Here is a 67,302-nt window from a genome sequence, read left to right on the forward strand (position 1 = left end):
GTATTGGAATTGGTGTATTCCCAAGAAGGAGTGAATTGAAATTTTAAAACTTTTTCCTAGGTTTAGTCAAAATCACAATCAGTATTTCGCAACCTAGGGTCTATCTAAGCAACTATCGATTACACAACAATATTTAACTGAGCAAATGAATAAAACATATATAACACACTCAATATTTCCTAACTATCAAACGCGTGTATGTGAAGCAATTAAAACAGTAAGCAATTTAAGTCATACATAGCATATACGATAAATCAAGTATGAACATACATGTGCAAGAAAGATAAATAGTAAAGAGAGAGACACATACGATATGTTATTGGGGTTCAGCCAGTACTACCTACATCCCTGCCTCAAGCTCAAAAGTAAGAAGATTCCACTAGTTGCTCGCTTACGGGTGAAACGACACCGATTACAACACCTTACAGGATGGTGTACCTAATTCTCCTAACCAGGTTTGAACCAATTCGGTACTCTCCTAACCGAGTATGAGCAATTAAGGACTAGTCTTCCTCTTCCGACAACTCGTCAAAAATACAACAAATATTCAATAAAATATTCCGTACAACTAGATTGATTCTAAAAAGCTGATGTGTACAACAATAAAACACAATGCACTCACAAATGATATTAATTAAAGCTCAGTTGAGTATGTGTATTTTCTCAATGTAATCTTTGAAAATGATGTGTATGATAATGCACTTCAAAGATTTAAACCCTAATACAAATTTTCTCCCAAAAATTATTATTATTTTTTCAATAAAAGTGTAGGAGAACCTAAGGTTTTGCTTTCAAACGATTTATGCCCAAATATATGAATATGATCTTTGATTTAAAACAGAGTATGCAATAAATATGTTCAAAGATCTTGAACCCTTAAAAAATCTTCCCAAATATGATATTCAAATATTATAACTCAAGGAAAGCAAAGGTTAAGCTTAACAAGATTTTTGCAATAAAACAAATATGAGCTTTTGAAGTCTTGCAATGAAAGTGCAAGATCCACTAGCTAGAAATAAGCATCCTCCAAAAATATTTATCAAAGAAACTATATGGAGAAACTTTAGATCTTACTCTCAAAAAGATGATTTAAAAACAATGAATAACAATGAGAGTAAATGACTTTTGAAATGAAAGATATGCCCAAAATAAATGCTCTCCAAAATAAATTTGTCAAAAATTAAGTGTAGGAGAGTACGAATGAAAAAGAATTTTAAAATATTTTTGGGAGGATTTTCTCTCTGATCTCTATTTAATTTTGAGTTATGAATGGGTATATATAGAGTTGAGTGAAAATATAACTGTTGGGAACATATTGGGGATTTTGAAAAAGTTAAATTAAATTTAATAAAAATTAACCCATGTTTAGCTGCAGTAAAAATAGGCCAACCTGAGAGGTTTGGTCAACTAAGGTCAAGGGTCGGTCAACCAACCAAGAAAAAGAGCTGAGATTTTAGGCAAGGCTCAGTTGACCAATGATTGGGTTGGTTGACTAATCATGAGGCGATTTGAACCATTCGTGGATTTGGTCGACCAGGAAAAAAGGTCAATCGGCTACTCAATTGGTTCGGTCAACCATCGCAAATTTCAACTAACACTTCAGTTGATTGGGGCAGGTGAACACTGTCCATAACAAGGTTCGGTCGACCAAGGGCTTTTAGTTCAAAATAGGGTCGATCAACCGAGGCTTAGTCAAACTTTTGACTTTCTGGCCTATGGTATGTTCGGTCGACTGAGTTAATTAATACTGGAAGGGTTTGGTCAATCGGACTTTTAAATCAAGCCCAAAAATCCAACATTGGTCGACCTTCAATCGGTTAAAGTCTTTGCAAACCCTGTTTTCAACCTTAAGTTATTTTAAAAACCTTTGCATGAGTTTAGTTTTTATCAAAAAGGTTTTTTGAGTTTAGGTTGAGTCCCCTAAGGTCAGGTTTGGATCCCTACGGTCAGACTATGGTCATTCTAAGTTTGCCAATCCATATCATGCATAACATGCAATTATTACAAACCAAAACCAAAAATGCATTTACAATAGAAATATGTGTCTTCTTCTTCTCCTTCTTTTGCTCTTAACTCTTCATGAAATCTGTCATATGATGTGAGCTTTAAGTCTAGTATGACTTCCATTTCCTTTCCTTATGTGTGTGTTTGAAATAAAAACATGTTCACATACTAAGTACAAACATAAGATACTGGTGTTTTGTCAGCATCAAAACAAAAATCAGACTCAAAAAGCCAACACAATGGGTGAAAATGGAAGGGTTGTACACTAAATTTTGGGGTCTACAATATATATGAAATCTTAATTTTTATGAATATATAATGAAGGGTAAAACTATCATTACAATTTTTGTCACCATAAGAACTTCCAAATTTTTGCCTTTAATATTTTAAAAGTAGTTTAATACTTGCAGATAGTCTTTTGAACTTTTTTCTCCATTGGATCATAACGATTTAATTGCACTAATTTGGGCTTGTTTTGAGGTGAATAGCCCACAATCCACCAAAGCATAGATAAACACCTAGTAGAAGAAATCATCAAAGAACTAGCATTAGACTAATTAATTTTCTTCTTGTAGCTGCACAAGCTCTTTAGAGGTCAGCAAGGCAAGAAGCACATTAAGCTTTTTCCAACATACTTACTAGAACTTCATTTAGAACTCAAGCTTCCAGCCCCATGTTTATTAAAGGAAAATTTTGCCCGAGCATACAATAAACCAATATTCACCATTAAGATCAGAGTGATGATTGTGATGATTTTAACTAACTTAACTAGATGTTAACCATTGCAGCTATTTTACTGTGCTAAACAACATAACAACCCAACTCAACTCAGGTTTTTTTCCCCAACCATCTAACTATGCCCTTTAGAACTAATAATACAAAAGAAAAGACTTTAAAGAACTATGCTTCGCATAAAAAAATGTGTTCCAAAGTCCAAGATTAGATTGAACCATAGGGAAGATGTTGGCCAAGTCAAGAACTAGATGAACAATGGCTTTGAATTTATGACATCTAAGAATTTGGGTTAAAACACCACACATGCTAAATAATATCAAAGTAGAGCATACAAATAGGATTGGGAGAAAAAATGCATTAATAATAACAACACACAAACAAACTCGACTGAATAGACAGAAGCACACAAGCTAGCCTGAAGCCACCAAATCCCAGTTCAATAAAACAACAAACTTGCATGGTAGATTAGGAAATTACAAAACCGGGAACGGCAACATAGTTCAAAGGGTAGCATGATAATGCTATGGAGTTGATTTTTCAAAATTCCATTTACCATTTTGTAGTTGTTCCCCAAAGAAAAAGACCAATGAACTAAAGAAGAGCAGCAGAGTTTGTACCAACTCCTCAGGACCAGAATATCAAATATAGGAAATAGGAATGGGCAAACCCATTCCTATACCTAACAAGAGGGAGTGCAATCTTAGAGCAGCTTGTCATTTCCCCATTCCTATTGCATTTATATGATCTGAATCTCAACCTTGGTTAGTAACCTGAACTTTTCCATTTGTCATGTTTTTCGAAACTGTGATGTTTTAAAAATCTCTGACGCTATGTTTGGATAGGCCTTATATTTGACTTTGTATTGGATTTGGATGAAATATAATATAAAATTATATTAAAATTTATCCAAATCCACTCAAATCTAAATCAAAAATTTGAAATTCATGCTCTTAAACATAGCGTAAGCATTATTTTAGAAACTGAATAGAGATTTCATTACTCCACTTTGGCATCATAATCTAGAAACGAAATTCCTTATATAATTGTCATTTTAACAAGCACTATGCATGCAACAAGACCTACACAAACTTCCAACTCCTATTTTGGTATTTACCTCCCACCAAAAGGGTCCGATTCTCCATTTGAGACAACTCAAATGAGTTGCAATTTGAGTAGAGAAACCCCATTTGACTTGAGGCAAGCATAAGCAAGTAAGCAACATACTAACTATAAAGGCATACTTCATTTAACTCCTCCATAAGATCATTTCTTACTCATGCTTGACTGGATCCAAGAATCAAACACCTTGCAAGCATAACCGCTACCAAACACTTGTGTGTATTGAATTGTTAGCAGAGGGCGATGAATTCACAAAGCTTGGGTGTTTCCATATGGTTCATTAATTCTGCATACTCACTGGTCGCAATCCATTGTGCCCTGTTTGTCATTCTAAGATCCACAAGATCAAGCAACACAACTTAAAGTTTTAGCAGGGGCAAATATTTTTGCCAAAATAGATGTACTCTTATTATTTTGACAACAAAAAAAAAATGAACTGTTTTCACACAATCTTCAAAAGCCCATATTTGTCCTAAAATGATTGTCTTCATTTTATTTGGATGAAATTGCGAGCATTTTCTTTAGTATAAATTGAATTTTAGTGACAACATAAATTGGCACCACAAGAAGGTACTTAGTTTGATGAAATTGACTTTAAAACTTCATCCATAATGAAATTGACAACATATACACTTCCAATTTGCTCTCCAATTAATTTTTTTACCCAACAAATAAAACATAACATGACCTCAAATCAAATAAGGGTTTGGTACTCAGGTAAATTTTAAAATATTGAAAAATCAACTCCAGGACTTGCTCACGTGTGACCTCACAGTAGAAATCATATTTTTACAGTCATTATATGCCTCTTGCAAATAAACTTCAACACACAACATTTAGCATAGAAATATTTGTGAACCACAACAGTACCACAATATGCGTCTTGCATGTACTGTTGTACATACCAGTTAGCCCTAAAACAAAATGAAAACAATAAGATTGAATCCAGCAGTCAATAATCACTGCAAAGACCAAAATAATTGGGTCATGAACATTCCTTGTTCTATTGAGATTAAGATATTGACACAAGAAAAATGTTTTTACAACAGATTCTTGAAAATAAGAACAGAAACATGGTACACCTTAGAGTATATGAACAGTGAGGAAATAAAAGGAGAAAGCTACCAGGGGAAGAAAATTGAAGATTAATACAAATTTTGACCATTGAGCCACTTAAGTTTAGGCAGAATCTTGGCCACAAATGACTTAAAATTTCCATGAGGGATTGCATTTCCCATAATATCTAGTTGTTTCAAATTCATGCCTTTAAAAATCAATAGGGCTTCCCAGTAGTTTGCCATGTCAACACCACTAGTAGCATTTTTTTCATCCAACTTCCAATCATCTCCTACTGTATGAGACAAAGGAGAGGGGCACAAATACCTTCTTGTGTCAATTGAGTGTGCACCAATCTCATTGTAAGAGATGTCCAACACTTCTAATGACTTCAGCAGTTTCAAAGGCTCAAGAGCCAAAAAACTACTGATTCTATTGTTACTTAGGTTCAAACAAGTGAGACGCTGCATAGCCTCCAATCCTGTCATAAAAAATGAGCATAGAAAATTAATTTTACCTGTTTCAAAGAAAACACAAACACACACATACACACACATGTTTATGTTGGAAAGATATAGGCAATGGCACATATATCTCTGTAAAATACTACAGATTACCCAAAACGAAGAAAATTTAGGAAGAGCTCTAATAAACCATTTAAAATTTGCAAATAGAATACCTTCGATTGACTGGAGTTCATTGTGGCTGAGATCTAGCATCTGCACCCACAATAATTGCTCAACTGATCCAATACGTGTTAATGATAAATTATTTAGTCGTAGGCAGATAAAACTACCAATACTTGGTGAGGATGAGTTTCTATAGTGAAAGCAGTGTCTAAGCAAATACTCTCGATCAGAAGAAACCTGCAAAATCACCAAATATGTGAATCAGTGCACTTTCAAAAAAAAATTGTAATCAACCAGGAACTCATAAAGTGTGGTGCAAAATCATTCCAATTCATAGATAGCAACATACCTCTCAACATCATGCAAAATTAGAAGAATATAATATGTAGAATGATTTAATCTCAAAGAAAATAATTATGCAAAAAAGAATTAAATTAATTTTAACAAGCAACCCAGTAAGGAACAAATATATTGCACGTTTAAATGTCGTTCTAGTGCAGTTGCAAAATATTTAAAGAGCAGAGCACAGTGCGCCTTGTTCAGTTCTTGCCGACAATTAAATAGAAGTAAATATGGTAAGAATGAAAATTTTCACTTCAGCTGTTTCAAGAAAGCAACAGTGAACTTAACTCAATGAAGTGTGAGAATAATCCACAATAAAACACCACAACGAAGCAATCTATGCAAATATCAAAAGGCACTGATGGCATATGTAACAGTACAATCAACATTATTTCCAATATGACTAGATTCTCCTTGAGAAATAGTATATAGGAGAAAATATTCACCTGTCGCAATAAGACTAAGCTGTGTTCATCCTTGTAGTATCGAGAATGCGATGGGTCCAGCTTCATTAACTCGCTAAATAATTCTAGAATTTCTTTAGAATGGCCTGTTTTGTATGAAAATGGAGTGGTGTTGAAAGACATCATCACATCATGTGCTGTCAACAATCTTGCAAGTGAAAGCATTCCAATTTTGCTGCAATAATTAAATAAATAAAAAAATTGCATTGGATCGACAAAAAAAAAAAGGATTCGAAAGCTAAGTTGCCTATAACAGGAGAAATCAGCCTTACCAATTTATCACCGACAGCAACTCCCGGAATAGAGCCGTCTCATTAGCAATAGTCTCTGCTTGCCACTTTGGCGCTGAAGGTTCATGTTCCTGATAAATTTGTGTTTGACCAAAAGAAGTAATCAGGCCTGATTCCTGAGAACATGTTTCACAAATATGAAAATTTTCATCTCTCCACAAGATCATTTCTTCGCCTTGCCCCTCAGCGTGTTTTGCATCATGAGGCTGAACACACACGGTAAATGAAAACCGAGAAGGATGGGTATAATGAGCACCAGACGACGAAATGATGCCCTGCAAATGTCCCACACTAACCTCCACAGGATAAGCTTTTGAAGAGTGATCAGATATATTTAGTTGGGTCACCCAACCTTTGGCAGCACCACAGCTAGTTGCTGAAATTGGCCTCCAAATAAGATCTTCCTTCACGTTAAACACAGATTCAACAGTTACTGTAGATGAGTTCACACCTTTAACGGCTTGACTAAAATAAAGAATGAGAGGAAATGTTCCATAATGAGAGTTAACAATTGCAAATGGGGACAAAGAACCATCCAAGCTCCCATCCACAGACACAGTAAGATCAGAGTGATGGGCAGGCCAGGAAGAGACCAGCAGAGGAGTCTCTGTTTTAACTGTCTGATCAAGTAGCCAAAGATGATAAAACCAACCACTTTGATCATCTGGGTCAGTAAAAAGAGCTTGGTGGACAAGCTCATACTCCTCTATTAAAACCTTTTCCTTTGGAACAAATCCTTGAACTCCTTTGTCAAGCAACTGGGAGAGAAGTATGCTGCGAAAGGCCCAGTCAGCTAAATATTAGAAAGAAAAAGAAAGAAAAACAGAAAATTAGGGGTATGTACGTGTGCAGAGAGAGAGAGAGAGTAAAGACACATGATGTAAAGCAATTAGAATGAGCAAAACAACTTATACAACCACAACAGTGACTAGTTTTTCAATAGAAAACAGCATCAAGTGCTCACGCCACATAATTAATCCCACAATCAATTATTTAAATTAAAGAACCCTACAAAATAGTTCTTAAATATCCCTGGTGTCTAAATGCACTCATAGGCTTCTAATAAAAAATTAATCTTAAGAGGTACAGAAAAAATTTTAACTATCCATTCTGATGGCCCATTTATAGCTTGGCTAGATAAAAATTATCCTCATTGGAAGCCAAGGCTTAAGTTGTGGGTTCTTCAACAGCAAGGAAATCCTTTTGGTCTAAGGGAAGTTGACTTCGGTAGCCATTAAAACATTAGTAAGATAAATTGTCGATTAAATTGAGTTTTAACTGAAGGGGAACTCTGGTCATTTTTGTGTTGATGGGCTATCGGCAGTGGGCCATAGTTGTGAGTCATAAATCTTACTTGGTTCAAGTTAGAGTGACAGTTTAAACAAGCATCTTAATATTTGTAGTTTAGTTGGTTTGATGTCTTTGGTCAAAGCTTGGATTCCAAGTCCTCCTGGTCCCCTAGAAGTTCTTGGTCCTCAAGTCTTATCTTTTATATTAATGGCAGGTACTATACTACTAAGCACTAGTTTTTTAGACTTAGGGTCCCCCCCCCCCCCCCTCTCTTAGCTGAACTCCTTTTCAAGAGAAAGTGGGTATGGCGTGTTTAGTAAACAACTTTTTCAACTTTTAAAAGTCTTTAAGCTTTTGTAGTGAACTTTTAAAAGCTGCCGTAAGCTAGCTTTCTTTTCCAACAAATTATTATATTCCCAGGGTGTCTTAGTTTTTTCAAATATTACAAGATTATCAACATATCTATTACATTTCCTAAAAGGACATCCATTTTAGTCATTTAAAATATTTCCAGGCACCTTTCAACTTTTTTACCAAGATCAGAATTTCTTCTATCAGTTCCTTTTTCACACGAAGCTAAACAATTTTTACCACAATCTCTACCAGCTCCTTTTCATCAATCCCTTCCCAAATTTTACCAAGGGACCAATCTAAGCCTTAGAGTGGATGCAATGAAGAGCTGAATGAGTATTTGATTTTTGGGCAAGAGTGCTTTCTGTGATCCACCCTCAGCCCCGCCCTCCCAAAACCCGCAAAAAATAAAACAACAAAAGGGGTTACCATACATGTCACAATAATACATCCTTCAACATTATTGCTCCCTTCCTTTGCAGGCCTAATCAAAGCCCTTTCCTTACACGCTTCGTATCCTAAACCCTTCACATACTTCCTGATCTATCCCCATCAAATATACCCTCCAAAGGGAACAATTATACCCCAATCTTCTTGCTCCTAAGTTTTCTGCAATCTCTGCCCTTCTTGTTAGCCAGCCAAAAGCAACTTTTCTTTTACCCTAAAACCCTTCCACATCTTACTTAAATTCATCATATGCACACGATACCTTTGCTGCATAGTTTTCTAAGTTAGAGTAGACATGATGAAGACAAGAGCTGAATAAGTATATGATTTTTGGGCAAGAGAACTTTGTCTTATCTCTTTCCAGTGCTTTACAGTCACCATTCACTGCACGGTAACACATTCTTCAACGTAATTCTCCCCATCTTTGCAGGCCTAGCCAGAACCCCTTCCTTACACCCTTTAAATCTTAAATCCTGCAGATACTTCCTGATCAATGCCTACCAATAAAACCTTCCAATCAACAGTTAAACCCTAATTTCTTTCTCCTGAGTGCTGAGTTTCCTGCAATCTCTGTCCTCGCTGTTAGCCACTTCTTTTGACCTCAAAGCCCCTTCACATCTCGCTTAAATTCATCAAATCCACTACAATGTCAGTGCTGCATAATTTCCTAGGCAGTGCTACATCCATGTGGTATCAAATCGAAGGATATTACAAATTTTTTGCAATGGCAAAGAACACTTTATTTTTTTGCTTGGCAAGGAAGCAAAACCAGACAACAGAAAGGGAGTAAAACAAGAGACAAACATGAAAAGAAAAGCTAAGAAACTAATCTAGAGGAGGACCTGAGCTTCATGGGAGAGAAGTGCTCTCGATTGGAAGATCTCCTCCCTGCCTGAAAAACGAGCCCAATGAGCAATTGTGTGAGCCAGAGTGCTTGCCAATCTAGGGAATGCTGAGAAAGATACTTCAGAAGTCCTTGAAAGTAAGTGGAGAGCGTCCTCGATAATGTGATGATTCTTCCAATTTGTCTTCCCTTTTGTTGGATTACCTGGGCATCCCCACTCTAACACCACATTCAACAAATTATGATCTGAGGCCATAGACGTTGCAAGTGGGCTGACAAGGGCTTCTCCTTGAGAAGAATCCTCCGCAGGGACTTTTTTTTGGTTGTTGCTAAAAAGTTCACCCGCTGCATCCCTCATCACACAGGCACCATAACTCTGTGAATGCTTAAGGAAATGTCGAAATTAACTTTAATCCATTCCTGATCCTGGGGGGGCCAAGTGGACTGACAGCTGACTGCAAAGGGGGCTTTGTATTGATTGACACTGCCTGAGAGTGTTCTGAAAACCATAAAGTAATTACTATCAGACAATTCCCCAGGGTGATCTCTTTGTTTTGGAAGAGAAGATGATTTCAACAATCCCAAAATAACAGAGAAAACAATGGCTGCAAATAATGGGTCCTCGTCTTTTTCTAAGTTCTGATCTCCTAAAAGCAAACCAAGTTTGAGGATGTGCGGCATCTATTCCTCTGTTGAACAATGCCTGTTTTCAGTCCTCAGTCCCCAACTTGCAAACCATATCAGCCTAGCTAATTGGAAAGTGAAGAAGTGAGAAGGAGTCTTGATTCCCAGATGGAAGGAGGGGCAATGTCAATCTGGAATTTGAAATTTTTCTGCAAGGATACCCCTGACTGGCAGGGAGTTTGATGCAACCCTCCATAACATGAATATATGTCTGAAATTGAAGTTTAGTTATTCCCAGTATCTCCGATCCAGTTTGATTGAGTTGAATCTATTGGAATGATCTACAATGTAAGCTGGTTTTACAGTAAACAGGCCATTCTTCTTGCGAGTTCAACACCAACAATCCATAGAGGGGGAGTTTGGAACAGTGTTTTGAAAGGCATTTCCAATTCACGCCTTGAGGCATGCCTCAGGGAATTTTTGGGCCAAAACACATGAAGGCACATTTTAAAAGGTGCATGCTTTTTCCTATGAGGCATACGCCTAAGAAAAAGGCGCACCTTCATGCCTTTTCAAGAAAAGCATACACATAAAACCAAGAAAATAGGTCAGGGCTTGAAGCTTCATTACTCGTAACCAGACCAGAAACTCAGGAAGGGAAGAGAATCAAGAGAGGAAGTGCCCTTGCCCACCATTTTCACTCTCAGATGGTTGCACACAAACAGCTTCTCCAACAACTTTTGCCCCTCCTCTTTAGTTAGCCAGCTTCTTTGATCCTCAATCTACTACAAAATCAGACAAAAAGCAAGTGAGACTTGCGATGACATCTGATTTTCCACATGTGAAATCTCTGTAAGCCATTCACAATTTCGTGCTGATGTTTTGAGACGATATGTGTTGGTTGCTAGAAGAGCAAGAGAGAGACTCAAGAGAGATGAGGGTGAAGTCTGGGATATGAGAACCATGTGCGACCTTCTAGAGTTCTCAAGCAGTATGTGTTTTATTCTTTATTTACTGGCTAAAAAGATAGCTCATTCCTTCACGAGCCAGATGGTTGTTGCTTTACAAGGGAAAAGACAGTCAATTTAAAGTGTTAGAATTTTATATGACAGATTTCATAATTTATTTAATAAGATTTATATTATTTATAATACATATAATTTAATTTTATATATATTTATATTAAAATTAAATTTCTAAAAGGCTTATGCCTCAATGCCATGAGGTTTACCCCTCACCTTGCTGAGGGTAAAACACCTTGCCTTACGCCCTTCACCTTTTAAAACACTAAGTTGGAATATAAATTCTTTAAATCAAATGTATAGTTCCGTATTGAAAACAGCTTCCAATTTTCATAATTTCATTTCCTGTGATCATCAATAAGCTCCAAAACCATAATGAGTGTATCCTCAATTCCTTCTTTTGGTTCGACTTTGTAACATTGGATGTTTGGGACCCATGGTTATGTCCAGATGTTTATGTTCATGTCATCTTGAACTATTCTGCATGCAGCTTTGGTTAACAAATCCCCAGTATTTAAAATACCTCTCCATACATAGGAATCAGATTGCCTTTTAGAAACTGAGATAAAAGACCATGTGATGCAGCATTTCTTTCTTAGCCCATCAACCCACAACTTACCAGTGTCTGTAAGAGCCTCCCATCCTAGTTTTGCCAGCAGAGCTTGATTAACATCTTTTAATCTTCTGAACCCCAGACCCCAAGAGGAACAGAGTTGGAAAAGGGAGTCCCACCATCTGATGCAATAAGATTTGTTGGTACTATTTGTTCCCCTCCTCCAAAACTGCCTCATCAGGGAGTCCATTTTGTTTGTGATTGTTACTGGGAGCTGGAATGCAATCATTGTATGAGTAGCCATGGACATGGCTGCAGCTTTAATCATGGTTGTTCATCCTGCATGAGAGAGCAGCTTGTCTTTCCAATTATTCAACTCGGCTTCCAATTTGTGTATCAAAGATGAAAAAGTTCAGATTTCCTTTCACCAAGAGTTAAGAAAGGCCCAAGTGTGTTGCCTTTATGTTGAGTTCTCTCATTCCCAGAATCTCTTTATTTCCCTTTTGACTGACTCCTGGTGCTTTTACCAAATACTGCTCAATGGCCTCCCAAACACATTCAATTTCAGATGGAATTGCCCTGCAGAAAATGAAAATGTCGTTTACAAACATTTGGTGGATGATTTGCATACAATTTTTTGCTATTTCTGGACACAACTTCTTGGCAAAGGATGAACAGCACAAGAGATAAAAGATTAGCCCATCTGATACCTCTTTGTGGGGTAAATCATCTGACAGGGCCACCACTGATAAGAACTAAGAAAGAGGTTGTAGTAATGCACTGCATAATCCAATTTATGAATCTCTCTGAAACTACAGCATTTAAGCACATTCTTCATTAAACCCCAGCCAAGTCTATCATAAGCCTTTGAAAGATCCAACTTTAGAGTCATTAAAGAGCTTCTTTTTTTCTATTATGATGTGTACATTATTTCTTGGATAATGATGCTATTATCTGCAATGGATCGCCAGGAATGAAAGCTGATTGATAAGGGGGCTAAGCAGATTCCCAAGAAGAGGTTTCAGTCTATTTGCTAAAATTTTGACCATCAATTTATATGTGACATTGCAGAGGATAATGGGTCTAAAATGATCAACTTTGCAAGCTTTTGGGGATTTGGGAGTTAAGAGTGAGGAATGCAAGATTGATTTCCTTTACCATAAAGCTACTTATGAAGGAACTTTTCACCAGCCTTATACGGTTCTTACCAATGATTTCCAGTAAGTTATGTAAAAGATAATAGATGTTCCATGTGGACCTGAAGGTTTGAGAGCGGCCATTTGCCAGAGTGCATCTTGTATTTCCTCATCAGTAGGTATAGCACAGAGTGAATCACTCTCCATTTCAGTGATGACAAGGTTGATTAAAGTTTCTAGATTACTTGGACAATTATGATCCATGGAATTGATAATATGTGTGAAATAATTACAGAATTTATCACCAATAAGAATTCTTCCTGTAATCCAAGTCCCCCTATCAATTTTCAGACATTCAAATGACTTCTGCCTTCTTGTTATGGTGGATAAGTGGAAGAATATGTTGTTGGCATCTCCATCTTTGATCCACTAGATTCTAGATTTTGTTGCCAAAAATTTCATCTCTTTTTAACTGCTCTAACAATTCAGCTGCTGGTGCTCTGGCTTTTGTAATGTTCCTGGCAGAGGCATCCAATTTCTTTAACTCATTTATCTGTTCCCTCAGAATCTTAGTTCTCTGAAAGCAATGACCAAAGGACACCCTATTATATTTTTTGGGAACCTCTTTCAGCCCTTTGAGTTTTCTACATAAAGTAAATGTTGTGCAAAATATCAATGCGCAGCGGAAAATCCAAATCAGATCGTGCAACGTAGCAACCAATGATGAACAATACGGAAACAATCAATCACACAAATAATAAAGGAAAGCAAATGAACAATGACACAAGAGATTACGTGGCTCAGCAATGTGCCTACATCCACGAGAGCAAGCGTCTGAATTTTCACTATCAATGACACAAGAGATTACGTGGTTTGGCAATGTGCCTACATCCACGAGAGCAAGTGTCTGAATTTTCACAATCAATCATCAAACAAAGGTTACAATATTGTTTTTATATGCTGATCCTACACGTACAAAAGACTTAGGAAGTTCCCCAAGTACTACTGTAGTAATCCCCGAAGGAAAATCCTTTGAAATCCCCAACCTACAGATCTTCTCAATTCAAAATTCGAAATCAGCACCGAACTAGATCGTCGACGATTTCAGCAAACCGTCGACAGTTTGGACTTAAACTTTCAATGGTTTCAGACAAACCATCAACGGTTTATTCCCGAGGGTAAACCGTCGATGCAACCGTCGACCAAACAGTCGACTGTTTCCTCGTGCAGCTTGGCTTCCTTGTTTTTATTCACCATGCTTTCCCTGTGCATGCGTTTTGCTCAATATGAGCCACAAACTCCAACAATCTCTACCTTGGCGAATATTCACCCCTTAGGAGAAATATGAAAGCATAACCCGCACCTCCACCTTAAAGCATAACCCACAGCTCCACCTGGGACAGTAGGTTGGGACGCCTCCCCTCTAGCAACTGGATACGTTGATCAAGTCTAAAGCAATGCTTGAATTTGTCCGTGATAACAGGCTTTGTCAACATATCTGCTGCATTCTCAAACGTGGGAACTTTCTCAAGTAGTAGTTCACCAGAAGCAACCAATTCCCTGATCCTATGAAACCGCACATCTATGTGTTTGGTCCTCGCATGATACACTTGGTTCTTCGCCAAATAGATGCCAAATGACACTTTGACTATCACAATGCAGCTGAACTCCACCTTATTGAATATCCAGCTCCTTGACTAATCTTGTAAGCCACAAAGCTTCCTTGGTAGCCTCAAACACTATCATGTACTCCGATTTAGTAGTAGATAAAACAACAAATGACTGCACCATGAACCTCAAACAAATAGGCCCTCCCACAAGGGTTAATACATACCCTGTGGTAAACCTCCTGTCATGTAAGTCCACTGCATAGTCTGCATCCATATAACCTACCGCTGAAGGACCACCCTGTTGCCTGCCGAATATAATGCCATAGTCTGAAGCATAGTAATCAGACTCGCAAAGTGAACCGAGGCGCGAGGCGAAGGCATTATTAAAATGGTGTAAAATGCCTATTTGGGGTAATTGATATATATCTAGTAATATTAGAATATGAAATGCCAAAACACTTAGCAAAATTGGAAAATTAATGAAATTTCCAGGATGAAGCCAAAAGCATCAACAATTCAAGCATTATATATTAGTTATAAACTTGCATTAAACTACATAGTTAGCACTAAACAACATAGTCAATTTAATTACATATAATATCATAAGAAGAAGCGGCAGGTAGCAGAAGAAGAAGAAGAATTGAAGAAAACGAAGAAGAAGTGAACAAGAACAAGAACTGACCACTTACGAAGGCTCGAAGGCTGGAAAACGAGCTCGTGAAGGGCTCTTGGTGGTTTGAACGATCTAAGACGAGCTCGCGGGGGCTCCTGCTGGTTCAAAATGTCAATGACGAACTCACGCTGCTAGTTCGACGGCTGGAAGAGAATCTTCTACTAGTTCGAAGGCTGGAAGAGAAGCTCCTGCTAGTTTGAAGGCTGGAAAAAGAGCTCGCGAAGGGCTCTTGGTGGTCTGAAGGCTCGAAGATGAGCTTGCTGGCTCGAAATGTCGAAGACGAACTCATGCTATTGGTTCGAAGGCTCACAGACGAACTCGCGAAGGCTCCTGCTGGTTCGAAATGTGGAAGACGAACTTGCAAAAGGTCGTAGGGCTTCAAAGGGTTGAATAAGAAGGGTTTCGTGCTAGCTCCTGTTGGTTCAAGTCAAATTAGGGCTAAGGCTCCTACTCTGGCTATTTCTTTATTTAACAAGTTCAAAAAGTTCAAGGCACGACTCACGTCGCCTGGTGCCCCTCTATGCCTCATCGCGCCTCCCTGCGACTCTTGCAAATACCTTCGCCTTGCCTAGGATAAGGCGTTGGACTCCTCGCCCCCCTGCGCCTTGCGCCTAGGCGCGCCTCAGGCACGTTTTTAACTAAGTACCCCGCAAGTATATGAAAATCCACTTAAGTGCATCCCAATATTGTCAACCCGAATTTGAAAAGAGCTTGCTCACCACACTGACAGCTTGTGTCAGGATTGGTCTTGTACATACCCTAGTATACATCAAACACCCCATTGCCTGGCATATGGAGACCTTTGACATGTCACGAATGTCATCATCCGTCTTTGGGCACTGGGCGGTAGACAGCCTAAAATGATTCGCTAATGGTGTACTTATTGGTTTTACATTAACCATGCTAAACCTCTCCAACACCTTCTCCACATAGCTACCCTAAGATAACCACAATCTCCCTACAACTCTATCCCTGCAAATCTCCATCCCAAGAATCTTCTTGGCCACACTCAAGTCTTTCATATCAAACTCTTTACTCAACAAAGTCTTCAACCGATTTACCTCAATCATATTCCTCGCAGCAATCAACATGTCACCAACATAAAGTATCAGAAAAATGAGTGAATCGTCCTCAAGACTTTTCACATAAACGTATCAATCATACTCACACCTCCTGTAGCTAATCCGGATCATGTAGGAGTCAAACCACTTGTACCACTATCTCAAAGACTGCTTCAACCCGTAAAGTGATTTCTTTAGTTTACAAACCAAGTGCTCCTGTCCAGGTTGACTAAACTCTTCTAGTTGTACCATCTAAATTAGCTCCTCCAAATCACCACGAAGAAACGTTGTCTTTATATCCATCTGCTCCAAATGCATGTCGTAATGCGCCACCAATCCCAACACTACCATGATGGAAGTGTGTATGACCATAGGGGAGAAGATTTAGTCATAATCAACCCCTTTCCTTTATGAGTATCCCTTTGCTACTAACCGAGCCTTGAACTTCTCTCATTCTTTTTCTGATACCGCTTTTTTCTTCCTATACACCCACTTGCATCCTATAGCCCTCTTCCCTTCTAGAAGCTTCACCAACTCCCACGTCTGGTTCTTATGCAATGACTCCATCTCCTCTAGCATAGCGCCCATCCATCTACTTTTCTTCTAGTTGTGCACCGCCTCCTAAAAAGCACTAGGATCCTCACTACTAGTAATGAGTGCATAAGAAACCAGATCGTCAAATCCATACCGGCTGGGGGGGATGGCTTGATAGTGCGTCTGGGCATGTCTATAGCTATACTGCGATATTGCTAGTCTCTCGAGCTAGAACTCCCTGCACTCTAAACAACACCATCTGTTCCTTGAGTCTTTAACTCCACCTGCACCACATGCTCATTGCTACTGCAATTTTCTGGCACCTATTTCTCTTCTTCTTCCTAAGTACGCTGCAACATGACTTTCTCATCGAAAACCATGTCTCTACCGATCACCACTTTGTTTGCCTTCGTATCCCATAGCTTGAACCCTTTCACCCCTTTCTAACACCCCAGAAAGATGCACCGTCTAGACTTTGCCTCAAAATTTGATCTCTCCTCACTAGGAACGTGCACCTAGGTTCCAAATACTCTCAAACCAGAGTAGTCTACCTCGATGTTTGTCCACACCTCCTCTGCAACTTTCCCATCTAGTGCTGCCCTTGGTGATCTATTAATCAAGAAACATGACATATTTACTACCTCTACCCAGAAGTTTTGTGCAAGCCCTGCATTTAATCTGAGATACCGAGCCCTTTCAGCTATGGTTCGGTTCATCCTTTCCGCCACACCATTTTGTTGTGGTGTCTAGCGTACTGTGAAATTTCTCCTAATGCCATGTTGCTCACACAACTCCATGAACCTTGAATCAAAGTTCTCAGTTCCATTGCTGTCCTGAGGCATTTAATCTTCCTCCCGATCTGGTTTTCCATTTTAACTTTCCACAATTTAAACTTGGAAAACGCCTCTGACTTGTGCCACATGAAGTACACCTAGACCTTTCGTGAGTAATCATCAATAAAGCTCACGAAATATATATGCCCTCCTCGTGATGCTACTCTCGCCAGCTCCCAAATATCTAAATGAATGTAGTTAAGAATTCCCTCTGTCTTATGCATGGCTACCATAAACTACACCCTATTTTGTTCCCTAAGCACACAGTACCTGCAGAAATTGAGCTTGCATGATTTGACCTCCTTCAAAAGATTTCTCTTATGAAGCTCCATCATTCCACGCTCACCCATATGCCCTAACCGCATATGCTACAAGACAGTACTATCCAACTCAGTCTCTGCAGCTGCAGCTCCACCAACAACTGTTGTACCTAGCAGTGTATAGATATTCCCTCATACTTTCTGCCCCTTCATCACGGTTAGAACACCCTTACTCACCTTCATTACCCCACTTTCAGACTCATAACTAACCCGTTACAATCTAAAGTGCCTAATGAAATCAAATTTTTCCTTAACTCCGATATATGCCTAACATCACATAACGTCCTCACAACACTATCAAACATTTTGATTCTGATATTCCCTATTCTGACAATTTTGCATGAAGCATCATTCCCCATCAGAACAGAATCAGAATTCACCAATCTGTAAGTGGTGAACCAGTTTTTGTTGGGCGTCATGTGATAAAAGCACGCCGAATCCAAGATCCAAGAATCCATAAGACCATCTGAACCGGATGAAACCGAAAGCATATCACCATCACCGCTCCCTAAGTCTCCTTCTTCCACTACATTCGCCGAGTTTGATAAACTTTTTTTGTTTTCTGCATTCCCCTTCTTCCTCTTTGGACAATCCGATTTTATGTGCTCCTTTTTCCCGAACTTAAAAATTGCACGTCCTTGCTCTTCCTAGAATTGGACCGAGCCTTATTGTTACTCGGTCCACTTCGGAACTTGTTTCTCCCACGATCCTAATTACCTTTCACCACAAACCCTTCACCTTGAGAATTCTCATCGCTGGCTTTCTTTCTCTAATGAAAACCCAAAGAGCACTCGTGATATCCTCCAACTCCAAAGTCTCCTTTCCCCATGTCAGAGTCATAACCAGATTTTCATACGTAGGAGATGTAGGTAGGGAATTTGGCAACATCAACGCCATGTCTTCGTCCTCGAACTTCACATCGACCCACTTCAGATCACTGATGATTTGATTGAATATGTTGACGTGTTGATTCATATTCGAACCCTCTGTCATCTTAAGCCCATACAATTTCTACTTAAGATACAACTTGTTTGTCAATGACTTGGACATATACTGGCTTTCCAGTTTCAGCCAAACTACCACTGGCGATTCCTCATCCATGAAGTGATACATCACATCATCAGCCAGACAAAGTCTGATAATCGCCACAGCCTTCGCTTCCAATTCCTTCCAACTTATGTCATCCATGCCTTCCGACTGCCTCCTGTATAATGTCTTCACCATACCTTACTACACTAATAAGTCCTTAACCCTCCTCTACCAAAGTCTGAAATTTTCAAATCCATCAAACTTGACAATGTCGAACTTCGTAGAAGAAATCCTAGCCATTGTAACCTGGCTCTATAACCAATTTGTTGTGCAAAATATTAATGCGCAGCAGAAAATCTAAATCGGATTGTGCAATGTAGCAACCAATGATGAACAATATGAAAACAATCAATCACATAGATAATAAAGGAAAGCAAATAAACAATGACACAAAAGATTACGTGGTTTGGCAATGAGACTAGGTCCACGGGAGCACGCAGCTGAATTTTCACTATCAATCATCAAACAAGGGTTACAATATTGTTTTTATATGCCAACCCTATACGTACAAAAGATGAAGTTCCCCAAGTACCCCTGTAGCAATCCCCGAAGGAAAATCCTTTGAAATCCCCAACCTTTTGATCTTCCCAATTCAAAATTCGAAATCAGCGCCAAGCTAGACCGTTGACGGTTTATTCCCGAGGGTGAACCGTCGATGCAACCGTCGACCAAACAGTTGGCTACAACTCGGCTTCCTTGTTATTCTTCACCATGCTTTCCCCGTGCATGTGTTTCACTCAATATGAGCCACAAACTTCAACAGTAAATGCAGTTGATCCTTGACAAAACTTGTTTCTTCCCAAAGCTTCATTAACAACCTGTGGGCTTTCATTGCTTCTTATCCACAAGGCTTTGAATTTAAAGGGTTTTGGTAAAGTTGCACTATCTCCTATGGTATTTACAATGATTGGGCAGTGATCCTAAGCTATCATATAAAGATGAGATACTCTCTTCTCTAGGGAACATTTCCCTCCATTTGATATTTTCCAGGCCTCTATCGAGTCTCTCTCTTATATTTTCTAAACCTTCCCTCTTGTTTGACCACATAAATGGATTACCAAATAATCTCAAATAAAACAAACCTAAGCCTTCAACAGTTCCAGTGCTGCGAGTGGAATTTCCTGGAGGCTCCACCTCTTTTTGTTTTCTTCCTTTTGAGGGAATGCAATTGAAATCCCCCAGACTTAGTGCTGGCCCCCTGAAGCCAGATATGATGTCCTAGAATGACTCCCAAAAATTTGAATTTGTTGTTCCGTAGAGTGGCCTGTGTGGACAGTTAAGCATCCATTGTCCCTCGTCTCCACCCTGTTGGGTTAAAGCAACTATTAAATTTTGATTTGTAGTAATGATTTCCATTCTATTCCTTGACGCCATCAAAGGCACAACCCTCATTTTTTCCCTTCTAGTTCCACAAACACATAATCTCATAAGCTTATTTCTTCTCATGATTTTCTGGATTTTCTCACCTTTGAGCATTGTGCTCTAATAAGAAAATGATCTCTAGATTTATTTCTCAAATGAGGCTTTTCAGGAAATTGTCATAAGATTCCCCAAACCATGATAGTTCCAAGCTAACATGATCATGGTGACTGGTGGGGCTTGATAAGGCCCGCCTCCTCAGCCATAGATAGTTGGACAACCGATTTTGTAACAAAAGTTTCACAAATTTTCTGCTCTTTCTCGATGCCTCTTCACCATCTCTCCGTCTCCTTTCCGAAATTTTCCTGTGACTTCCCTGTTCCAAATCCTTCCTTCTCCATTGACAACAGATTGATTTTGCTTATAGGTGATCAGGGTAGTTTCCTCCATTTCAAACTGGTCCTCTTCCGGTAATTTATTTTTGTTCTTCCATGGGTTGATCTCATTTGGGCTTCTTAGCCCTGATGTCCTGATGTCCACTCTTTCTTCCTTTTTCTTTAGTGAAAGGTCGTTCAGGGCCTTCGAAATTGAGATTTTGTTGTATTGCTTAATTGAGCCTTTGTAGAATCCTGCTTATCGATAAGAAGCTCTCTCTATGGCCTTCTGGCTTGAGGGCCCTATAACACTATCATTAGTACCTTGTGCTGCTGTTACATTATAACTTGAATTTGATGTGGCCTGATATTTACCTTTTGTGTGTATCCACCTTGGTTCTTTCAACATTTGTTCCATTCTTCAGCTATCATGCATGTCCTCCATAACTCAGGACTGGCCATTAGACTGCGTGCCCCTTCCTTCTCTATGCTTTCCCTACCCTCTGGATTGTTTTTTACCTCAGGAGTAACTATTTGGCCAGATGTCCCAAATGTTATGTCTTGTAGTGTTGGGTGAGTGTACTCACTTGTACATGGGAGGTACCTTACTGTATCTCTACTGGTTTTTCACCCATCATCTTGGCTTGTATTTCATCTTCCAGTGAAAATATTTCCCAATTTGCCATTTTTTCTGGCCTGGGTAATTGGGATGAAGCTCTATGCCATGGTACATAAACTAATTTTGAGTTTTCCTCTATCATGGTTGTGCACTCTTCTTTAACACTGTATTGAATTAGTAGCTTGAGACTTTTGATCAATATAATGGAGGAACAAAGAAGATTTTGAATCAATTGAACAAGTCTTCCCTAGATAACATAATGGAGGACAAGGAGTCTCCCCTAGATAACAAAAGATACAAAAGCATACTATAAGAACCAGAAAAAACAGTACAAGTATCAATTACAAGAGTGCTGCCCTCCAATCTCTCATGAAGCTAGACAACAGTAATCCCCAAAAAAATCCAACATATTGCAACCAAAGGGAAGCGAGGAAAGTCACCATCCCATGGAAAGAGTAAGCAAGTTAAGCGACCTTTAAAAATCCTAGCATTCCTCTCAATCCACAAAGTCCAAAGGCTGGCAAAGTCAGTCGCAAACCAAAGAGCTCTTCCATTTCTTTTCTTTCCAAAACCCTTGGAAATTAATCAATAACAGGTCTCCCACCTTTCCTTATTAATAACCATATCAAAGTACAAGAAGTCCACATAGAATATGAACAGTGGACAGCAACTATCCCCAAAAGAAACCAAGAGAATATGTCCAAAAATATGCCAAGAATATCATTCTATACCATAATGAATGTCAGCGAGATGAGCGTTCAATAAACCTACTTGTGTTCCTCTTCAACCAAAGAGTCTAAATGATGGTAAAAGCTACCTCTGCCCCATTCCACATCCCTTTCTACTTGAGCCAAAATCCTTGTAGTTCACTAATAAGAGATTTCTCACATTCCGAGGCACCACCCATCCTTCTCTAAGATATGAAAAGAGAGCATTCAAAAGGCACAAGGCCACGTTACAGTGAAGAAACAGGTGGGTGCTCATTTCTTTGGACTCACCACCCATCAAGCACATTTTGGGGCTAAGATACATGTAGGGTCTTCTTAGTTGTAACATGTCATACCTATTAAGTATATCCAATGACACATTACAGATAACGGTTCAAATCTCATGGGAACCTTAGCCTTCCAAATGATTTGGCTCCAAGGGAAAGGGTCTGTCCTTAATATCTTTAAAACATCAGTCCAATAAATAGTCAGTTTAATTGAATTTTATGCCCAGGCTTTAGGGGGTACACATTGGCATTTTTTGTGTCACTGGGCCGCTGGCAGTTAGCCAAATTGTGACATATATCTTACTTGGATCAAATTAGGGTAAAAATTTAAAATATGGGTCTCAACAATTGTAGTTTAGTTAGTTTCTAGATGTTTTTCATCAAAGCTTGGGATCCAAGTTTGTCTGGTTTCCTAGAAGTCCTTGGTCTTTGAGACTCTACTTTTATATTTACATCATGTACTAGCATTCTACCCTTAAAATTGATGCAATAAAAGTTAAATGTGCACTGGACTTTCAGGCAATGCATGGTATGGTCTCCCCACTCCCCACCCCTCGCGCGGCCCCTTCTCTCTGTGGTGCTCTTGGGTTACTGTTCACACTTAACAGCACTGCAACACATCATTCAACCTAATTTCTCCCTCCCTCTACAAAGCCTAATGGAAGCCCTTTCTTACACGCTTCAAGTCAAAACCTTGCATATACTTCTGGCTCTATCCATATCAATTAAACCCTCCAATTGCATGAATTAAACAATAATCTTCTTGCTCCTGGGTTTCCTGCAATCTTTGCCCTTGCTGTTAGCCACTCACTAGCCGCTTCTTTTGACGTTCAGGCCCTTCCATATCTCACCTAAATTCATTCTAACCCCTTTCTATGCCTCTTAGCTTTCAAATCCACCACAACAATAGTGCATCATACTTATCTAAACGGCGCTGCATCTCATTCATTGAAAAAAAAAAATGACAAACAGCCCAGTGCACTGCCTGCCTTATTCTTGAAAGCAAAGAAAGATATCATAAAATGCAAGCTAAAAAGTACTCATACTATTTAGAATAATTTTGGTATCTTCTTGGCCAAATTTAAGCGTCCAACTTAAGAGACACATATTTTTATCCACATAATGAACTTGCCAATGAGAGATGCCTGCAGTTTAATGAAATAAATAAAAAAAATTCAAGAAAGGCATATAAATTCACACCTACGATTGTGCCAAGCAGAATAATTGCTGAAATTGGTATTGACCATCTCTGTTGTGAACTTCAATTCCTCCTCGTGTGGTATTTTCTTCATCGCTGCAACAAATCTGTAAGAATGCATGAATAAGAACTCTCAAAATACGCTAATATAGACAGTTTAGAATAAAACCTAACCCAGCCATTCACCTCCGATAAGCCCAAGCATGGAAATTCCGAGAATCGGCCTTCTGGAACTGATCCAGAAGCCTCAATTCACGATCTATAGATGCGTGACCCTTGTTTAAAACCCATTTACGATGATGCCAAGGTCCATAAGACTTAAAATTCTGTCTCAGTGCACTCTCTACCTACAAAAATTCATTCAGAAAAAATTCAGAAAAGATAACCATAAGCACAAAATTGCATTGCGATTCTCTTTGCATTACAAGAAAATTAACGAGAAAATATTTGCTTGTGTTTTATGTTGTTTCCGTTCCCAAAAAAAAATTAACAAAAAATTAAAAAAAAAGTTTGCACAGAACAGAAGAGACTGAAAATTCAAAACTCTTTAGTATCATTCCGTCAAATACCAATATTTTTACTTATTTTTTATCAGCAACCAAACAGGGAATAAAAGATAGGAAAAGTGAAACAGAAAATGACAAAATTATTCTCCTCAAACTGGGATAGGAACATACAACTTTGAGTTCAACATCTAAAATAGACTTGATGGAATCTGGATCAGACTCGGATTGCTTAAGCATGTGCTCCACTGCGAGCTTCCGATAATTCCAAGCAGTCTGCCATTCGGGATTGATCTCGAGAAGCTTCGCGCTGACATCTACGGCGTCCTTGGTATAGCTGCAAATTAATCAACGAAATCAAAGATTATTCACGAATAAGTGCCTGTGCCGATGACACGACGAAACGCTGGGAGAGAGAGAGAGAGAGAGAGAGAGAGAGAGAATACATATGGTCGTGATGATAATGGAGGAGCTGAGATTGAAGGGATCGGAGGTTTGAAGTTTTGGCGGCTGAAGCTTCTGCGTCTTCTGGCTTCGAAGCTTTCCTTGGCCTGCCGTGCATTTCCGTGCGCCGAGTTGAGCGAGAGAGAGAGAGGGAGATTCCGAAGGAAGAGCTGTTTATCAAAATATTATGTTCCCATAAAATCAAAATCAGGAAATTTGAAAACCTATTTTGTAAATATAATTATAAGTTTATTTGAAAATCGATTTTTGTATAATATATTATGCGCATGACTCCAATTTAGAAAATTTGATTTTATATTAATAGAAAATTCTATTATGTTAATGGATTTATTTGTTAAAATCTATCAACAAATTTTAAACATACCAAAAGATACACTTGAAAGATTTTAGTTTGATGATATTAATATATGTAAATAAATTTGCAAAAAATAATCTCAAAAGTTTTATTTGATGGTGTTAAATTTATTCACTCGATTGTGAGAAAAAATTCAAATTTACATAACAAACACAAGAATATAATAAAATTGTAATAATTATAATTTTTTAATTAGAGTACAATTATAAATTGGCATAGGCATATGCACTTTTGAATTGATTTGTGTTTGTATGAGAGCTAATTCTTATTATTTAAAACCTAAATTCTCAAATTATTTATTTATTTTTTCACTATCATAGAGAAAAGAGTGAAAAAAACTAGTGAAAGATTGTACCATTTTGTGGGTAAATTGTAGAAAAATAAAAAAATAGTTTAAAATAGCAAATTAATTACCAATCATATTTATCTTAATGGTGCTTGAGCTATATACACTAACACTCCTTTTCTTCTAACATTTATGGTGTTTATAAGCAAACCAAAAAAAAAAAAAAGTGAAAATGGAACTATCAAAGACTTGGCACTTGTGATTCTTCTTCCACATTTTAAAAATATTGTGTAGTTTGTTTTCAATCAACGACAGGTGAATTATATCTTAAAGCTTTTTTAGCTGTGAGTGTTGACTTTTTGAATCTGATCCCTATTTTGATTATGACAAATCACAGTATCTCACTTATGTACTAAGTGTTTGAATAAGTGTATATCTATGTAAATACAAGTGACGAATATCATATGGAAGTCGTAAAAGGATGTAAACGATCATATTTCGGCGTATTTCATGGGATTGCAAAGGAACAAAGCATGAAGACTTTGTTTTATTTTTTGGTTGTAATAGTAACTTATGGTTGTATGTGCATGCATGCTCATGTGATTTAAATTGAAACTCAAATACCTTAGATTGACCATAGGACCTTTAAGTAACATGAAAAAAACTTTTTCATAAAATGTTTGACTTATACAAAGGTTTTAAAATGGTTTTGAAGTTAAAAGAAGGCAAAAAAAATTAATTTTTACATAAGGGTTAGTCAACCGACCAATTATACGAAGCTATTTTCTTAACCAAATCATTCTTATCTTGAGAAGTGTTCAACATGAAAGTTGTGGGATTATCTCTTAGATTTCTATTGATATTAAGAACATTCAAATTGGAGTTATATAGGAAAAGTTATGGCCAAAAAACTAAAAGGTGTCTGTAATAGAAAAACTCTTTTCATGTTTTTTCCATCTCATTGAGGGGCATTTTTCTCAATCCATAACTTTTTATCTTAAAAAGTGTTCAACATGAAAGTTATGAAATTTTCTCTTAAATTTCTATTGATATCCAAAACATTCAATTTGGAATTGTATGGAAAAAGTTATGGTCAACCAACCGAGATTGGCCTCAGCCAACCAAACCTTGCAAATTTCAAGCCTCAACCGACCGAGGCTTGGCGTCATCCCACCAACCATCTCGAAAAGTGTCCAAACGGTCGGCAAAAGGCTAATTTTTGAAATATAATAATATTTTAACTTCAACAAAGGCTAGTTAACGGTCAAAAATTAATTTTGCCTATATATACAATCCCAAAACGCTTAAAAATTGTTGGAGAATCTCTTTGTTAATTTAGTTTATCATTCTTTGATTCTCCCACACTTTTATACCCCATTTGTTCTTTAAATTCTCATTTTTCTCCTACTATTCTTTTATTTGAAAATCATTTTGGGAGAAAATATTTTTGGGGGTTTTATGTCAAGAGGCTTAAGCATATATCATATACATAAATATATATATATATATATATATATATATAAATATAAATATATTGCTTGATGGCCTTCTTCTTTCATTTGTGATATATTTTCAAAGATTAAAATTTCTCCTATACTCTTATTTTGAAAACCATTTTCAGGGAAAATATTTTTGGGGTTATATTTGAAGAGGCTTGAGCATATAACATTCTCTACATGTATATTACTTTAAGGCTTCTCTATTTTTCATGTTTTCAAAGATTAAATTTCTCCCATATTCTTTTATTTAGAAAATTATTTTTTTTTGTCAAAATTTCTTGTGAATAATGTTTTGAAGGTTTGGGCTAATATTCTTACTCATATATTTTGTTTGAATGCCTTCTTGGGATTAATTTTACTAATGTCAATCATTTTGAAGAAAACCTAATATTCTCCTACTCTTATCTTGAAATATATTTGTTGGAGAATTTCTTTGGGTTATACAAAAGGGAGCCTTGAGCATATATCAATTTATTATATACTTGCTTGAGAGGCTTCTCCTTTTATTTTATAAAGGTCAATCATTTTGATAGCAAAAACCTAGTTTCTCCTACTTATCTTGAAGTATATTTTTGGAGAAACTCTTTGGATTATTCAAGAGCTTTGAGCATATATTCATTAATATATATATATATATATATATATATATATATATATATATATTGGCTTGAAAAGCTTCTTGAAAAAGGCTAAAGCATATATTCATTCTCATACTTTTTGCTTGGTAGCTTTTTTTATTTGAATTTGAAAAGGTCAATCATCTTAGAAAAGAAAATCATTTTCCAAACTCTCAAGTTTTACTTGAAAAATATTTTGAGAGAAAACTCATACTCTACATAAGTTTCATTTTAAAATCATATGAAAGTGCATATTAGATTTTAATGTTGTACATCCTTGCTTAGTTTAGAAGCATTTGTTTGTACGCAAATTCTATTAAATATATTTGTATTCCAAGCGTGGCATGAAGAGGGAAACTCGCCCTGTCAAGAGTCCCAGATAGACTTAGACCCGGTTAAAAAAGTTCTGGATTGGTTCAGACCCGGTTAGGAGAACTAGGAGCACCGTCCGGTAAAGTGTATTGGTTGTGGCTCAACCCTGTAATTTGAGTTAGGAAGTGTCCGCCCCGTAAGGACAATGTAAGTGGCGTCACTCCGCCCAATTAAAGTGAGCACTTAGTGAATCCTTGGGCTGCTGGCTTGAAGCGGGGACATAGGCTGGTTTAGCCGAACCTTGATAACAAATTTCGTGTTCTTTCTCTTCCCTATACTATTTACATTCCAACAAGTGCATGTTTATGTTTAAATTTATTGTGCATGTCTTAAATATTCGCATATTCTTAATACCTGTGAAATTGGTGAATGCTTAGAAAGACCCTAAGTTGTGTTATACTGATTATGATTTGAAGTCAACCTAGGAAAAAAATTTTAAATACCCAATTCACCTCCCTTCTTAGGAATACACCATTCCTAACAATTGGTAGTAGGGCCCGGTTGCAATAAGCTTAACAGCGTTTGCATAAAGATTGCAATGACTCTTCTTCAGTGTATCCCTGTTTTGAGGGTCAATCCTTTGCGAATCCTCCACTACTTTTATTGTTCAGATTTTACCATTTGAAAATTGAAAATGAGTACTTTTGTAAAATCATTTGATTGGAGGTCTTTGGAAAAAAAATTTGTCAAAAGAATTTTATCCCAATGGAAATGTTTAAATGCATAATTTCCCAAAATTTGAAAATGAATTGAATATGTATGACATGTATTTAATGCGTATCATTTGAGTGTTATGCATTTTATATTGAGCCTTAGTTACTAATGCTTCTAAAGGGTTTACGTCTTATACTAGTACTAAGGAAATATGGGAAATATAAGTGGTATGGAAAAACCAAGAGAGAGGAGAACGTCACTCCAAGGATTTAGAGCTTAAATGATTACGACGGAGCTAAAATGAAAAGTTATGTCTTTTCTCCTTTGACTTTATTGAATGTTTTATGAAATGATTCATGTTGTTTATATTGTGTTAAATCTATTTGTGAATCATTTGATTTTTTTTTTATTGTTTGCATGTCATCTTATGAGGTTCATTTCAAAGGAATTTTTTTATATATACTCTTTAAGATTTTAGGATATAATATATAAGGGGCTACATTGCTTTAAAAGCTTAAATAGTGTTTTATGCTCAAAATTTTAAATTTTAGTATACACTATTGTTATATTAAGATTATTAGGAAAATGAGCCAATATGTCATCTGAAGCAATAATATCCAATCCTTTGCTTAACTTATATATTATCCTGATTGGTTAATATATATTAAGATATTGGCTATTGCATGATCATAACTTGTGAATCCCCTTCATATGGACAAGGGAGCTTTAGTAGTTGAATTTTTTTTTTTTTTTGCTATACATATGCTTAAGGTTAAATATCTTAAATATAGCATATTTTGTCCATCATGCTAATTGCTAAGATTGAGGTTTATGAAATTTATCATAGTATTATTTATGACATAACCCTAAACTTATCATGGAACTTAAAAGATTATTCATATTCAAATGCTTATATCATTTTATGGATGACCTAAGTTTTAGCATGATCCGTTGTTTGAGCTGAATGCGAATATCCATTTGTTTGCTAAATGTTTAAATTCTTTGAATGGATAGTTTATATAAATTGATACTAAATTGCATGCTAGTTAGTTTTTATAAATATTATTAGGCATGCAAAATAATTTAATAAGTCGGTACATGTTGAATTTTAAATCGGTATATGCATATTTGAAAAACATGTACAATTTTTTGTGTTCCTTGATTTTTCCTAGAATGCTCAGAACTTTATACATTCTATGTACCTAGAAAAGTCTAGTTCATGGAGACCATTTGGTCATAATCCTTGGATTATGAATTTCACTTTAGACTTAAATGGTTGATCATCATGTTATAACATTCAAGTCCATGTAACTAAAGAAATTGCATGACTTAGGGGGAGTTTTTCATCTCACACATACTCATTATGTATTTTGAGTTGTGTTTCCCTTCTATTAAACCCCTATTGCATAATCTTGAGTATAACATTGATTGACTATCGTGCACTAAATTAGAATGCAATATGTCACGCATGTGTGCTAAATATTTAGTATTTGCTGCATAATGAAATCTTTTGAAATGATGAATAGATGATAAATTTGTGCTAAATGTACATCTTCCTTGAGCTAAATTGGAAGTATGTGTGCATGCAAGTATATAGGGGAGCTTAAGCCTCATCCTTGAGAAAAGGATTAAAAGCACATGTCCCATAGACTCACATTATTATTGTTTCTACTTTTTGAGTCCTAAGACTTTTCAGTGTACCATGAACATCATATCCTGCACCTATTGAATGAATATTCTATATGGATTGTTCTAGGGGTATATGAACACCTTGCATGTCTAAAATGTTAAAGTTCTTATGCATATGTGTTCTAAATTATTTTACTAGTTGAATGCAAATATCTTAACATATATCTAGTAAAAATAAGTTAAATGATTTAAATTTGTTGCTTATACTGCTTAATGAATTTTTCACAATTAGTTTCAATATAAGTAGCTTAAAGCATTTAAGCACGTATTCAAATTCATAGGGGGAGCGTTTGAAATTAAAGTTCTATCTTGCTATGCTCACCAACATTTTGGGCTTAGATCTGTATTAAATTTTCTGTGGCATGTACTTAAGCATGATGATTTTATTGAAAAACTTAAGATGAAATATATTAGCCACAATTTCTTTGATTTGCCATATGATCTAGGATTAAAACGTCTGATATTTTAGATCTATATGATTGTATTTTTCTGGTTGATATATAAGTTGTTTTTGTGCTTAAATGTATACCAGAAAAAACACAACTTGCTTGAATTTCTTTGTTAAAGTTTCTTTTTCAGCAAGCATAATCCCGAGTAATTATTAGTAATATCAAAGGGGGAAATTTTCTATAAAATGAATTCTTTTTGGCAAGAAGTGAACTTGTGTATGAAATATTGTATCTCTTGCTTGTGTGCTTAAAGACATTCATGACATATGTTTTGAAATTTCCTTAAATTCTTTTTGTCATGATATTTCTAAAATATAAAGGCAAAGGGGGAGAAATTTTAAATGCTCTTTCTTTTCAAAGGAGATTTTTTATTTTTTTTACCCTTTCGATGATGACAAAAGGGGGAGAAGATGTATGAGCAAAATTTTATAAATATATTCTCCTGCTCTTGTGTTTTAAACAAAAATAGAAAATGATGATTATACTTAACTAAATATATTTTTCAAAGTATAACTTCAAACATAAACTGCACATTTAATCCAATTGGACTTAAATGTATAACTTGAAAAATTTAGAGTCTTCATGTTTGAATATGAAAGCTTCAAACATAAACTGCACATTTAACACAATTGGACTTAAATGTATAACTTGAAAAATTTAGAGTCTTCATGTTTGAGTATGAATTGTATTGAATATCTTTTAAATTATGCATATTGTTAGGGGGAGCCTTGTCAAGCGAAACCAATTTTGCTCCTGTCTTTGTCATCATTAAAAAGGGAGAGATTGTTGACTTTTTGAATTTGATCTCTGTTTTGATTACAAACCACAGTATCTCACTTGTGTACTAAGTGTTTGAACATGTGTATATCTCTGTAAGCACAAGTGACGGATATCATATGGAAGTCGTAAAAGGATTTAATGGTCATATTTCGGTGTATTTCATGGGATTACAAAGGAGCAAAACATGAAGACTTTGTTTTATTTTTTGGTTGAAATAGTAACTTAGGGTTGTATGTGCATGCATGCTCATGTGATTTAAATTGAAGCTCAAATACCTTAGATTGACCATAGGACCTCCAAGTAGCATGAAAAAAACTTTTTCATAAAATGTCTGACTTATACAATGGTTTTAAAATGGTTTTGAAGTTAAAAGAAGGCAAAATAATAATAATAATAATAATAATAATAATTTTTACAAAGGGGTTAGTCAACCAACCAGTCATCTGAAGCTATTTTTTCAACCAAATCATTCTTATCTTGAGAAGTGTCCAACATGAAAAGTTGTGTTTTTCTCTCTTAGCTTTATGTTGATACTAAGAACGTTCAAATTTGAGTTATATAGGAAAAGTTATGGCCAAAACACTGAAAGGTATCTTTAAGAGAAAAACTCTCTTCATGTTCCTTCCATCTCATTGATGGACATTTTTCTCAATCCATAACTTCTTATCTTAAAAAGTGTTCAACATGAAAGTTATGAGATTTTCTCTTAACTTTCTATTGATACCCAGAATGTTCAATTTGGAGTACCGTTCTGAAGAGGGAGACTCGCCCTGTCAAGAGTCTCGAATAGAATTAGACTCGGTTAAGAAAGTTGTAGATTGGTTCAAACTCGGTTAGGAGAACTAGGAGCACCATCCTGTAAGGTGTATTGGTTGTGGCTCAGTCCCTTAATTTGATATGGGGAGTGTTTGCCTCGTAACGACAGTATAAGTGGCATCGCTTTGTCCGATTAAAGTGAGCACTTGGTGAATTCTTGGGCTACTGGCTTGAGGCGGGGATATAGGCTAGTTTGACCGAACCTCGATAACAAATTTCATGTTCTTTCTCTTCCCTATACTCTTTACATTCCAACACGTGCATGTTTATGTTTAAATTTATTGTGCATGGTTTAAATATTCGCATGTTCTTAATACTTGTGAAATTGGTGAATGCTTAGAAAGAACCTAAGTTGTACTATACTGATTGTAATTTGAAGTCAACCTAGGAAGAAATTTTTAAATACCCAATTCACCCCCTCTTGGGAATACACCATTCCTAACAGTGAGAAAATTAATCTTTAACAAAATGTTCATTTTATCCATTTTTGCTATTTAATAGTGCAAATAAAAGGAATCTATATTACTTTCTGCAAATATATTAAAATTGGTTGCTAGTTGCTTTTGCTCTCCCAAACCTATTTAAAACTATATTACTCAATCAGAATTTTTATTAATTCTACTTGTTTCCCTATCGAAGCAAAATGAGCTCATACCACATTCACTATCTGCATGTTTGGCACATTATAATGTAATCGAATTTATTACTTACTTTCTTCAAATTTTCATTCCATTTCTATCCATCACATTCTGCAAAACAAACATGACGCAAATTTATAAAGATTTGTCATGTACATTTTGTATTTTTATGTTTTTTGATATACACACTTTGTAGTGATCCCAAAAAAAAATTAAATTAAATTAAAATTATTTAATTATATATATATATATATATATATATATATATATATAAAGCTTATCTTCTTCCTCAGGATTACAGAGAGACATCTCTCTCTCTCTCTCAGTACTCTCCATCACTCTCCTTTGCCACTTCTCTCTCTCTCTCTCTCTCTCTCTCTCTCTCTCTCTCTCTCCTCGATTTCCTTGACTAAACATGCATCGATTGGAGAATGGAAAATACCCCTGAGTTCCATTCTCCGCCACCGACATTTTAACTGGAGCGGATTTATCGTAGGATCGTTGTAGGCACCACTAATGGGGTAAGGTAAGGGGAATAAATTATGTCAAAAATTTCATAATTTAACCGATTAAATTGTAATTTCAGATTGCAGGAATTATATACACATTTTTCTGAATATTTTGGCATATGGAGATGGGATTTTGGATTATTATTATTATTATGAATTGATTAAATGGGGGTTTGTGAGCCTAGGGATTTTATAATAATAATTATTTTAAAGTTGAACCGATTGAATTAAAGTATTTGATTTTTGGATTATTGTAGTAAATTTTCTAAATGATTTGGCTGATTGAAATTATTAGTTTGAGTTGTTAAACATATTTTTGTAAAGGATTAAAGTGAGTAAGATTGGTTATCTCCATTTTGTTTCCTTTAAATATATATTTTGAGTTAAATAAATGGTGGAGATAATTAAACCAATATTTTCAACAAAATAGATATTGGGTATAAAATTTCCTGTTTTCTAGTAGTTTATATAATTATAATTATTGAATCAATTATGTGACATGAGGTTTAATTATATTTTACTACATAATTGGATCTGAGTATAGTTGTGATATTATCGTGAAAATGTGATTTGGACCATTTAATGGAAATACTAGAAATATGTTGATATATATATGTAACGACCTCAAAATTTACATCATCATCATCATTTTTTTCTCTAGTATATATATATTAACTATCCTGATACCCCCTGCTATGAAACTCGGGTCTTAGCAGGCACTGGGGTGATCCTGTATACAGTATTCATACCTACGCAGCAGAAACATAAATCATATAACCATATATACTATACAATACCAGAGTTCAATACATTCTGACCGTAGTCATATAAAACAAAACCCTACAGTATCATCTAACCCACAAATACAAAACTCTATCACAAACTCACCCTTCAACCACGGTAATCAAGAAATCTCTATCTGCGAGCTTGATTTGCTCGCCTAACTGGCTCACCTGAAAAATGTTAGAATAATAGGGTGAGTCGATGCTCAGTAAATGGAAATATGCTATTACTAGTGTGTGGCGACCGAATCGTAAAACTATAATAATAGTATGTAAAACTGCATGATCTAGTAAATCTGTAAAACTCATATATCACATGTACAGTAGCTTAAAATATATGCATCATCTGAACTTTCTATCATTCATATTGCTAATATCATACTATAAACCACAAAAGCTATAAAAATGCATACATATACATAATTGTGCTTTATCTCTGGAACTCTGTATGTTATGATTTGACCCCTTATGACAGGGTTGTGCGACCCGTAAGTGGGACTTAATCTGGTCGGCCCTCTAGGAAAGTCACTATACTCTACACTACCTCAGCCCGGCCAAACTGCATACTCTCTTAGGCGCGGGACTGGCTACTACCTCGTCAAATCGGCCCCCTCAACCCAGCGAACTGGGGAGCTGCATACTCTCCGAGCACGGTTGACGGTACCCACACACTATCTGAGATATGTGGTTGCACTCTATCTGTATATAGCAACGGTACCGTGCTCTATATTCTGTATCTGTCTGTAATCTTTTCACAGGGATCTGATATCATATATATATATATATATACTATACTTTTTCTACTATTTTCATTATGTTTCCAAAATAATCATAACACCATAACTCTGTACTGTAAATTTTGTATTATCTATAGCATCTTGATGCTATAACTGTATACTCTGTCTGTACTTTCTGTCTATATAATCTTTCTGTACTTTCTATCTGTATAATCTATCTGTACTCTCTAGGTGTTATGGCATTTAGGAAAATATAACTTTCTATATACACCATATATACTGTTCTATTTGTATACTGTTAAATATCTGTCTGTGTAATCATCTGAGTAAAACTGTATATGTATACATATTCTGTCTATATAAAAATTTGTAAAATATCTAACTATATCTGTATAGCTTAATATACTAAAAACTGTACAAAACTTCATATCAGGTAATATCTACTCCGGCCACACATACTTTAAAAATTCATATTCTGTAATATAACTGGTATACATGCTTGTATATAAATGTATAAAATTTCTGATAACATAAATAAATCTCCTAGCATAGCATATTTCCCTTATCTTATCTCTGAAAAGTCCCTACTGTACTCTAACCTTATACCCACAGGGTTCTCCACTTAACACCCTGAAAACAACATCCCCCAGAACAAAATATCAGTATTTTCTTACCTACAACATTTCTTATAACTACAAGGAAGACATAATCTGAATAAAATACCTTACCCTAGATTTGGGATGAATTCCAAACCAACTGCTCCCATGATAAGCTCCGATAGACTTGCAGAGAACTTCGCCAAGAGCGTCGTGGTGGCCTCAAATCTTCAATCCGGCAAGAAACAGAGCCGAAATCGAAGAGAGAAGGGAAGAGGGGCATAGAGAGAGAAAAGAAAGGATTTTGCGCCAAATAATGCTGAAAAATCTAGGTTTTCACTATTTATAGGACTGGATTCGTCGATGAGACACATCACCTCGTCAACGAGTCCTGTAGAAATTTTTTCAACGAACCCGCACCCTCGTTGACGAGTTTCAGTCAGCCTTAAATGCTCTCTCGGTATCTTCTCATTGACGAGATGTGCCTTCGTCGACAAGGCCTTTTTATGCCCTTATCGATGAACTCCCTGTGATCATTGATGAGACCCTGTGTAAAATTTCTCGGTCTATTCCATTTTCATATGATTTAATTTGAGGCTCAACATAATTTAGAATGATTTTAGGATTCATGCATTTCATGTATATCATTAGGGGACTTTCATAGACTTAGAAATATTCTTAAAACCTTGGAAAGTACCTTTAATAGATTTTTAAATTAAAAAAAAAAAAAGGAAATTTAAGAAAAAGGGGACTTCAGTAGCCTGAACTCACCCTCAGTAGCTTAAAGAATTTCTTCAAGAGGCTGAAGATTAAGTTCGGTAGCCTTAAGAATTAATGGGAAAACACAACAAGAAGGCCGAGGTACTTCGGTTGTTTGACCCTGGAACTTCAGTTACCTGAAGTCACTTTGGGAGCCTGAACTTCAACATTAGTAGCTTGAAGTCGTGGGAAAGTTTAAAAATCAGATTTTTATTAATAGAACTCACGAGCTTTTTCTTTGATCCAACGGTTGAGATCAATTCTAAGGGTAAGACACTATAAATACTAAATATCTGAACCCTAGAACAAAGCTAAGACACTCAAGAAAGAGAAGAACACATCTTGTTGAAAGAACATTGAAAACTTGCTACTATTACTATATAATTGCCTACACTTCAATCTTTAACCATCAAGCTTGGGCAAATCAACTCAAAATCTTAAAGGGAACTTGTTTACTCATCTGAATTCTTATTCTAGTATTGAGGTTTGATCATTCAAGTTATTATCTTCAAGAACTTCTCATCTCATTACTTGTTCTTGATTATCTTTAGAAAAGTTTGATCTTGTGTGTTCATACATATAAAAAAATTGTTTTTGAAAAGATCATTACTTGAGAAAGTTATTTAACAATTAATTGATTGTTTTTTATTCAAGAGTATATATATATATATATATAGTTTTCATAGAGCATATTATTGAAAAATCTATTTTTGATTAGGTATTAAAATATTGATCTTGAAATTGCTTATACATATACATATTTATTTTAAACAAGATCGTTGCTTGATTAAGGTTATGTTATTGATTTAATGGTTTGATTCAAGTGTGCATTCAGTTATAGGATTCATATTTTATATATATTAAAACACTTGAGAATACATCCTTGGTATTCATAACTATCTATTTTATTAAGGGATATCTTGTTTCGAAAATTTTATACTCAGGTTTTTGTTCTTTGAATTACATATAATATACGTTTACATATTACAAAGATCGAGTTGTGATTAAATATTTGATAGAAAATTTTTATTTTTATTTTTATATAGATTGATAAAATATTCAAGATAAGGCTTTTATCAAGTTCACATTAGATATATGTGTGTATCTTTACAAAGTGAACTAGAACCCTAGTATACTCCAAAGCATTTTAAATATATCATTACTTGGGAGTTTTGGTTAAAGAGGGATTTTTGTGTTGAAGCATATCATACATAAACGATTGTATCGTTTCCATATATTTTGAGCTTCAAGTTACATCATATGTCAATGTACTAGGATTTTGAATTGTACTCACCAGCTTTTGTTAGAAGCAACTTTGAGTGTTTGCAGATTTGAGCCTAAATTGTAAACACGATTCAAGTTGTGAACTGGGTGTAAGGAGGAAGTTGTACCTCTTGTAAGCAGCGGATTAGGAAGAAGTTGTACCTCTTGTAAGCAGCGAATTAGGAGGGAGTTGTACTTCTTGTAAGCAGCGGATTGTAAGGGAAGTTCCGTCCCAATTTAAGGAGCTGGGATTTTAGTGGAATCCTTGAGTGGGTTGCTCAAGGCGAGAACGTAGGCCGAGTTGGCTGAACCTCATAAAATCGCAGTTGTATTCTCTCTTCCCTTATCCTTTTTATTTTCTGCATCATATTTTAATTTCCCGCTTGCTTGTGTATGTTGAATAACTTTACACGCACTTAATTGGGTAAAAAGGAATTCATTGATAAAATAACTTTAATTCAGACATAAGTTCCTACCATTAATTAGTTAAACATAGAAATAGGGATTGATTGGTAAATAGGTTTCAAAGAATTTTTAAATTACCCAATTCACCCCCCTCTTGGGATTACACCTTAATTAACATAGGACCTTGTGGTGGTCTCTGATCATCGATTTGAATAAAGATTTAACAAAAAATTGAGGAGAGAGGGGGAGTTTACCTTTTCCCAAGAGTAGTGCCTACGACGTCCTAATCACGAATCCACTCTAATTAAAATGTTGGTGGCCGAGAATGGAACCCAGTGATATTTTCTATTCTTCAATCGACCGAGAATTGGGGAAAAATTGAGGGGAGAGAGAGAGAAAGAGAGTTGTTGAAGAGAGAGAGAGAGAGAGAGAGAGAGAGAGAGAGTTGGCGAGAATCCAAGAATGTTTAAATATATATATATTAATATTATAATATTATATTATATTATATTAATATATTATTATATTATATTATATTATTTAATTAATAATTAATATTTCTTTATTTATTTATTTTAAATATTTAATTTTTTTTGATTCACTACATTTGCCCCTCCTTATAATAATTTCGTTTTCAAAATTTTTTAAAATATAATCCTACTCTTATCACAATCTCCTCTAGGAATCACTGAATTGTTTATCTAGCTCTGGGAAGAGCTGGCGGCCACCCACATAGCGGTCCCGTCCCAAATTTATTAATAACCCTCACTTATGGCGGAGGAATATTGTGGTTACAAGGGAGGGTTCTGAGATATTACAATCATTCACATAAAAAGAAAATTCTCCCAAAACCATTTATAACCAAAACCAAATATACTAATTATCCTACACTATACAAGTCAGTAATCATACATTGTCATTTACTTTTACTCTTACTAGCTCAACTCTGAGCTCCACTGAACAAGTGTGGATACCTCTGGTGCATCTTATTTTCCAATTCCCATGAAACTTCTTCAATTGCATGGTTGCGCCATAACACTTTTACCAATGGATCCTTTTTGTGCATAGTTCCTGATCATTTTGATCTAAAATCTGCACTGGCACTTCTTCATATGACAAAGTGTCCTTAAGTTCCAGTGACTCATAACTAATCACATGGGAGGGATTTATGAGGTATTTCCTCAACATGGATACATGGAATACGTCATGAATTTTGGACAACACCGGTGGTAATGCCAACCTGTTGGCAATTGGATCCACTCTTTCCAATATCTAAAATGGTTTAATGAACCTAGGGCTCAGCTTACCCTTCTTCCCATATCTCATAATTCCCTTTATCGGTACAAATTTCAAAAACACTTGGTCCCCTGTATCAAACTCCAACTCTCGCTGACGAGTATTTGTATAACTTTTCTGCCGACTCTGAGCTGCCTTGATTCTATCTCTGATAAGTTTGATTTTATCATAAGTTTGCTGGACTAACTCTGGGCCCAAAATATGTCTTTCACAAATTTCATCCTAGTATAATGGAGATGGGCACCTCCTACCATATAACGCCTCATATGGTGTCATCCCAATGCTAGCCTAGTAGTTGTTATTATATGCAAATTCAACCAATGACAAAAATTTTATTCAACTACCTCCGAAGTCCAGCACACAAGCTCAAAACATATCCTCCAGTATCTAAATGGTCCTCTCCGTGTTTCCATCGGTCTGAGGATGAAATGTTGTGCTGAATGCCAATTGAGAACCCATGGCTCCTTGCAAGCTCCTCTAGAAACGAGATGTGAACTGTGGGTCTTGGTCCGTTACTATGGACACTGGCATGCCATGCAGTCTAACTATCTCCTGAATGTATAACTCAGCCAGTCTACTCATGGAGTAGTTAACCCTGATGGGAAGAAAGTGGGCAGTCTTCATTAATCAGTCAATGACTACCCAGATGGCGTCCTGTCCATGCAACGCCGATGGTAATCTTGTAACGAAATCCATCGAAATATGCTCCCACTTCCATTCGAGGATGTGAAGTGGCTGCAATGATCCCGCCGGACTCTGATGCTCAGTTTTTACCTACTGGCATGTCAAATACTGCATTACAAATTTAGCAATTTCTTTCTTCATATTACTCCACCAAAAAAACTCTCAAAGATTCATGTACATCTTAGTACTACAGGGGTGCATTGTATAAAGAGATCAGTGCACTTCCTCTAGGATAATTCTTTTAATCTCAGCATTAACAGACACACACAATCTGGTACAGAACCTCAAAACTTCATAATCTAAGATATTAAACTTTGCTCCCTGACCATTCTACACTTTATCCATAATTTTCACTAATTCCACATCTTTCATCTGAGCAGCTTTAACTCTTTCTTGTAAGGTGGAATGAATTATCAAATTGGCAATGAATGCCTGGTGATCTCCCTTTACTAGTTCCACGCCAAGCTTTTCTAAATCCATTTGGATCAGATGCTGACTCACCACGGCTGACATTAATGAGCCCACTAATTTCTAGATCAAAGCATCAGCTACCACGTTAGCTTTTCTTGGGTGGTAACTGATGGTGCAATCATAATCGTTAATCAACTCTAGTCATCTCCTCTGCCTCATATTTAATTCCTTTTGTGTGAAAAAGTACTTCAGGCTCTTATAATCTGTGAAGATATCACACCTACCCCCATACAAATAATGTCTCCAAATTTTCAATACGTAAACCACCTTTACTAACTTTAGATCATGGGTAGGATAATTCTTTTCATATCCTTTGAGTTTCCGTGAAACATATGCTACAACTCTCCTTCGCTACATTAGAACACACCCGAGCCCTTTGTGTGACGCATCACTGTAACTTACAAAACCTTCTTCTTCCGAAGGAATTGTTAGAACCGGTGTAGTGATGAGTCGTTGCTTTAAATCCTGAAAGCTCTATTCACACTCATCTGTCCATTCAAACCTCGCATTCTTCATGATCATTCTGGTCAAAGGGCTTGATAGTTTAGAGAATCCTTCTACAAATCGGCGATAGTATCCTGCTAGTCCCAAGAAGTTTCTGATCTCCTGTACATTCTTCGGTCGTGCCCAGTCCACTACCGCCTCAATATTACTTGGATCAACAGAGATACCACAACCAAATACAACATGCCCGAGGAACACTACTTGCTCCAGCCAAAACTTACATTTCTTAAATTTGGCATATAGTCTTCTTTCCCTCAAGATATGCAGTACTGTCCTCAAGTGATCCTTGTGCTCTTCATGACTCTTCGAATAAACCACTATGTCATTAATAAACACCACCACAAACTGGTCCAAATATTGGTGGAAGACCCTGTTCATTAGGTCTATGAATACGGTAGAGGCATTTGTCAGTCCAAACAACATAACCAAAAATTCATAATGATCATACCGTGTTCTTAACGCTATTTTCTGAACATCCTCTGTCCTGACCTTTACTTGATGGTACCCAAATTGTAGATCAATCTTGAAGAAAATCTGTGTCCCCTGAAGCTGGTCAAACAAATCATCAATGCGGGGAAGCGGGTATTTATTTTTAATAGTCACCTTATTGATTTCTCTGTAGTCAATGCACATTCTCATCGACCCATCTTTCTTTCTCACAAACAATACCGGTGCTCTCCAGGGTGACACGTTGGGCCTGATAAACCATTTGTCTAACAACTCTTGTAACTACTTTTTCAACTTTTTTAATTCTGTTGGTGCCATTCTGTATGGTGTTTTAGAAATCGGCACTGTCCCCGGAGCTAGATTAATTCCAAACTCAACTTCTTGATCAGGAGGCAGTCCCGGCAACTCCTCCAAAAACACATCAGGAAAATCTCTCACTATTGGGATATCCTCCAATTTTAACTCCCCTTTCAGAACTTCCTTTACACAAGCCAAGTACCTTTGGCATCCCTCCATAAGCAATCTCCTTACCTGTATGACTGATAACATCTATGGTGGGGTGCGCACACATGTCCCCACAAACCTATACTCCTGCTCTCCTAGGGGTCTGAATACTACCTCTCTCTAATGGCAGTCAATACTGGCATAGCGGGCAGCTAGCTAATCCATCCCTAGAATTATCTCAAAACCATGCATATCAAAGGCTACCAAATTAGCTGGCAAGGACCTCCCTTGTACATAGATTAGACACTCTCTAAGCACCTTTCTACACAACACTATAGTCTTGGTAGGCGTAGTCACTGACATCTAATGGCTGAGTTTCTATCCCAAAAAATTTGATAAATTCTCGGGCTGTAAAGGAGTGAATCACCCCTAAATCAAATAAGACAATAGCTTTATATGAAAAAATTGAAGCAATACCAGTCATTACATCTCCTGCCTCCTATGTGTCTCCTGGTGTCAGAGCGTAGACCTGTGCTGGGATGATATTCCTTAACTGACCACCTCGGGGTGCTTGATGATCTCCTTGGTACGATATAGGAACAAACACATTATCCGGTGGTGCATGACAATCTCATGCTATGTGTCCAGGTAGACTGCATCGATAACAAATCACCTCTCTGACCCGACAGTCTCCTAGATGTCTCCTATGACACCTAGGGGAGAGAGAGAGGATGTAATGGTCTGCCCTATACAACACGGTCTCCCATCCACTATCTCTGACCTCCTCTGCCACCCTGTCTCTTCCAAGGCCCCCGACTGGTACCTGCCTGAAAATCGGGAGGCATGAGCCTCTTCCCTTGACTTTGTGCTCCAGCACCTCTCTGTAGGCTAGTCTCTATAACTATGGCTTTATCTACCAACTTTGAAAGAGTTTGGACCTGAAAGCCCACAACTTGCTCATATAAACCCTATCTCAAGCCCTCCTCCTATTCTCTCAACTTTTTTTCCTCATCCGGCATCATATATGGGGCAAATTGGGACAGCACAATGAATCTAGCGGCATACTAATGTACCGTCATGTGTTCCTGAGTTAGATTTAGGAATTTCTCTGCTTTAGCATTTCGAGTAGTAGCGGGGAAATATCGCTCGAAAAATAACTCCTTGAAGCGGCTCCATGTCATACCTATAGGCTCAGGTCACTGCTCTAGTAATCTCGCTGATCTCCACAAATGTTTAGCTTCTCCTGTCAACTTAAGAGTAGCAAAGGATACCTTCTGCTCCTCAGTGCACGGGAGAACTGTCAACGTCTCCTTCATCTCCTGGACCCAATTCTCACCCACAAATGGGTCAGCCTGTCACACCAGAACTCGGTAATGGGACCTAAGGTGTGATGTGGTAATCTAACCTGTCCTTGTATCATACAAAACCCAAATGATACTATAATGAATGAGGGTCTGACCTCGTGGGGTTCCCGTACACCCTATACACATTCCCATACACAACATATACACAGCGGAAAAGTTCATTCCATACATACATAGTACCATACCAAAGTCTATACAAATAGAGTCTACGCTCCATATTACAAAACATAACCCAGGGTGGCCGTAATACCCAAAACAACTCCCGATTACACTCCTAGTACTTAAACAAGCACTTCACGTTGTATACCAACCACTACGCTCCCAACACAAGGACACTAGTTTTGGTTACTCGAAGGACCTGAAAACATGTACGTACAATAGGGGTGAGGCACCTCTAAGTAAGGAAGAATCAGGTTATATCAGTGTGTGACATATGAGTGTTATCATGACATAAAATATACATAGTTCAATATAGTTCCAGTATTTTTACAAAACACTTCTAGCATAGTTCTCAACACACACACACACACACACACACACACACACACACACACACACATGATAAAGCAACGCAGTGTCGTTACACCCTTTGGCATGAAGCCAACCCGCATTACACGGCGTCCCTGGCACATGGCGTAGCCCTAGGCTCCCATGGCATCGTACCGGTACAACTGGTGGATCCACACCCTTCGATGATCAGCCGGTACGAGGCGATATTTCACGCCCTCCCTCAGATATGGAGTCGGACACTCTTTCACAACCTGGAACAATTCGGAACTCATGTTCCTATATCTCATTTTAGCAAATCACAACTCAATGCATATTCATATAACTGTTCATTCCACACTAATTTGGTAATCTCAAAATCATGATTTTCCAAAATACAGTTTAAAACAAGGCAAGGCATGACCATCTCCATAACGCAATATATAACACAATATATCCACGGTTTTCCAACGAAACCAGAGATGCAACCCTGATGCCCCTTTTTCCTAAAATTGTAACATGAAAACCTCATAATTTTACCCATTCGATTTCTCCAAATAAGTAGCCAAAACACACATAGGACCGTGAACCACAGTTCTACCGAATCCGATTTTGAAAATAATCGATATAAATAGAATCTCCTTACCTTTCCCCAAAAATCCAACCCAAACTCTACGACTCCTAAACAGCGAACCGAGTTCCCACAACCTATAAACCACAGTATAATAATTACTTACAATCTTACTCCCTACAGTTCTACTAAAACGGAAATGAAAACTGACCTTACCTTGATTTTTGGGTCAAACCCAAAGACCTCAAAATGAAGATCCGTTCCTCAAAACACGTAGATATTTTTTCCCTGATCCTCACAGTAACGTTGGTTTGTTGATTCTAACAACGAACGATGAAGAAATCTAGAGAGAAAGAGAGTGTGGCTTCAAGTTATAGAGAGAGAAGGAGAGAAAACCTTGATAACTTAGCTTAAAAGCAAAGAAATGGATATTTATAGCACCTTTGACTCGGCCAACTTCGTGGACGAGGCAACGTCTTCATCGATGAGCCAAAGAAGGAAGTTCGTTGACGTAGTGGTGGTCTCATCAACAAGCTTAAGATTTTTGGATTCCTTAAAACCTCTTGGCTTCTCCTCGTCAATGAACCTCTGAATTTCATCGTTGAATAATAGAAAGGCCTTCGTCGATGAAACTATGGCTTCGTCGATAAAGTCTGCTCAATTTATTGTTTTACCCTTTTCTTATTTATTTATTCCATATCTCATGGATTGGGTTCTTATAACTTCCCCTCCTTACAAAAAATTCGTCATCGAAATTTGTAATCTTTCCTTTACGAACTCATTCACACAACCATATACACATACTTGACTCTAGGAAAAGCCAGCGGCTACTACAACACAACCCCATCACAATACATACATACCCTTTCTTATGGCGGAGGAATACCGTGGTTACATGCATATACCATCTCAGGAGTTCACAATAACACACACTCCCAAAGACTAACCACTGATCACAATACAATAGCAGCATTACTTACATGTACCCAACTAACTCTATTATCCAACCTACCTCTCAAAACAGCTGTGGATACTTCCGACATATCTCCGCTTACAATTCCCAAGAAGCTTCCTCAACCTCGTGATTCCAGCATAATACCTTCACTAACAGTATATCCTTGGTACGTAGCTTTTAAACTTTACGATCTAGAATTTGAACGAGTACCTCCTCGTACGCTAAAGTATCCCCAATTTTCAAGTTCTTGTAACTAATAACATACGATGGATCTAAGACATACCTCCTCAAAATGGATATGTGAAACACATCGTGGATCCTCGAGAGTGTTGGGGGTAGTGCAATCCTATAGGGTACCAGACCCACTCACTCAAGAATCTCAAATGGTTTGATATAACTCGGGCTCAACTTGCACTTCTTCCCAAATCTCATCACCCCTTTCATCGGAGTGATTCTCAGGAATATCTTATCCCCCACCTCGAATTCCAACTCACGGCGGAAGACATCCGCATAAGTCTTCTACCGATTTTGAGCTGATTTAATCTTATCTTGGATCAAACCCACATTCTCAGACGCCTGTTGCACGAGTTCAGGTCCTAAAACCTAACGCTCACCAACCTCATCCTAGCACAGAGGATACTGACACCTTCGACCATACATAGCCTCGAACGGTGCCATCCTGATACTAGCCTAGAAGCTATTGTTATATGAAAACTCTACTAGTGGCAAAAACTACATCCAACCACCACCGAAGTCTAACACACAAGATTGTAACATATCTTCCAAGATCTGTAATGTTCTCTCCGACTTTCCATCAGTCTAGGGGTGGAACGTTGTACTGAAAGTAAGCTTTTTCCCCAGTGCTTCCTGCAAGCTCTTCTAGAAATGAGAGGTAAACCTTGGGTCTCGATCTGACACAATGGAAATCCGGTAACAAAGTCCATGGAAATATGCTCCCAGTTCCACTTTGGAATAGTTAAGGGCTGTAACGGCCCTGCTGGCCTCTGATGTTCAGCTTTCACCTGCTGACACGTCAGACACTGTTTCACGAACTAAGCAATCTCCCTTTTCATACCACTCCACCAGAAGGTCTTGCACAAATCCCGATACATCTTCATGCTACCAGGATGTACCGTATACAACGAACGATTCGCTTCCTCTAAAATCATCCTTCTAATCTCATCACCATTTGGAAAACATAGCCTGATTCCAAACCTCAACACATCTCTCTCAGAGATGTTAAAATCCGTAGCCAACCCCTGCTACACTTTCTCCACTGTTTCAACTAACTCCGCATCACTAGCCTGCGCGGCTTTAATACATTTAAACAAAGTCGGCTGGATCACCAAACTAGCAATGAAAGCTTGATGATCACTGGTCACCAACTGTATACCCAGGTTTTCCAGATCCCGTCTGATATGATGCTGAGCTACAACTGCAGATACTCTCGTATGTTTCGACTTTCGACTCAACGCATCAGCTACCACATTAGCTTTCCCCAGGTGATAACTGATGGTGCAATCGTAGTCTTTGATCAGCTCAAGCCACCTCCGCTACCTCATGCTCAACTCCTTTTGCATGAAAAAGTGCCTAAGGCTTTTATGGTCAGTGAAAATCTCACACTGAACACCATATAGGTAGTGTCACCAGATCTTTAGTGCATAAACTATAGTGGCCAATTCTAGATCATGCGTAGGGTAATTCTTCTCGTATTCCTTAAGTTGCCGAGAAACATAAGCTATTACCTTACCCTACTGCATAAGCACACATCCTAAACCCTTCAGAGATACATCGTTATAAATCATAAAACTGCCATCCCCAAAAGGAATGGTCAAAATCGGAGCAGTAACTAATCGTTGTTTTAACTCCTAAAAACACCGCTCGCAATCTCCCGTCCAATCAAACTTCACCCCCTTCCTGGTCAATCGTGTCAGAGGTTCAAACAACTTAGAGAATCCCACCACGAACTGGCGATAATAACCTGCCAGTCCTAGGAAACTCCGAACCTCCTGCACACTTTTCAGTCTCACCCAATCCACCACAACTTTAATCTTGCTAGGATCAACTGAGATACCGCCCTTAGACACCACATGGCCTAAAAATGCGACATGATTCAACCAGAGGCCACACTTCTTCAGCTTGGCATACAACTTCCTCTTACGCAGAATCTGTAGCACCAACCTCAGATGGTTTTCATGTTCTTTCGAACTCCTCGAGTATACCAGAATGTCATTGATAAACACCACTACAAATTGGTCCACGTACTCATGGAAAACCCTATTCATCAGATCCATGAACACTGTCGGAGCATTCGTCAACCCAAAAGGCATGACTAAAAACTCGTAGTGGTCATATATGGTTCGGAAAGTAGTCTTCGCAACACCCTCAGATCCAACCCTCACTTGATGATACCCTGACCATAGGTTAATCTTCAAAAAGACCTGCGTCCTTTGTAGCTGGTCAAAGAGATCATCAATACAAGGCAACGGATAATGATTCTTTATAGTCACCTTGTTGATCTCACGGTAATCAATGCATATGTGCATCGACCCGTCCTTCTTCTTCACGAACAAAACTGGAGCTCCTTAGGGTGAAACACTAGGTTGGATAAAGCCCTTGTCTAGTAATTCCTGCAACTACTCTTTCAACTCCTGAAGTTCCACTGGAACCATTCGGTACGGAGCTTTAGAGATTGGTGCCTTGCCAGACCGCAACTCTATCACAAACTCCACCTCACGATCCGGAGGTAAACCGGGAAAGTCTTTGGGAAACACATATAGGAACTCGTTAACCACTCGAATATCCTCAAGCTTCAACTTATCCTGCGGTGGTTCCTTCACGCAAGCTAGGTACCCCTGACATCTATCCAGTAGTAACCTCCTTGCCTATAATGTCGATAGAACCTGTGGCGTCGAATGCACAAACGATCCTATAAACTCGTACTCCTGCTCCCTAGGAGGTCTGAACACTACTACCTTTCCTCGACAGTCGATCACAACATAGCTAGAGGATAACCAATCCATCCCTAGTATGACATCAAAACCAGATATATCGTATACCACAAGATTCGCCGGTAGCATCCTTCCCTAAATTTCCTTTAGGCAGCCTCCCAACATTTTCCTAAAAGACGTTACACTTCCAGACGATGTAGCTATAGATAACCCTTTATTCATAACTTAGGTCTCAACTCCACACAACTTTATGAAGTTCACAAATAAAAAAGAATGGGTTGCTCCCGAATCAAATAAAACAATAGTTCTATTTGAAAGCAATAATAAGGTACCTGTCACTACATTCCTCGCACGGTCAGCATCTGCTGGAGTAATAGAATAAACCCTCGCCAGAGCTATGTTCGCTTGGCTGGTTCCCAGAGGTATCTGATGTCTACCTCGGTCACATTGAACGCAGATGTGTCTCTTTTCAGTGTGCGACAGTCATGAGCCTTTTGGCTTGGTTTTCCACAACTGTAACCGTTACCCCTAAATGACTAGCACTCACCTTAATGCCATCTGTGGCATCTGATACAACGATCACGCGATTGATCCCCTTGAGCACCCTGGCGCTCGGTATTTTGGTGGTAACCCAAGCCCTTGTTCTTTTTCTTCCATGATCCCTGACTAGAACTTGATGGCACTGGCCTCTTCTTCAATTCCTAATCCACCTCATCCTCCCAGATGCCGGTATCGATCACAGTGACCTTATCCACCAAAACCAAAAACTCACGGATCTGTGGCATACCTACTAATCTGTGGATGTCTTTCCTCAAGCCCTTCTTGAACCTTTGAGTCTTCTCGTACTCGTTCGAGATCAAGTACAGTGCAAAATGAGATAGCTCTATATATCGAGTAGCATACTCTTGCACCATCATATCTCCCTGTGTTAGAACAGAAAACTCATCCGCCTTTGCATCACGTGTGAAGGCTGGGAAATATCTTTCAAAGAACACTTCTTTGGAGCGGCTTTATGTCATCTTTGTAGGAGCAGCTCTCTGCTTCTCCAATAGACTCACCGAAGTCCACCATCACCCAACCTCCCCAGACAACTAGAAGGTGGTGTAGAGAACTCTCTACTTATTTATGCAGTGTAAGACCTCCAGAATCCTTTCGGTCTTCTCGAGCCAGTCATCTGCTATCATTAGATCTGGTCCCCCTAAGTATACATGTGAACCTCTCGATGGTACACCCTGCAGCAGTGGGAGAATGTTCACGTTTCCTAACACTCCGCCCAATCTCCCGCATAACCTGCCTTGTCAACCCTCGAGGCACAGGAGGAGATTTATCGCTTGCAGTCTCCTCAGAGCCACTATCCTAGTTGTTATCCTTGGGCTCTATTCTGAAAATAAAATAGGAATCGATTAAAATTCCTACGTATATATAGTTTACGCAGTCATTGACATCTAATCATGTTAACTACCAATCTCACGGGTCTAGGTCTATCCTATCACACCAACACAAAACCATCAATAGTTTGTCGTGGTTTTACTGAAATCGTCATTTTAGGAAAAACACAGAACATTGCCAACGAGTCCCTATCTAGCAACAAAACAACCCTCGACCTATTCTACCCATTTCCTACATCCTATACTCTGGTATGTATACATAGCTATGCCTAACAAAGTCTGCAAGTCCTAACAACCTAATTAGCTCTGATACTAATCTGTCACTCCCCAAACCCGGTAATGGGACCCAGGGTGTGATGTAGTAACCTAATATGTCCCTGTATTATACAAAACCCAAATGATACTATAATGAATGAGGGTCTGACCCCGTGGGGTTCTCGTACACCCTATACACATGTATACACAACATATACGCAGTAGAAAATTTCACTCCATATATACATAGTACCATACCAAAGTCTATACAAATAGAGTCTACACTCCATATTACAAAACATAACCCAGGGTGGCCATAATACTCAAAACAATTCCCTATTACATTCCTAGTACTTACACAAGCACTTCACACCGTATACCGACCACTACGCTCCCAACACAAGGACGCTAGTTTTGGTTACTCGAAGGACCTGAAAACATGTACGTATGATAGGGGTGAGACACCTCTCAGTAAGGAAGAATTAGGTTATATCGGTGTGTGGCATATGAGTGTTATCATGACATAAAACATACACAGTTCAATACAGTTCCAGTATTTTCACAAAACAGTTCCAAAATAGTTCTCAACACACACACACACACACACACATGATTAAGCAACCCAGTGTCGTCACATCCTTTGACACAAAGTCAGCTCGCATTACACGACGTCCCCAGCACATGGAGTAGCCCTAGGCTCCCATGTCATCGTACCGATACAACTGGTGGATCCATACCCTTCCGTGATCAGCTGGTAAGAGGCGATATTTCATGCCCTCGGATATAGATTCAGACACTTTTGCCACTAGCAAGTTGTATTTCACACCCTCGGATATAGAGCCAGACACTCTTTCATAACATGGAACAATTCGGAACTCACATTCCTATATCTCATTTTAGCAAATCACAACTCAATGCATGTTCATATAACCGTTCATTCCACACTAATTTTGTAATCTCAAGATCATGGTTTTCTAAAATACATTTTAAAACAAGTCAAGTCACGACCATCTTCATAACACAATATATCCACAGTTTTTTAAACAAAACTAGAGATGCAACTTGATGCCCCCTTTTTCCCAAAACTGTAACATGAAAACCCCATAATTTTACCCGTTAGATTTCTCCAAATAAGTAGCCAAAATACACACAGAGGACCGTGAACCATAGTTTTAACGATTTCGATTTTGAAAATAACCGATATAAACATAATCCCCTTACCTTTTCCTAAAAATCTAACTCAAACTCAACGGCTCCTAAACAGTGAACCGAGTTTCCAAAACCTATAAACCATAGTGCAATAATTACTTACAATCTTACTCCCTATAGTTCTATTAAAACAGAAATGAAAATTGACCCTACCTCGATTTTTGGGTCAAACCCGAAGACCTCAAAACAAAGATCTGTTCCACAAAACACGTAGAGATTTTTTCCCTGATCCTCGTAGTAACATTGGTTTGTCGATTCTAACAACGAACAACAAAAAAATCTATATATAGAGAGAGTGTGTGTGTAGCTTCGAGTTCTAGAGAGAGAAGGAGAGAAAACCTTGATAACTTTGCTTCTAAGCAAAAAAATGGATATTTATAGCACCTTTGACTTGACCAAATTCATCAACGAGGCGGCGTCTTCGTCGACAAGCCAGCGAAGGAAGTTTGTTGATGTAGTAGTGGTCTCGTCGACGAGCCTAAGATTTTTGGATTTCCCAAAACCTCTCGGCTTCTCCTCATTGACGAACCTTTGAATTTTGTCACCAAATAATCGAAGGGCCTTCGTCGATGAAACTCTGGCTTCGTCGATGAAGCTTGCTTAATTTACTGTTTTACCTTTTTCTTATTTATTTATTCCATATCCCACGGATCGGGTTCTTACACAGCCCCTCTAGAGAATGACAGGGGATGCATACTTGTGAACTACTCAATCGTGCATCCCCGTTCCCCAGAACTCCTGACCATCTTTGCCATCACCTGCTGGGTGACACTATGTGACACCGCATCTGGGTCTCCGCCGCCCATACTAGAAGGCCCTACATCATCACCTCCAGCATGTGCACTACTACTTCCAAGCTTCAATATGAAAATGGCACAAAATGATCTTAGAATTCCATCATCATAACATAACCAATACACTCATCAGACTAAGACCCATAAGATATTCTCCTATAACTATTCATCTTAATATTCTCATTCCCCAATTTAAGATTTAATCTTATGACTCAGAAACAAGAACTGGCAATAGTTTACTATGACTTTGCTGAAATCGTCACCCTAGGAAAATCACAGATACCACCACAAAATATCCTGCGTCCAAGTTGCAAGATAGAACCATAAATTCCAATCTTGAACCTCCAACAATGACTGACTCATATCCTAGTCTACCAATCTCCTACTCTCATCAAGATCCATTCCTATACTCTGGTATTATATTCTGCTGAAGTCTATAGAACGTAGAAACCTAGGCTCTGATGCCAAACTGTGACGCCCTGATTTATTTTTTTCTACCATTTTTTTCAATAAATAATAATAATCAATCATCTGCTGTCAACTAACTCTAATACCATATATTACACATAACCCGACCCTAAGGGGGGTACTGGGTATTCAGTCCATCCAAACATACTATCCACGCAGCGGAATACATACTGTGTCTGGGTCCAAAATACAATACAATACCAGAGTGCTAAGACCTTTATACACATATATACACCACCATAAATCCATACAATAGTCTAGGGGTTACACAAAACACATCCCATACTCAACCACTTACCCTGAATACTAGGGTACTACGATCTCCTCTACCTTGAAGCTCTCTCTACTCGTCTGTCCTTATTTCCTGAAATGTTTAGATTCTGGGTGAGATACCTCTTAGTAAGACGAAATAAATTATTGACAGTATGTGGCACATGAGTTTAAATATATTAACACATCCATTTAAATAATTATAACAACTGAGAAAATATACCGATATGTACTCATAATCATTTATAAAACATAGTGTCATAAACTTTTATATCATTTTCATAATCATAAACATACTCATTCATTTCTTATATCATATACGTACATTGTCATTTCTCATATTCATAATCATACTCTAGCCCATGGGTATCCACTAGCATATAGCACAACACATCTGTAACCCATGGTTATTCATTTCTCACATCATTTTTTTTTTCACTTTCATAGTCTAGCTCATGAGTATCCTCCAGTATAGAATACACTATGTGTCTGTAACTCATGACTGTTTATTTCACTTTTCACTTTTCATAAACATTTTCTAGCTCATGAGCATCCACCAGCATAAAATACACTACGCGTCTATAACTCATGGCTATTCATTATCGTGTCTATAATGAGAAACCATCCTGAGGATAACCACTTCGTCATGTATTCACCCCATATGATCGGATTGTGCAACCCAAAGGCTGGACCTAACCACGGTTGGCCTACCTGGTTAGATTGAAACAAGGAACATGTCAGTAGCACTATTGGGCTACCCAATCCTGGTCCAGACCCTAGGGGGTAATACAATCCTTCACAAGCCCAATCAATTGTCTCACCAATTCTGTACCAAACATGTGGTTGCACTAAAAAAATGCTAGCAACGATGCCATGCTTTCAAAATAACTCTAGTCCATCAGGTTTCTCATTTCCACATTCCAATATTCATATTTCATCATGTCTGTATAATTCTCATCACATATATATCTCATAATTTCTGTATAAATCTCAGTTCAACATTTCTATAAAAAACATCTTTAAGTATTTCACATATCATTATTTCAGTATAAAATACATTTGTGTATTTATCATTTCATCATTTCTATAATTCTCATTATTTCTGTATAATTCTCATCTCATTTCATCATTTTTCTGTAAAACGTATTTGTATATTTCATATATCATCAATTCTTAGAAAAACATATATGTATATTGCAATTCATCATTTCTACATTATTATCAGTTTTGTGTTCAACAATGCATTTGTCATGTTCAAAAGACACTTTGTATCATTTATATACAGTTGGCTTATACTCAACAAGTTGTGCTTTAAACCATCTACTAGTAAAACATCATCGATAATTAATGATGAATCATTACCAACTTTACCTACACCTGTGATCCTTCCCTTAGCATATTCTCCAAAAGTGACAAATCATTCATCCTTGGGTGTGATGGATGTGAACTTTGCATTGTCCCTGGTCATGTGACATGAACATCCGCTATCCATATACCATCTGTCTTTTGAGGATGATGATCTTAAGCATATCTACAAGACACAATCAGACAACTAGCTTTGGTACCCAGATTTTCTTGGGTCCAGGGAGGTTAGTGCAAGATTCTCCTTTTACCTTCTACACTTTCTTAATTTTGAAATTTTTATTTTTGAAAGGACAGTCGAATTTTATGTGACCCAACCTTTTACATTTAAAGCATGTAATATTTCTACGATAGTCCTTAGTTGGAACATATGATTTTGACTCTCTTACAAAGTATCCCATGTGAAGATGTCTTTGTTTTAGATTTTCTTTTCCATTAAAACCAAGACCTTCCTTTTCTAGAGGATTTCTTTGAGCTCCTAGAAGTTTTTCAAAGTTATTTTGTCCTTCAGTAAATTTAAGAATAATTTCAGATTTATCTTTCAAATCTTTTTTTAACTCCTCAATTTTCAAATCTTTATCTTTTATGAAAGATGCACGAGATTCATTTTGGCTTTCAACTAAATTTGAAAGTTCTTTGACTTTACTTTTCAACTTAAAAATTTTCTTTGTTTTCTTTTCAAGAATTTTAATATAGTACAGGTATTCTTGTTTCAATCATCATATAAAATCATGTCATTTTCATTTTCAGAGTCACTAGAATAATAAGAAGATGATGAAAATGATGATTGTACCTCAAGGTCATCATGTGCCATTAGACACAGATTGGCAATCTTGTCATCGCTGTATTCAGATTTTGAACAGCTAGTGATGTGTGTATCGCAACCAACTTTCAGTGCCTTCTTCTTTTTCTTTGAGGCTTTCACTAGTTTGGGACACTCAAGCTTGATGTGTTCAACCTCTCGGCAGTTGTAGCATGTTGGAGGGTTTTCCTTCTTTTTCTTTATGCTTGACTTTCCTCTTTCTGATTTTGAGTTCCGAAATTTTCTGTTGAACTTCTTATTCTTTTTAAGAACTTCCTGAACTTCTTTGTTAGCAAAGCCATGTCATCATCTAATTCTGAATCACTTTCCTCACTGGAGTTGTATGACGATGCCTTAAGAGTTGTGGCTTTCTTTACTTTGCTTTACTCATTCTTTCTCTCATTTATTACCAGCTCATAGGTGATGAGCGATCCAATGAGCTCATCCACTGACATCTCCTTGAGATTTCTCCTCTCTGTTATTGCCGTAGCTTTCGCTTCTCACACTAGAGGTAATTCCCTGAGTATTTTCCTAATCAACTCATAAGTAGGGTAAGTTTTTCCAAGAGCATTTAAAGAGTTTGTGATGTGTGTGAATCTAGTGTACATGGATTGAATAGATTCATCTACAGTCATCTTAAATGCTTCATATTCAGTGGTGAGCATGTCCATCCTACTATCTTTTACTTCCTTAGTTCCTTCATAAGTAACTTCCAATTTCTCCCAAATTTCTTTAGCAGGGTTATATGTCATTACCCTATTAAATTCATTTACATCTAATGCACAGAAAAGCAAGTTCATCGTTGTAGCATTTATTTGCATTGATTTCCAGTCCTCTTCAGTGTAGTCATCTTCACTTTTAGGCACATTAATCTTATCAATTATCTTCATGGAAACATGATTTTCCTTAGTCACTATTTTGCATACCTTCCAATCTACGTTTAATAGGTATATGCCCATTCTACGTTTCCAATAGGTGTAATTTATACCACAGAAAGTTGGTGGTCTAGTGGATGAGTGTCCCTCATCGAATGAATTTACACTGATATGTGCCATGTGATCTTTTTACAAATAAACTATTAAGTCTATGTAAACCCGCTCTAATACCAAATGTTGATTTAGGTGTAATCCTAAGAGTGGGGTGAATTGGATATTTTAAAAATTCTTTGAAACTTATTCACCACTTAGTCCCTATGTCTAAATTTAACCAATTTTTTATCAAGTTCTTGTGAGATTATTCAAAAAACATACATGGAATGTAAAAAATGAAGTGCGTTGTGGAAATTAAAAAGATAAGGGAAGAGAGAATGCAAACGCAGTTTTTACGAGGTTCAACCAACCCGGCCTACGTCCTCGCCTTGAGCAACCCACTCAAGGATTCCACTATAATCCTTGCTCCTTAAATTGGGACGGAACTTCCCTTACAATCCGTTGCCTACAAGAGGTACAACTTCCTCCTAATCCGCTGCTTACAAGCAATACAACTCTCTACTCAACTCCGGTTCACAACCCAAACCGTGAATACAATGAAATCTGTAAAACACTCAAAGTTGTTTCCAACAAAGCTAGTGAGTACAATTCAAATTCCTAATACATAATCATATGATGAAACTTGAAGCTCAGAATGAATGTAACGATACAATCGTTTAATAAATGATATATGCTTCAATACACAATTTCCCTTTTCAACAAAACTCCCAAGTAATGATATATTTAAACGCTTTGGAGAATATTAGGGTTGTAGTTCACTTTGCAAAAATGCATGAAAATCTAATGTAAACTTATTCAAAAAACTTTGTCTTGAAAATTAGATCATTCAAAATCAATAACTTTCTTTCAAATATTCAATCACACAATGATCTTTGTAATATGCCAATACATATATATATATATATATATATATAATATGATTTCCAAAAATTACAAACTGAATATAATGTTTTCCAGAAGATATCCCTTAATAAAATAAACAATTTTGAACACTAAGGATATTCAATCAAGTGTTTTAATATATCAAAAAAAAAAAATCCTTTAATTGAACACACACTTGAATCAAAACTGGTTAACCTAGGGCAAAAACCTTTCATGAGCAGTGATCTTATATAAATAACCTATAAATAAATATACTCAAGATCAATCACTCAGCTTATGTTCAATAACTGATTTAGAGATGAAAAGTTCTTTGAAAGATGTATATATATCAATAAGCAAATCAGTATATATGAAAAACTCTTATGAGAATAAACATGAACGTGCAAATTGATATACCAAACCTCAATACCAAAAAGGAGTGCGCAATGATTGCTAGATTGTATTTTGAAAAACGAGGTAGCCTTAGCTCATATTCGATGTAATAACTTGAAATCTCAATCTAATGTTTCAGTAGTGTGTTCAAGTTGAGCTAGACATGCGATCTCCTCAAGCGAAAGCCAAAGGTGTGTTCTCCTCTATTCTCAATGATCTTAGCTTTCTTACTAGGGTTTAGATGTTCAATATATAGGTGTCTTATTCTTGGAATTAATCTTGACTGTTGGATCAAAAACTATCTCGTGAGTTCTCTTATTAAAAATTAAAATTTTAAGTTTTCCTGCAAATTCAGACGACTGAGGTCAAAAGCCCAGACGACTGAAGTTCCTTAAAGTTTCGAAAAAACAACCTGCACATTAGGTCAAATGACTGAAGTTTGGGGTTTAGACGACTGATGTGTCGTGTTCATACGACTAAAGTCTGAGTTTAGTCTTTTAAGGTGCTTCTACCAGGTTCTATGTTTCACCATAAATTCTTCAGGCGACTGAACATAATCTTCGGTCTTCTAAAGAAATTCTTTATACGACTGAGGTTAACTTTGGTCTTCTGAAGTGGCAACTTCAGGCGACTGACTGCTGAGTTCAGTCGTCTGAAGTTCCTAAATCCTGGATTTTTTCCTTTTCAGTTCAAAAATCTGTTTTACTCTCTTTCTTGGCTCTTTTATAAAAATATTTTTCGGGGTTTTAAAAATCTTTCTAGGTCCATGAATGTTCCCTAATGATGTTCATGAAATGCATGAGTCCTAAGGTCATTCTAGATTATGATTTGAGCCTCAAATTAGATCATATGAAAATGTAAATACATCAAATCTAAGTACCCATTCCCATGACGCTTTTGACCTTGTTGCTTGCACGATCATTCTTGTACTCTTTGAGTTCAATGGATCTTGCCAAGTTGTGTAAGTTTTACTCTTCATGGCTTCATGACTTGTTATCTATCGGTGCATGCTTAATATAGTTCCTATTCACAATCTCAATGCACAGATCAAACACCAAGTGATTTGGCATTATCAAAGTAGGATTGGACTCATAGAGTCAACAATCTCCCCTTTTTTTATGATGACAAATAAACGAGAAAAAATATAGAATAAAAATGGGTTATGCCTAACAAGGCTCCCCCTTAATTAATGTATCAAATATTCAGTGTGAAATATGCTCATGCCAAATACAATATGCTCATGTTCATACACATGTTGTTTATCCTAATTCCAAATAAAATATGCTCATGTTCATACACACGTTGTTTAGCCTGATGCTTCTCCTATAGTCTGATTTTTCTCCCCTTTACACAATTAGATTTTCCAACAAATTTTGCTCCTAAGTTTTCAAACAATTTTTGCTATTATCCTTCTCCCCCTTTTGCACAATTAGTTTTGCCAACAATTTTTGTTCCTGATATTTCTCCCCCTTTTGACATCAACAAAAAGGTAGATAGCAATCATACATGAGTGGACATAACCTTATGTTCTTCTCCCATTTGAAATCTTAAAGTTTTAAACTTGTTCAACCATTAGATTTGACAAAAAAAAAATTTACTTCTCCCCCTTTTTGACATCAACCATCCCCTTTGTTAATGCATAAATCTGTGTTGTGAAATTTAAATTGCATTGTGAACATACATAGTGTGCCAAATGTCAAAGATTATGTGAGGATACCAATGTTTACATCTTAAAAATGTGATACTGAATTTTGATTAATATGATATCAAATGAGAACACGTGAGCTAAATATGAAATTTTTGACAAATTGTGAATATTAAGTGACGTTGCTCCCTTTGCATTATGTCATTTACTATAATTCTAGACAACCTATCGACAATGCATCAAGCCTAATTTACACCTAATTTGGATAAACTTATCCTACGTAAGTGGTTTCATGAATATGTCTGCCCATTGTTCATCCGTGCATACAAACTCAAGTGTCACATTTCTTTTTTGTACATGATCACGAAGAAAATGATGTCGTATTTTTATATGCTTAGTTCGTAAATGTAATATGGGGTTCTTTGAGATATTTATTACACTCGTATTATCGCATCTTATAAGAATTGTTTCATAGCTTAGTCCAAAATCTTTTATTTGTTGCTTCATGTATTGCGTTTGAGCACAACAACTACCTACCGCTATGTATTCTGCCTCAGTTGTGGAAAGAGCAACTGAATTCTGCTTCTTGGAGAACCAAGAAACTAACGAATGTCCTAAGAAATGACAAGTACCACTTGTGCTCTTCCTATCCACTTTGCTACCCGCAAAATCAACATCTGAATAGCTGATAATCTCAAAAGATGTGTACTTAGGATACCATAATCCAATTTCCACGGTTCCTATTAGGTATCTAAGTAACCGTTTAATAGCTAGCAAGTGTGACTCTTTTGGAGCAACCTGAAATCTTGTGCACAAACATACGCTAAACATTATGTCAGGTCTTCTGGTAGTTAGATAAAGTAAGCTACCAATCATTCCACGATAAAGTTTGACATCTACTGGTATACCTTGTTTATTTTTATCTAATTTCAATGAAATGCTTATAGGTGTACCTAGTATTTTTCCATCTTCCATATTAAACTTTTTGAGTAGATCTCTAATATACTTCAATTGATTTATAAATATTCCATGTTTCGCTTGTTTGATCTGAAGTCCTAGGAAGAAATTTAGTTCACCCATCATGCTCATCTCAAATTCAATTTGCATAGTATTAGCTAATTCATTACACAATTCTTTATTTGTAGCTCCAAATATGATATCATCTACATAAACTTAAACTAGAAGAATGTCATCTTTTTTAGTCTTTATGAACAAAGTTGTATCTATCTTTCCTCTAATAAATCCTTTCTCTAGTAGAAAACCGCTTAGCCTTTCATACCAAGCTCTAGGAGCTTGCTTTAAACTATATAAGGCTTTTGTTAGTTTATATACATGATCTGGATTCTTATGGTTTTCAAAGCCTGGGGATTGTTCTATATTCACTTCTTCACTTATGTAGCCATTTAAAAATGCGTTCTTAACGCCCATTTGATATAGTTTGAAATCCTTAAAAGCTGCATAGGCTAAAAGCATTCAAATAGCTTCCATTCTAGCTACAGGTGCAAAGGTTTCTTCAAAATCTATACCTTCTTCCTGGTTATATCCCTGAGCTACTAGTCTAGCTTTATTTCTAACAACAATCCCATGTTCATCTTTCTTGTTCTTATATATCCATTTTGTTCTAATGATTGACTTATCCTCAGGTCTAGGAACTAATGTCCATAATTTGTTTCTCTCAAGCTAGTTTAACTCTTCTTGCATGGACAACACCCATGATTCCATCTCAATTGCTTCACTCACATTCCTAGGTTCTTCTTGAGATAGAAATGCAAAATGACCAATCATATTCCTAAGTGAGGATCGTGTGGCTACTCCACGTAATGGTTCACTTATTATTTGATCAATGAGATGATTCTTTATGTACTTCCATTCTCTAGGTGGTTCATTAACCTTATTTTCAATTTGATTAGTTTTAGTGGATGGTTCCTCAATTTCATTTTTCTTTTTTGAATCATTCTCAATGGATAGTTTCTCAAGTTCCTTGTTTATCTCAATTTCATCTTCATTAGTTCTTTTGGAGAAGGGGTTTGACTCATCGAACACTACATGAATAGATTCTATTGCCGTCAATGTTCGTTTGTTATATACTCTATAGGCTATCTAAGGCATACCCTAGGAAGATACCTTCATCTGATTTCACATCAAATTTCCTAAATGTTCATTGTCTCTAAGCACAAAACATTTACAGTCAAAGACATGAAAATATGATATGTTTGGTCTATGGCCATTTTGCAATTTGTATGGAGTCTTATTAAGTGATGGTCTTATCAATACTCTATTTAGAACATAACAGGCAGTATTCACTGCCTTCGCCCAGAAATACTTGGGTAATTTGTGTTCATTAAGCATAGTTCTGGCCATTTCTTGTATAGACCTATTCTTCCTTTCAACTACACCATTCTTTTATGGAGTTTTAGGGGTCGAAAAATTATGAGCTATTCCAAATGAATTATCTTCCATGCTTTGATTTTGAAATTCTCTACCTCTATCACTTTGAATTTTAGTGATAGTATATCCTTTTTCATTTTGGATTTTCTTGCACAGGTTTATAAATTGTTCATAAGCTTCATCTTTGTGACTTAAGAATAATACCCATGTATATCTTGAAAAATCATCAACTATGACAAATGCGTAGGATTTTCCTCCAAAACTCTGAATTAGGTTTGGACCAAACAAATCTAAGGGTAGCATTTGAAGTAGCCTAGTAGTGGAGATTTCTTTCTTCTTCTTAAAGCTTGTTCTTGCTTGTTTTCCTAGTCGACAATCCTCAAAAATTTTATCTTTGATGAATTTTGTCATAGGCAATCCTTTAATAAAGTCTCCCTTAACTAGTTTAGATATTAAGTCCATTTTTGCGTGTCCTAGTCTCCTATGCCGAATCCAACTAATTTCATTCATAGCAGAGAAGCAAGTCACACTCTGTGAGGTTAAGTTATCAAAGCTAGTGGCATATACTTTTTCATGACGCTTAGTAGTAAACAATATCTTATTATCAATTTTGTGTTCAACAGTGCATTTGTCATGTTCAAAAGACACTTTGTATCCTTTATCACACAGTTGTCTTATACTCAACAAGTTGTGCTTTAAACCATCTACCAGTAAAACATCATCGATAATTAATGACGAATCATTACCAACTTTACCTACACCTGTGATCCTTCCCTTAACATTTTCTCCAAAAGTGACAAATCCTTCATCCTTGGGTGTGATGGATGTGAACTTCACTTTATCTCCGGTCATGTGACGTGAACATCAGCTATCCATATACCATCTGTCTTTGAGGATGATGATCTTAAGCATATCTACAAGACACAATCAGACAACTAGCTTTGGTACCCAGATTTTCTTGGGTCCAGGGGGGTTAGTGCAAGATTCTCCTTTTACCTTCGATACTTTCTTAATTTTGACATCTTTATTTTTGAAAGCACAGTCGAATTTTATGTGACCCAACCTTTAACATTTAAAGCATGTAATATTTCTACAATAGTCCTTAGTTGGAACATATGATTTTGACTCTCTTACAAACTATCCCATGTGAAGATGTCTTTGTTTTAGATTTTCTTTCCCATTAAAACCAAGACCTTCCTTTTCTAGAGAATTTCTTTGAGCTCCTAGGAGTTTTTCAAAGTTATTTTGTCTTTCAGTAAATTTACAAATAATTTCAAATTTATCTTTCAAATCTTTTTCTAACTCCTCAATTTTCAAATCTTTGTCTTTTATGAAAGATGCACGAGATTCATTTTGGCTTTCAACTAAACTTGAGAGTTTTTTGACTTTACTTTTCAACTCAAAAATTTTCTTTGTTTTCTTTTCAAGCATTTTAATAGAGTACAGATATTCTTGTTTCAGATGATCATATGAAATCATGTCATTTTCATTTTCAGAGCCACTTAAATAATCAGAAGATGATGAAAATGATAATTGTACCTCAAGGTCATCATGTGCTATTAGACACAGATTGACAATCTCATCGTCGTTGGATTTAGATTTTGAACAGCTAGTGTTGTGTGTATCCTAACTGACTTTCAGCGCCTTCTTCTTTTTATTTGAGGCTTTCACTAGTTTGGGACACTCAGGCTTGATGTGTCCAACCTCTCGGCAGTTGTAGCATGTTGAAGGATCTTCCTTCTTTTTCTTCACGTTTGACTCTCCTCTTTCTGATTTTGAGTTCCAGAATTTTCTGTTGAACTTCTTATTCTTTTTCAAGAACTTCCTGAACTTCTTTGTTAGCAAGGTCATGTCGTCATCTGATTCTGAATCACTTTCCTCACTAGAGTTGTTTGACGATGCCTTAAGAGCTGTGGCTTTCTTTGCTTCGCTTTGCTCATTCTTTCTCTCATTTATTGCCAGCTCATAGGTGATGAGTGATCCAATGAGGTCATCCACCGACATCTCCTTGAGATTTCTCCTTTCTACTATTACCGTAGCTTTCGCTTCTCACACTGGAGGTAATCTCCTGAGTATTTTCCAAATCAACTCATAAGTAGGGTAAGTTTCTCCAAGAGCATTTAAAGAGTTTGTGATGTGTGTGAATCTAGTGTACATGGATTGAATAGATTCATCTACAGTCATCTTAAATGCTTGGTATTCACTGGTGAGCATGTCTATCCTACTATCTTTTACTTCCTTAGTGCCTTCATAAGTAACTTCCAATTTCTCCCAAATTTCTTTAGCAGAGTTATATGTCATTACCCTATTAAATTCATTTACATCTAATGCACAGAAAAGCAAGTTCATCGTTGTAGCATTTATTTGCACTGATTTCCAGTCCTCTTCAGTGTACTCATCTTCACTTTTAGGTACATTAATCTAATCAATTATCTTCATAGGACATGATTTCCCTTAGTCACTATTTTTCATACCTTCTAATCTACGTTTAATAGGTATATGCCCATCCTACGTTTCCAATAGGTGTAGTTTACACCATAGAAAATTGGTATCCTAGTGGATAAGTGTCCCTCACCGAATGGAGTTACACTGATATGTGTCATGTGATCTTTTTACAAATAAACTATTAAGTCTATGTAAACCCGCTCTAATACCAAATATTGATTTAGGTGTAATCCGAGGAGGGGGGTGAATTGGGTATTTTAAAAATTCTTTGAAACTTATTCACCACTTAGTCCCTATGTCTAAATTTAACCAATTTTTTATCAAGTTCTTGTGAAATTATTCAACAAACATACATGGAATGTAAATAATGAAGTGCGTTGGAAATTAAAAAGATAAGGGAAGAGAGAATGCAAACGCAGTTTTTACGAGGTTCAACCAACCCAGCCTATGTCCTCGCCTTGAGCAACCCACTCAAGGATTCCACTATAATCCTTGCTCCTTAAATTGAGACGGAACTTCCCTTACAATCCGTTGCCTGCAAGAGGTACAACTTCCTCCTAATCCGCTTCTTACAAGCGATACAACTCTCTCCTTAACTCTGGTTCACAACCCAAACCGTGAATACAATGAAATCTGTAAAACACTCAAAGTTGCTTCCAACAAAACTAGTGAGTACAATTCAAATTCCTAATATATAATCATATGATGAAACTTGAAGCTCAGAATGAATGTAACGATACAATCGTTTAATGAATGATATATGTTTCAATACACAATTTCCCTTTTCATCAAAACTCCTAAGTAATGATATATTTAAACGCTTTGGAAAATATTAGGGTTCTAGTTCACTTTGCGAAAATGCATGAAAATCTAATGTGAACTTATTCAAAAAAACTTTGTCTTGAAAATTAGATCTTTCAAAATCAACAACGTTCTTTCAAATATTCAATCACACAATGATCTTTGTAATATGCCAATACATACATACACACACACACATATATATATATATATATATATATATATTATATATAATATGATTTCCAAAAATCACAAACTGAATATAATGTTTTCCAGAAAATATCCCTCAATAAAATAAACAATTTTGAACACTAAGGATATTCAATCAAGTGTTTTAATATATAAAAAAAAAAATCCTTTAACTGAACACACACTTGAATCAAAACTGGTTAACCTAGGGCAAAAACCTTTCTTGAGTAGTGATCTTATTTAAATAACCTATAAATAATGCACTCAAAATCAATCACTCAACTTATGTTCAATAACTGATTTAGAGATGAAAAGTTCTTTGAAAGATGTATATATATATCAATAAGCAAATTAGTATATATGAAAAACTCTTGTGAGAATAAACATGAACGTGCAAATTGATATACCAAACCTCAATACCAAAAAGGAGTGCACAATGATTGCTAGATTGTCTTTTGAAAAATGAGGTAGCCTTAGCTCATATTCGATGTATTAACTTGAAATCCCAATCTAAAGTTTTAGCAGTGTGATCAAGTTGAGCTAAACATGCAATCTCCTCAAGCGAATGCCAAAGGTTTGTTCTCCTCTATTCTCAATGATCTTAGCTTCTGTACTAGGGTTTAGATGTTCAATATATAGGTGTCTTACCCTTAGAATTAATCTTGACCGTTAGATCAAAAAATATCTGGCGAGTTCTCTTATTAAAAATTAAATTTTTAAGTTTTCCTGCAAGTTCAGACGACTGAGGTCAAAAGCCCAGATCACTGAAGTTCCTTAAAGTTTCGAAAAATCAACTTGGACACAGGGTCAGACAATTGAAGTTTGGGGTTCAGACGACTGATTTGTCAAGTTTAGACGACTGAAGTCTGAGTTCAGTCTTCTAAGGTGCTTCTACCAGGTTCTGTGTTTCACCATAAATTCTTCAGGCCACTGAACTTAATTTTCGGTCTTCTAAAGAAATTCTTCATACGACTGAAGTTAACTTCGGTCTTCTGAAGTGGCAACTTCAGGCGACTGACCGCTAAGTTCGGTCGTCTGAAGTTCCTAAATCCTGGATTTTTTCCTTTTTTGTTCAAAAATCTGTTTTGCTCTTTTTCTTGACTCTTTTATAAAAATATTTTTCAGGGTTTTAAAAATCTTTCTAAGTCCATGAATGTTCTCTAATGATGTTCTTGAAATGCATGAGTCCTAAGGTCATTCTAGATTATGATTTGAGCCTCAAATTAAATCATAAGAAAATGTAAATACATGAGTTCTAAGTACCCATTCCCATGACGCTCTTGACCTTGTTGCTTGCATGTTCATTCTTGGACTCTTTGAGTTCCATGGATCTTGCCAAGTTGTGTAAGTTTTACACTTCATGGCTTTCATGACTTGTTATCCTTTCGTGCATGCTTAATATAGTTCTTGTTCACAATCTCAATGTACAGATCAAATACCAAATGATTTGTCATTATCAAAACAGGATTGAACTCATAGAGTCAACAAATTAATTATTTAATTAATTTTTTTTAATTTTTAATTTTTTTTGAATCATTACATGGAGTGTATTCTTAAATACATTCATTCAGATGTTTGGGGGTCGGTGAGAGTAGCATCACAGGATGGACATGTGTACTTCATGAGTTTCATTGATGATTACTCATGGAAGGTCTGGGTGTACTTCATGCGACACAAGTCAGAGAAATTTGTCTGGCTTAAATTATGGAAAGATAAGGTGAAAAACCAGACCGGGAGGAAGATTAAATGCCTTAGGTCAGACAATGGAACTGGGTACGCTGATTTGAGGTTCATGAATTTTTGCGAGCATGGCATAAGAAGAAATTTCACAGTTCGTCGGACACCACAATAGAATGGTGTGGCAGAAATGATGAACCAAACTCTAGCTGAAAGAGCTCGATCTCTCAGGTTAAATACAAGGCTAGTAAAGAACTTTTGGGTCAAGACAGTAAGTATGACGTGTTTTTTTGTTAACTGATCACCAAGGGCATCACTAGAGGGAAAAGTTGTAGAAAATGTATGGACAAGTAGTGCAGTAGACTACTCCGATTTGAGAGTATTTGGTTGTCCAGCCTATGTGCACATTTTTATTGAGAGATCAAAGTTTGATGCAAATTCTAGACATTGCATTTTTTTTTTTGGGATATCAAAAAGGTGTAAAAGGGTTCGAGTTGTGGGATGCAATCGCAACACAAGGTGGTGATCAGTAGAGACGTTGTTTTCGATGAGAAAGTCATGGTAAAGCGTACTTAAGAAGAAGATGAAGAGAAAGAGGTGCTAGAAAACTGGAGCAAAGATGAGCATGTGGTGCAGGTGAAGTTAGAGACTCGGGGCAGTGATGACAATATTTAGAATGCAGGGAGTTCTAACTCGGAAAACCAACAGGTTGACAGTATCGCTATATACAGACTCGGACGCACTATTAGGCCACCACCCGGGTATGGATTTGATGATCTAGCATTTTATGCTCTTATTACCAGTTGCAAGGATCCAACTACTTTTCAAGAGGCGGTGCATAACCAGGAGAAAAGTAGATGGATGAGTATTATAGTGGAGAAAATGAAGTCATTGCATAAGAACCAGACATGAGATTTGGTGGAACTTCTAGAAGGGAAGAGGACGATAGGTTGCAAGTGGGTGTATAGGAAGAAGGAAGTAGTATCAAAAAAGGAAGGAGTGAAGTTTAAGGCACAGTTAATAGCAAAGAGATACTCACAAAAGAAAAGGGGTTAATTATAATGAAATCTTGTCTCCTATGGTCAGACACACTTCCATCAGGGTAGTGCTGGGATTAGTGACACATTATGATAAGCAATTGAAGCAAATGGACGTAAAAATAACATTTCTCCATGGTGATTCGTAGGAACAGATTTATATGGTACAGCTAGAAGAGTTCAGTTAACGTGGATAGGAACATTTGGTTTATAAATTGAATAAAGAATTTTGTATCTCTTCATTGCCTTTCATTTGCATGTTTATGCCTCGTTTGAAACTTGCAAAGGAAAATATGATGAATTATTATGAAGGAATGAAAAGAAAATTAAAAAAATATACCAAATCAACGAAAAAAAAAAAAAAATGTTTTTACTCAGCATCAACATCAAAAAGAAAAAATATAGTGGAAAA

General features: G+C 36.8%; 1 protein-coding gene across 1 annotated transcript; it reads right to left on the reverse strand.

The window, feature by feature from the left end:
• Nucleotides 1–4,838: 4,838 nt before the first annotated feature.
• Nucleotides 4,839–24,723, reverse strand: LOC131163330 (geranylgeranyl transferase type-2 subunit alpha 1). Its single transcript, XM_058119903.1, has 8 exons — nt 24,520–24,723; nt 24,248–24,410; nt 23,757–23,917; nt 23,573–23,677; nt 6,622–7,413; nt 6,332–6,524; nt 5,594–5,780; nt 4,839–5,395 (listed from the first exon to the last, which is right to left on the reverse strand). The coding sequence occupies exons 1-8, from the start codon at nt 24,633–24,635 to the stop codon at nt 5,004–5,006; spliced, it is 2,109 nt and encodes a 702-aa protein (XP_057975886.1). The 5' UTR covers nt 24,636–24,723; the 3' UTR covers nt 4,839–5,003.
• Between the last annotated feature and the right edge of the window lie 42,579 nt (nt 24,724–67,302).

The sequence above is a fragment of the Malania oleifera genome, chromosome 9, assembly GCF_029873635.1.
Source record: "Malania oleifera isolate guangnan ecotype guangnan chromosome 9, ASM2987363v1, whole genome shotgun sequence".
Classification (NCBI taxonomy): domain Eukaryota; kingdom Viridiplantae; phylum Streptophyta; class Magnoliopsida; order Santalales; family Ximeniaceae; genus Malania; species Malania oleifera.

Coding starts and splice junctions, on each gene's coding strand:
- LOC131163330 (XM_058119903.1), bottom strand. CDS start 24,635: ATGCACGGCAGGCCAAGGAAAGCTTCGAAGCCAGAAGACGCAGAAGCT. Junction 6,525..6,621: donor TTGCTGTCGGTGATAAATTG/GTAAGGCTGATT, acceptor TAATTATTGCAG/CAAAATTGGAATGCTTTCAC. Junction 5,781..6,331: donor GCTTAGTCTTATTGCGACAG/GTGAATATTTTC, acceptor GTGATTTTGCAG/GTTTCTTCTGATCGAGAGTA.